This window comes from Haematobia irritans, chromosome 5 (genome assembly GCF_050003625.1).
Source record: "Haematobia irritans isolate KBUSLIRL chromosome 5, ASM5000362v1, whole genome shotgun sequence".
NCBI classification, from domain to species: Eukaryota; Metazoa; Arthropoda; class Insecta; order Diptera; family Muscidae; genus Haematobia; species Haematobia irritans.
The window spans coordinates 171429564-171501652 of record NC_134401.1 but is presented as its reverse complement, the minus strand read 5'-3'; the positions used below and the strand labels follow the sequence as shown (position 1 = coordinate 171501652).

The window sequence follows — 72089 nt, the reverse complement described above, 5'->3', positions numbered from 1 at the left end:
GATATATTTTTAAGGTGTCAATTGGTTTCTTCCATTATTTTACTTGCAGCATACTCTCTAGGTCTTTCTTTTTAAACACATATATGTTTATAGGCTATTTCTAAATTAATATGTGTTTGCAACCAAGCATATTATATTTGCAAACATTTTATGTCCCAAACATAATATGTTCTAACATATTAACATAACATATATGTCCCTAACATGTTATGCTAGTTGATGAACATTATATGCTTGCACTTAAAAATATTGTGTTAAAAAAATTGAGTCCCAAACATATAATGTTTACACCCAAACATATGAAAAACAGTCATTTTCGTCCGTGTAACCTACATTATAAATTAATCTATCTCAAATTCTATTATATCTATTAACATTCGCTTTAACACATTGTTCCACCGACGGAGTTGCCATAACAACGTCTAACCTCCCCGGCGGGGACGTGTCTTCGATGTCCTCGAATAGTCTGGTATGGTTGACCGCATCGAATTCCTTCGATAGACCAAGCGTCACAGCCACCGTGGTGCAATGGTTAGCATGCCCGCCTTGCACACACAAGGTCGTGGGTTCGATTCCTGCTACGACGAACACCAAAACGTTTTTCAGCGGTGGTTTATCCCACCTCAGTAATGCTGGTTCTCTAAGTGATTTCACTGGAATGTGGAACGCCGTTCGGACTCGGCTATAAAAAGGAGGTCCCTTGTCATTGAGCTTAACATGGAATCGGGCAGCACTCAGTGATAAGAGAGAAATTCACCAATGTGGTATCACAATGGACTGAATAGTCTTAATGAGCCTGATACAGCAGGCTGCCACCTAGGCTAACCTAACCTAACCTAACCTAAGCGTCCCAAGGACCTTCCTGTGCCACAGTTTGGGCTGATTAAGTCCTCTAATTGTATATGCTGAAATGGCATGTAAAGCTGTCGTGGTGATAAGCACTGAGTATCGCCTACGTAGTGTTTTAGCTACTGACGAGAGAAGGAAAATTGTTCTGTATGGTTCACCCTAGCTCGAGTCTTTGTTGACTTCAGTAGTGGAATTACCCATTTTCCAGACATCCATTGTAATGAGTGATTTGAAGGACAAATTCCATCTAAAAAAATCCAACTGGGGAGGCTTCAAAGAATACAAAGTTCGCCGCTTCTGTGAGTTCCCGTCCCTGCATGTTCATGTTGCCCAGAATATGTTTCGGAACATCATCAACGCAGAAGTCCCTCGATTCATACCGGCTGGTCGAATTGCCAAAATCAGGCCCAACTTCCCAACAGAGGCGGCGGGACTCGCAGACGAGTGCCGTCGTGCTAACCCTACTGATTCTAGAATCAGGGAACTGAATCCAGAGATTAGTAAGATAGTCGGCGAACACAACATATGATTAGAGCTCCTGAAGCAATGTAACCTAGGCACAGGAATAGGTAAGTTGTGGCCAACAATGAGAGCACTCTCAAACCAAGGGATGATGGAATCTCAGTCATCTTTGGCGACGTGACGATGATAGAGCGAAAAGAAGAGGCATCCCAGCAAAAAAAATTGGAAGTTCTTCTAAAGGCACAACTTTAAAAGCACTTCCAGAAGATGCACTCCCAATGATGTTCTTTATTTTAACTACCCAGGAAGTTCTTTTAATTCAATTTTTTATAACTTGGTTTTTTCATACTTTTAATGGGTAATTTTAACTTTTTTGTTTCAAATAGGTTAAAAACAGAGCAAGAATTCATAAAATGGTACAAATTATTTAAATTTTGTCGAAAAAAATGCTATATCCAATCTGAAAAAATTGCGCATTTTTGAAAATATTTGAGGTCAAACGTTTCCGACAAGCGTTAGAATTCATTAAAAATTATAAAAATTATTTAATTGACAAAATATCACAGGATTTTTTAATTTACATCCAAAACAATGAATTCGAATCACACCTAAAGAAGTGATGCGAAATTCAGTGCAACGGCTGTTGAAATGGAGGACTTCCGTCCTATGACAATCCCATGTTAAATTCAGCGCTTCTGCGCCAATTTTGCACCACTTCCAGATCCATAAAGAACATTTTCATTACTTTTTTGGCGACGCTTTTTTGCTGGGATGTGATAGAGCGAAAAGAAGAGGCATTCGAGGTCTTCGAACCAGCGTTCGACAGACAGACAGATGAAGTTACCAATGTCATCAACAGCACAAAACCATCCAAGGTGCTGGACTCCGACGGAATTTCTATGCTAATGCCGAAGCATCTGAGAATACTGGGAATTGAGTACTTGGCCAGACTCCTCAATTTATCCTTGGAATCGTTCATTATACCCGAAACACTAATGGAATTTCCAAAATCAGAAATTTCGATTTGAAAGATGCACCTCGCTCTGATCGTCCTAGAGTCATTGAAAAACTTGATTAAATTATGGAAAAATTTTTAATTCGCCTACTTTTTAGTAGAATTAGAGATCTCAAATACGAAAGAAATTCACTTATATGTTTTTTCTAATTTAATTATTTAAAATTAAATGAAAAAAGAAACAAAAACGAAAAATCTCCATTCGCGAGAACTTATTGTTTTTGCGTTACCATTTATAGTAAAATCGTGCACCTACGTTGTCACTGTGCCATCGAAAAATGTTGAAATAATATGTGCGTTTGATGGCATTAGATGTGAAGAGGTCTGAAAACTACATAGAGGAATTACCACCAAATAGAATTGTTTCATCCATCCGTCCATCCACACATCCGTACATACTCAAGTTAATGAAGCGGACGGACGGACCAACAATAGAGTAGAAAACAGCGACAAAAAAAAATTACAGAGGAGTCATAGGGCCAACCAGTCAGCCACATTCTCACATTCTTCTGCTTGTTCTTCTCCAACATCGTCTGTCGAATCTATCAAATAACGTTCACGATGACGATGATGATGACGATTGCCCATAAAACCTACCGTGAAGCGGCTCTGAAAGCCGCCCAATATTCTCCTAAAAGTACGGGCATGGCTAAATGTCTATGCGAATGGATTGATGGTAGACTCAATACCAAAACAATGGACGGACGGACAAATGTTGGAAAACAGAAACAAATAAAATGAAATTATAGAAATACGAGCAGTATTGTGGGTTACTGTATGTTGGCCTGGTGGTAGTGCTATGCTATTTGCAATGGGCTGATTGTTCATAGTCCACCATGGATCGGCATTCGGCATGCGCTATGATGTTCTTCAAGTCGAGAAGCAACAAAACAAAACAAAAATAAAGCGGCAGCATATTTGTTTTGTTGTTCAAAATTTTCCAAGGAGTTTGCCTTCCTAGATGGTAGAGGACACTCTTTGTAATCATGGACATTATTGTCTTTGTCATCATCATTAGCAATCGTATATCAAATGCCTATATCCTTACTGCTACTGGGGAAAGACCAACAAATGAGAATGAAGGCATTTGGCTTAGAGCCACTACCCCTGTTTTTCGTGTAAGAATCTCTCGTATCTAACGAATCTCATTATTTGGGTAATTTAGTACGTGCCTTGAAATCTGCTTGTACAAGAATTCGATGTCTTTGTTATTTGAAAATAAATTGGTCTTTCCATTTACTATTTTCTTGGAAATATGAAAAAATTCGAAAGAAAATTCAATTTTGTGTCATTCGAACTCTATTATTCTTTATCTTGGATCGCATTAATTTTTATTAAATTATATTAAAAAAAAACTAAAACTACAAAAAACAATTGTAAATCATCATTAAACTATGCCAAGGTTAGGTTAGGTTAGGGGGCAGCCCGATGTATCAGGCTCACTTAGACTATTCAATCCATTGTGATACCACATTGGTGAACTTCTCTCTTATCACTGAGTGCTGCCCGATTCCATGTTAAGCTCAATGACAAGGGACCTCCTTTTTATAGCCGAGTCCGAACGGCGTTCCACATTGCAGTGAAACCACTTAGAGAAGCTTTGAAACCCTCAGAAATGTCACCAGCATTACTGAGGTGGGATAATCCACCGCTGAAAAACGTTTTGGTGTTCGGTCGAAGCAGGAATCGAACCCACGACCTTGTGTATGCAAGGCGGGCATGCTAAAATTTTACTGTTCTAAATATTTATAAATTATAAATAAATATTAACAAACCCTGATGCAATGATATTCCCAAGATGAAGAGGTCTTCATCTTGGACTCTGAAAATCGCACACTTCTCAAAAGTGGAAAATTATCGAGAGACGTTTGCCATATTATCACATTAAAAGTAACCTCTCATATGTGGACTACTCCCAAATTTGGACAAGATTTAGACGACCATGAGTGTCCACTTCTGAGACGATTCACAGTACATGACACTGAGATTCCCTATCTTAGGTTAAAAAGGGGATTCCGGTTTCTCAGACTCAAATCGGCGATAGACATGCTGTTGGCTATAGCTTCTTTCCATCAAACCTATCTTTCCGAAGACTCGGTCCCTTTAATAAATTTCCTAATTATTTCCCAGTCCCTTTCTTGTTCGGTAACTTGACATTGGTAGCGTTACAAAGTCCCCACCTCCTAAAAACACGTCATACATACAGCATCAACTGCGATTCCTAATGCGCTCTCATAACTCCCACACCCTCAGAAAAAAATCGCTTCTGTAACATATATCCCAAACACATTTTGCTTCAAGCATCTATATTTTCAGGACTGGTCCACACAAAATATTGTTTGCATTGATCAAACATATTATGTTTCACCTTAGGGTATACACTGGTAGAAAAAAAATTAATGAAATTTTTTTCTGTAGATATTTAAGGCGCCAATTGGTTACTTCCATTATTTTATTTCCAGCATATTCTCTAGGTATCTCTTTCTAAACACATATATGTTTATAGGCTAGTTCTAAATTAAAATATGTTTGGATCTAAGCATATTATATTTACAAACCTTTTATGTCCCAAACAGAATATGTTCTAACATATTAACATATATGCCCCAAACATGTTATGCTAGTTTATGAACATTATATGCTTGCACTCAAAAATATTGTGTTAAAAAATTTGAGTTGCAAACATATAATTTTTACACTCAAACATATGTCCGTGCACGGTCCTTCAGTCTTTTTCTTATTTGAATAACCGCATAGCTAGATTAGCTTAGTTATAGTGGCAGCCCGTTATTTCAGGCTTATTTTTGCTATTCAGTCCATTGTGATACCACAGTGGTGAAGATGACGGCAGCGCCGGTATTCCGGCGATGGTGCTGCTGATTCCAATTTCCATGGTGAGACCACTTGGAGAAGCTTTAATACACCCAGAAATGTCACCAGCATTACTGAGAAGGGATAAATCACCGCTGGAATACCCTTTGGTGTTCGGTCGAAACTGGAATTGAACCCATGACCCTTTGCATGCAAGCCTGGCATGCTAACTGTTGCATCACGATGGTTCCCTGAGCAATAAAGGTCAACAAATTATGTCCTCGTGTATTTCAGGCCTGTTTAGTAAAACACATACACATACCTTTAATGTTATATTGCACCTATTGACAATCGTTTGTGTTCCAGTCACTTCATGGTAAAACAGAGCCTTGCGGAGCCTCTAAGAGAAGCAAATTTCATCCGATCCGGCTGAAATTTGGTACATGGTGTTAGTATATGGTCTCTAATGACCATGCAAAAAATGGTCCATATCGGTCCATAATTATATATAGCACCCATATAAACCGATCACCAGATTTGACCTCCGGAGCCTCTTGGAAGACCAACATTCATCTGATTCAGTTGAAATTTGGTAAGTGGTGTAAATAAAAGGCCTCAAACACCCATGCAAAAATTGGTCGAAATCGGTTCATAATTATATATAGCCCCCATATAAACCGATCCCCACATTTGACCTCCGGAGTCACTTGGAAGAGCAAAATTCATCAGATTCGGTTGAAATTTGGTACGTGTATATTAGTATATGTTATCCAACAACCATGCAGGAGTTGCTTTATATCAGTCCATAATTATATATAGCCTCATATAAGCCGATCCCCAGATTTGACCTCCGGTGCCTTTTGGAGAAGTAAAATTCATCCGATCTGGTTGAAATTTGGTACGTGGTGGTAGTATATGATATTTAACAGCCATGCCAAAAGTGATCCATATCAGTAAATTTCATCCGAGTCAGTTGAAATTTGGTACATTGTGCTAGTATATGGCCGTTAACAACCATGCCTAACTAGGTCCATATCGGTCTATAGTTACACACAAAAAAAAAATTCTGATTCAATCACGAAATTAATTGATCCAATTAATTTTTTAATTGAAATGTCTTCAATCACAGAAATGATAGTATCAATTAAATAATTGATTGAAGGTCAATTAAAAAATTAATTGATCCAATTAATAAATTAATTGATACCATTAATTTTTGTGATTGATTTTTCTTTCAATTAAAAAATTTGTTGATTCAATTAAATTTTTAATTGAATATTTTTTAAAACTCAATTAAAATTGTAATTGGAAAATTTTTCGTGAAATTGTTTTCTGTGTATATATAGCCCTCAGATAAATCGATCCCCAATCACAAAAAATTTGTCCATATCAAGTTCATAATTGTATATAGCCCCCCCCCCATATAAGCGACCCCCATACTTCAATTCTGGCTCTCTACCACGTATGGACTAACTCACAATTTAGAAAACGATGTTAAGAAGTTTTAAGATACCAAAACCCAAGTAATTCGATTGTGGATGACAGTCTTTCGTAGAAGTTTCTACGCAATCCATGGAGGAGAGTACATAAGATTCGACCTGGCCGAACTTACGGCCGTATATACTTGTTTTTTTTTTTCAAAATTGTCTGCAAAACAATCTTCAGAAAGACCCACCACCACCTAATTCGTCTATATGTACCCAGTGGGTAACTAACGCGGTTATTCGCACAATTTGAAGGTGTAAGTCAGTCATCATGGAGAAAGAGCTCTTCTATCTTCTCGCATTCGGACCGGTTGTTTCCTTCAAATCAGCTTCGAAAAGCCCCAATAATTTGGTACAGTAGGGCTCCGTAATTGCTAAAAATCTCCGATAGGAATTAGATTTTCTGTCATCACCTTTGCAACCGATAGTTCTTCTCCGATCGCAGGGAGAAATCCATTGTTTCGGTTGTTCTTTGGTCCTTTGTGTACTATTTGACCCATAAATTACTGTTATGTGTAAATTGTCCTCCACTTTCTATTATCGTAGGAAGTGGTCTTCTCCTTTTACTGTTGATCCAAGCTGGAATAGAGAAAACCCCCAAAATAGGGTTCTTTTCTTTTTGTCGGATCCAAACACATCATCTTTCACTTTCCAAGAGGTGTAGTTGGAGCACATGCAGATTTAGTATCGTTGCCTGACCTCTTGAATGACATTCACACCACTTTACATTTCACCAAATAATCTTCCGAACAAAGAGTCCCCCATGACGGGGTGATATCACCGATATTCTTTAGTCTCTAGCTATAATCTATTATACATCTCCTGGAGGCGTTGGGATTGTACACTAATGACGTCCACGGCTCTTACTGATGATATCTGCAATAGGTTAAATATCTGTTTTGCTAATTTTGTTTTGCCAGTTAGGGTAGGTAAAGTGGCAATCCCTTATTTCAGACTCACATAGACTATTCAGTCCATTGTGATACCATAAGTGGAGAAATTCTTTGTTAATAATTAAACTCTATGTTTATATCAATGACAAAACATTATTCCTCTGCTAGAAATTTGATGATATCGGCACCAAATGATATCACCAAATTATACAGCGCTCGTGTGGATACAAAAAGACCAGCGAGTATATTGTCCTCATGTGTAAGGTATAATGTGTCTTAATCACGTTTGCCATTCGAGCCTAAAATAATCTACCAAAATTTGACGAAAATGGTTACCAAAAAACTACCAAACAGAAAACAAACTTCAAATTAAAAAAATTTGTCAAAATTTTATTTCTATAAAAAATTTTCTCAAAATTTTGTCAAAATTTTACTTCTACCGAAAATTTTGTCAAAATTTTAGTTCTATAGGACATTTTGTCAAAATTTTATATCTATAGAAAATTTTATCAAAATTTTATTTCTATAGAAAATTTTGTCAAAGTTTTATTTCTATAGAAAATTTTGTCAAAATTTTATTTCTATAGAAAATTTTGTCAAAATTTTGTTAAAATTTTGTTTCTATAGAAAATTTTCTCAAAACTTTATTTCTATAGAAAATTTTGTTAAATTTTTTTCTATAGACAATTTTGTCAAAATTTTATTTCTATAGAAAATTTTGTCAAAATTTTATTTTTATAGAAAATTTTGTTAAAATTTTGTTTCTCTAGAAAATTTTCTCAAATATCTTTTTCTATAGAAATTTTTGTCAAAATTTTATTTCTATAGATATTTTTGTCAAAATTTTATTTCTATAGAAAATTTTGTCAAAATTTTATGTCTATAGAAAATTTTGTGAAAATTTTATTTCTATAGAAAATTTGGTGAAAATTTTATTTCTATAGAAAATTTGGTGAAAGTCTTATTTCTATAAAAATTTTTTTTCTATAGAAAATTTTGAAGTACCCTTAGTTGGAGGGGTATAATTTGCAAAATCTACCAAAATATAAAGCATTCTACCGATCTACGAGACAGTAAAAAATCCACCGTTTTTGGTAGAATTGTACCAACTGTGGCAACCATGGTCCTAATATCAATGTGAGGACCAAGATCCATCCTTTGCGAAGACAAAACTACGTGTTGTGAAAGCAATATTTTCTGGATGGGTATCCATCTCAGTCACCTCCCACAGCAGATGGACTAACGGCCGCCAGAACTCGTTGTTATCCTGAATTGATTGCAGTGTAAATTAAGATTAAAATTTAAATTAAATTGTAGTAAACAAAACTTAACATAACTAAAATTAAATTAAATTATAATTTTAATTAATTCTCTATGCATTTATTATTAGGTTAGGTTAATTATTATTAAGTAAATAAATAAAATTTCATAAAATTAAATTTATCCAAATGCTTCATTTATTATTTTTTTTTAATTTCAAATGATTTTTTCCTTCGTTTTAATTATAAATTTTTCCGCACTTATTAGGTCACTATGAAAACAAACTTTTAAGAAACTCGGGATTTAGGATGATTTGTTATGAACCTCAAAAAAAAACTGTTTATTTATAAATATTATTATAAAGATAATGACTAGCCTCAATATTACACTACAGCATTCATATTTGCAGACGGGAAGTCTTGCATCAACAAAGAACTACACACAGAGATATTTGATTTGCGATTTGTCTGTTCTTCTGTTCACCACACCCTGCCCCCTTTGTGCTATGGTTGCCAATGAACGATGTTTACTTTGGCGATAATAAAATAAAAACTCAACTCGTGACACTTGAGGAGACCCGGGAATTGCAATACAACAAAACCAAACACTTCACACATTGGTGTGATTTGGGTGAGGGTTTTTAGTTGTATGTGTGTGAGTGTGTGTTTTTGTGGTGCAATGTCGATGTGGCGGCTGGGTGTGAAGTTGGCCAAACAATGAGGCTGCCTGTTGGCTTTAGTTACGAAAAAGAAACCAACTGCAGTGAGGTGAGATGAGAAGGCCTCGTCACAATTATCACCATCATTCTCATTGTGGTGAAGATGATGATGTTTCTGCTAACAATGATATTGCGTTAATGTGACGATGATTTCTACTAACAACGTCTATAATTATACAAATGGACTTTTTTGTGCAAGGCAATTTTTCAAGGGTCGTTTCACATTCCATTTTGTTTTGTTAGTCTTGGACTCTTTTTGAGCTTTCTTTTCAAATGCCCATGCACAATAAAAAATGGTTTGCACGTTTTAAGCAAAGTCAATTTCAACTAATGTTTGGTACTGTGTTCAGTTCAACCCACAAAAATCTAAGTTAAAAAATATACTTGAAGACAATTAAATTGTCTTCAAGTAAGTTTGTCTTTGCTAAAACTTGGATGGAAATGTTCCAAAGCATTGATTGAGTAAAATTTTACCTTTTAAAATTGATTCAAAAATGTAGCCGTGAAAATAAGTTGGTTTTCAGCGTAGGAACATTATTGATCACCCAAACATATTCCAAGAGCATAATTTTACTTTTTCGACTTGAACATGTAACTTGGAGCTACCGTGGCGCAAAGGTTAGCATGCCCGCCTTGCATACAAAGATTTTTAGCGGGGAATTATCAGTTACAAAGATAATAAAAGAGGAAGATGGGAGATTGGCTTGCGTCATACCAAATGTTGCATTTACCAGATTAGTTTAATACATGTTTGTAACCTTTTAGTTGTTTTTAGTTTTTGTTTTTTAAATGAAAAATTTAATTTTCTTAATGAAACAATGATAAATTTTAGGCAACAAAAAAAAAAAATTACATTTTCCCCTTTATGGAAATTTATTTCGTGCTCTTAGTTTCTTTTTATGTGCATTTTAATGCTATGTCAATACCTGTCGTATACGCGTTTGGTTCGAGTATTAAACTAATGTGGTAAATGGTTTGATGTGCTCAGTAGCCAATCTCCCATCTTCCTCTTTTATTATCTTTGATCAGTTATACTAGCGACATATCTGTGTGTTTCAAAACTTCTCCAAGTGATTTTTCCCGACCACGTTAAATTCACTCTCTCTCTCTCTCTCTCTTATAGTCCATGTACCCCGTTCAAAAATAACAATATGCTCTCGAAACAGGTTTGAGGTTATCATATTCGTTCTCTGCGGGAATCTTCAATTCCACCAAGCTACTTTTTATATATGAAAATCGAATCATATCGACTAATCGAAGTTTTATGTGAGCCGAAATCGACTAACCGACTTTAGCCGAAAATTTGAACTTTGAATTGGAAATACAACCAGAGCAGGAATTCGATAACTTCAAATATGTTTTAAGAGCAATATATATTTATATATTTTTTTTTGGATGGTGGATGTTTGACGCAACCATGTTATCTTCTCAGAAAGTATGTATCTGATTTCGTCAAACATGTTGTATTTGGCTAAAAAACAGCATTTTGGCGACAAACATGTTACATGGTCACCATCTAAAAATAACATTTTGCTCTTAAAACATATTTGAGGTTATCATAACAGGTTGGCTGTAAGTCCCCAGTCTGACACATAGATAACATCGCTAGTATTAAATGCATATTATTTTTATATAGTACAAACTATCAAATGATTCGTGTCAAAATTTGACGTTTGTAAGTCAATTAGTTTTTGAGATAGAGCAACTTTTGTGAAGCAACTTTTGTTATAATGAAAAAAAAAATGGAAAAAAAGGAATTTCGTGTTTTGATAAAATACTGTTTTCTGAAGGGAAAAAAATACGGTGGAAGCAAAAACTTGGCTTGATAATGAGTTTCCGGACTCTGCCCCAGGGAAATCAACAATAATTGATTGGTATGCAAAATTCAAGCGTGGTGAAATGAGCACGGAGGACGGTGTACGCCCGAAAGAGGGGGTTACCGGCGAAAACATAACAAAACTCCACAAATGATTTTGAATGACCGTAAAATGAAGTTGATCGAGATAGCAGAGGCCATAAAGATATCAAAGGAACGTGTTGGTCATATCATTCATCAATATTTGGATATGCGGAAGCTCTGTGCAAAATGGGTGCCGCGCGAGCTCACATTTGACCAAAAACAACAACGTGTTGATGATTCTGAGCGGTGTTTGCAGCTGTTAACTCGTAATACACCCGATTTTTTCCGTCGATATGTGACAATGGATGAAACATGGCTCCATCACTACACTCCTGAGTCCAATCGACAGTCGGCTGAGTGGACAGCGACCGGTGAACCGTCTCCGAAGCGTGGAAAGACTCAAAAGTCCGCTGCCAAAGTAATTACCTCTGTTTTTTGGGATGCGCATGGAATAATTTTTATCGATTATCTTGAGAAGGGAAAACCCATCAACAGTGACTATTATATGGCGTTATTGGAGCGTTTGAAGGTCGAAATCGCGGCAAAACGGCCCCATATGCAGAAGAAGAAAGTATTGTTCCACCAAGACAACGCACCGTGCCACAAGTCATTGAGAACGATGGCAAAAATTCATGAATTGGGCTTCGAATTGCTTCCCCACCCACCGTATTCTCCAGATCTGGCCCCCAGTGACTTTTTCTTGTTCTCAGACCTCAAAAGGATGCTCGCAGGGAAAAATTCGGCTGCAATGAAGAGGTGTTCGCCGACACTCAGGCCTATTTTGAGGCAAAACCGAAGGAGTACTACCAAAATGGTATCTAAAAATTGGAAGGTCGTTATAATCGTTGTATCGCTCTTGCAGGGAACTATGTTGAATAATAAAAACGAATTTTGACAAAAAAATGTGTTTTTCTTTGTTAGACCGGGGACTTAACCTAACCTAACCTAACCTACCCTGACTTATAGCTCATAGAAAGTAGCCGAAAAATCTTGAAATCATTTTTTTTTCAATTTTTTTTTAATCGAAAAATTAATCTTTTGCCTTCCATTGTAATCATTTTCCAGCTCCTAATTATGCAGGTGAATATAAATAAGATCTTGCAACAAATGCTTGGCGGCAAAACTGTTTGTTGACTGTTTGAATGTTTAAACTGAGTGGATGGCTCGTTATATGCTCTGCCTACTGTTGCTTGTTTGGCTCTAATTAGCACTGTGAAATCATATTCGGCCGCCTTTATTGTGATTTAAAGCAGCAAGGGGGATGATTTTTCCTCAAAGGTGCTCTGTGGGGATTATTTTTTTATTGTTTCACAATCTCAGGGCTTTATCATATCAATCTAATGAAACCCTTTTTTCAATAGGAAAATAAAACACTTTGCTAAAGAAATTCTTTTCTCCGAAGCGAATGGAGACAACAAAATTTTTGAGGGAATAAATAAAACTGCTTGAGCATAAACATAGCAATGGTTCAATAAATTATCATTTTGAAAAAATATTTACGTGATATGTTATTAAAGATTAGGCAAACTAAATTTTAGGATGCACAATTTACAAACTATTAAGGACAAATTTCTTTACAATGATAAAATTTTAATTATAATGAAGTTTAGGACACAAGTTTTGAAAAAAAAGGTGATTCGATTCTAAATCTTGCAGTGAAACAATTTACAAAATATTAAGGGTGCTATATATACAAGTTTTTGTCCCAAATACATGCATTTAAATCTGACTCCATCTGAACAAAATTTATAATCTATAGACTCAAAATTTCAGTCAGCTAATGCCCTGAGATGGTACACTATGTTAGTAAAAAAACAAGTAAGGAAAGTCTAAAGTCGGGCGGGGCCGACTATATTATACCCTGCACCACTTTGTAGATCTAAATTTTCGATACCATATCACATCCGTCAAATGTGTTGAGGGCTATATATAAAGGTTTGTCCCAAATACATACATTTAGATATCACTCGATTTGGACAGAATTTGATGGACTTCTAAAAAATCTATAGACTCAAAATTTAAGTCGGCTAATGCACTAGGGTGGAACACAATGTTAGTAAAATAAAATATGGGAAACATTTAAATCTGAAGCAATTTTAAGGAAACTTCGCAAAAGTTTATTTATGATTTATCGCTCGATAGATATGTATTAGAAGTTTAGGAACATTAGAGTCATTTTTACAACTTTTCGACTAAGCAGTGGCGATTTAACAAGGAAAATGTTGGTATATTGACCATTTTTGTCGAAATCAGAAAAACATATATATGGGAGCTATATCTAAATCTGAACCGATTTCAATTAAATTTGGCACACATAACTATATTACTAATTGTACTCCTAGTGCAAAATTTCAACCAAATTGGGCCAAAATTCTGGCTTCTGGGGCCATATAAGTCCATATCGGGCGAAAAATATATATATGGAAGCTATATCTAAATCTGAACCGATTTCAATCAAATTTAGCACACATGGCTATACTACCAATTGTACTCCTTGTGGAAAATTTCAAGCTAATCGGGATAAAACTCTGGCTTCTGGGTTCATATAAGTGCATATCGGGCGAAAGATATATATGGGAGCTATATATAAATCTGAATCGATTTCAACCAAATTTGGCACGCATAGCTACAATGCTATATCTACTCTCTGTGCAAAATTTCAACAAAATTGGGCCAAAACTCTGGCTTTTAGGACCATACTAGTCCATATCGGGCGAAAGATATATATGCGAGCTATATCTAAATCTGAACCGATTTCAATCAAATTTTGCACACTTGACTATACTACTAATTGTACTCCTAGTGCAAAATTTCAACCAAATTCGGCCAGAAATCTGGCTTCTGGGACCATATAAGTCCATATCGGGCGAAAGATATATATGGGATCTATACCTAAATCTGAACCGATTTCAATCAAATTTTGCACACTTGACTATACGACTAAGTGTTATGTTTGTACAAAATTTCAAGCAAATCGGTATAAAACTCTGGCTGCTGGGTCCATATTAGTGCATATCGGGCGAAAGATATATATGGGAGCTATATCTTAATCTGAACCGATTTCTTCCAAAATCAATAGGGTTCTATTCTGACCCAAATTAGGAACATGTGCCAAATTTGAAGGCGATTGGACTTAAAATGTGCTCACAGACAGACAGACGGACGGACAGACGGACATGGTTATATCGACTCAGGGACCCACCCTGAGCATTATTGCCAAAGACACCATGTGTCTATCTCGTCTCCTTCTGGGTGTTACAAACATATGCACTAACTTATAATACCCTGTTCCACAGTGTGGCGCAGGGTATAAATATGGGGGACATTTTAATCTGAACCAATTTTGAGGCAACTTCGAAAAAGTGTATTTATGATTTATCGGTCGATAGATATGTATTAGAAATAAATAAACGAAAATTTGAGTCATTTGTATAAGTTTTCGACTTAGCAGTGGCGATGTTATAAGGAAAATGTGGGTATTTTGGCAATTTTTGCCCAAATCGGAAAACATATATATGGAAGCTATATAGAAATCTGAACCGATTTCAACCAAATTTGAATGCATACTTAGTATTTTAATTCTACTCCGTGTGCAAAATTTCACGTAAATCGGACTACAACTTTGAACTCTGTGGTCATATGACGGAAAATTGGGCGAAAGATATATATGGGAGCTATATCTAAATCTGAACCGATTGCAATAAAATTTAGCACATTCGACTACACTACTAATTGTACTCCTAGTGCAAAATTTCAACCAAATTGGACTAAAATATATAAGAGATATATATGAGAGCTATATCTCAATCTGAACCGATTTCAATCCAATTTGGCACACCTGACTATAGTACTTATTGTTCTCCTGGTGCACAATTTCAAGCAAATTAGGTTAAAACTCTGGCTTCTGGGGCCATATAAGTCCATATTGGGCGAAAGATATATATGGGAGCTATATCTAAATCTGAACCGATTTCAATTCAATTTTGCACACTTGACTATACGACCATGTGTTATGTTTGTGCAAAATTTCAAGCAAATCTGGATAAACTCTGGCTTCTGGGTCCATATAAGTGCATATCGGGCGAAAGATATATATGGGAGCTATATCTAAATCTGAACCGATTTCTTTCAAAATCAATAGGGTTCTATTCTGACCCAAAACAGGAACTTGTGCCAAATTTGAAGGCGATTTGACTTAAACTGCGACCTAGACTTTGATCACAGAAATGTGTTCACACACAGAAGGACGGACGGACGGCCAGACGGACATGGCTATATCGACTCAGGGTCCCACCGTGAGCATTATTGCCAAAGACACCATGTGTCTATCTCGTCTCCTTCTTGGTGTTGCAAACATATGCACTAACTTATAATACCCTGTTCCACATTGTGGCGCAGGGTATAATGAAGGCATATTAATTAAAAGAAAGATCATAATCTTTGTTTTAACATTTATTTCTTTACATTAAGGACACAAGACATTGAAATTTAAGGACCTTCTTTAAATATGGGATCTTGGCATTAAATATAAAAATTATTTAATTTTAGAATACGTCTTATTGTGAGGGTTTTACATCTTTGGTTTACAATTTTGTTTTTTTTTTTTTTTTTTTTGCAATTAAGGGACATGTAAAAATTTTGGAGTATCTATTTTAATTTGGTATGATACCTCAAAAAAGAATGAATATTCGATTAAAGAAATCTGTATCCTAAAATTAATTTTATAGAGTCTAGATTTAATACTAGAAAGCACCCTAAAAATAACTTCATTTTAAGTAACCAGCTTCTTTGACTTGTACTCAATACCAAAATCCTTGAATCCAAGTAAACTTGTTTTGTAAATTTTTTGGGAGCCATATTCAAATGAAGTAAAAATCGGGTCCCACGGAGAACAAAGTGAACAAATGTACGCTCCACTTGACAAGTCAAATGGAACGTGGTTCTTATTCAGCGCAGTAGTTGTGATGGCTGCCGCGTTCGGGTCCCACGGAGAACAAAGTGAACAAATGTACGCTCCACTTGACAAGTCAAATGGAACGTGGTTCTTATTCAGCGCAGTAGTTGTGATGGCTACCGCGTTTGCTCAATCCAGAAAACAATTTCAAATGTGAAACCATTATAGAGCAGTGTTAAGCGCTGTTTCAAAACAATCTGAGTTACTTTCATGGGATTCATGGAAAAACAATGGACTTTATCTGATGAATGTTAGGTTAGGTATAGTGACAGCCCGATATTTCACTTAGACTATTCAGTCCATTGTGATATCACAGTGGTGAACTTCTCTCTTATCACTGAGTGCTGTCCGTTTCTATGTTTAGCTCAATGACAAGGGACCTACTTTTTATAGCCGAGTTGGAACTGCGTTCCAAATAACAGTGAAACCACTTAGAGAAGGTTTGAAACACTCAGAAATGCCACTAGCATTACTGAGAGGGGAACATCCACCGCTGAAAAGCTTTTTGGTGTTCGGTCGAAACTGCTTTGGAGAAGGTGATGTCACATTTTTATGGGATTCCCAAGGTGAATTGAAACAGCCAGCATTTGGCAATGATCATGATTCTGTCTTTATTTATAACGAACTAGCTCAGAACTCTCAGCATATTGTAATCAACTTAGTCGAATTAGGCTAGAAAGCTCCACCCCATCCATCGTATTCCTCCAATTTGGACAAATCTCCTTATCTCTTTAGCTATAAGGAAAACAATGTATATAAAATGCAGTAAAAATTAGGTTAAAATTCTAATCATTCCACCAGGTTGCAATTGTTAACATGCGCGCCTTGGATACAAAGTGTAATGAGATCAGTCTTAGTTTCGATCAAGTTTTTTCAGCGGTGTTCTATTGCCTTTCAGTAATGATGGTGACATTTCTGAGTATTTAAAAGTTTTTATTATTCGTTTCACCGCAGTTCGGACAAAATCATAAAAAGGAGATTGCTTGACATTAGGCTAAACATAAAATCGGACAGGGCTCACTGACGAGAGCGAAGTTCACCAACTGTGATATTACATGGGACTGAATAAGCTAAGCGAGCCTGAAACAATGGGCTGCCACCATGCAACATATAAACTCTATTCAACTAAGGAAATCATAAATTTAGTCCAAAAAAGTCTGCGATTTTAGGATATCTTATTGGAGCAGAGAGAAAAATTAGGTATCGACTTTTCACAAAGTTATTCATAAAAAACAATTTTCGAAATTTCATGCCTTGCATATAGCACTTTCTGGTTGGTTGGTTTGAACGATAACTCTCGAAAGAATTTGTAAATATTAAACATTATATTGTAATGTATTTAGTGACACATACTTATATGGAGTATATTCGTTAACTATTTCAGATAACCTGCCATTGTAATTCTTAAAGTAACTGAAATATTTAAAATGAAATAATTGGTTTTATTACCCAAAGTTTGAGTAGGTATATATAACTATAATAACTTTTCTTAGTTAATCAAGGAATTTCGAAGAAGTTTCCAACGTTCGTTATCTCCTCAATTTATAAACTCTCCCAATATTAGACAAATCGAACCACTATATGTGACCGAAGAAATCCCACATATTATTATGCCCTAGTGTGGGATTTTTATCATACTGTAATATCTTTGGAAAAAGTGATTTCCTTTTAAGAAAGTTTATTTCCAAGATAAGAAACAAATCTCAACCCTTTCCATATAAACTTTCTTTGCAATATGTAGCCCATGTGCAGCACGGCAAAACTCAAGAATCCCAAAGTGCTGCCATCGAATATTTATGGAGTTTTTATTAGAAAGCATTACCGCAGTGGCAGCTGCTCTTGAAACCACGAGTAGATTATTCTTACACCAAACTCGTACTAAAGTCACCATTGATTCGCCATTAGTGGTTCTTTGCTAGCATGTCAAGACCATATCTATTTCATGCATATAAAACACGTATGAAATGTACAAGGAGGAGGAAAGATGATAGGAGTACCACCACTATATGTGGTTAGTTTTTCATGAGCCAAGAAATTTTTAAAACAAAGTTAAAGCATTGACTAACTCAGAGAATTTTATATTCATGTGGTTGGCAGAGTAAACCACAGCAGCAGAAGCAGCAAGATGTGTGTACTGTGTTAAGATTTATTGTGAGAGTGTTTTCCTTTAGACAGCGAGTGTGGGGCTTTGTTTGTATGACAAGCCCTCGGTTAACCTGCGCAATGCCTTCCCCCCTAACATAGATATATGTGTAAGCTGTAGGGGCCGACGAGATACGAGTATTGAGTAAGTGTTCTTACATTCATTGAGAATTCGTATAGAAAATGTGATACAAAAACATATCGAACCAGCAACGGAGGTAACAACATATGTTTACACCCACACTCACGCACACACACACATTCTATAACTCAAGCTTTATTGCTAGCGAATGAGTAGGAAATATTTGCGTAGTGTACATGGTTGCGTATGATTGTGCTGAATTTTTAATACGTAATAAAATCAATTAGGGTTGCCATTGTTATAAATTACAGCGTAATATGTAGAATATTTGATGTTGTAAATCGATTTTAATGGAAATTTAATAAAAATAATTTTTAAAAGTTTAAAAAAATAGTTTCTTCATATAAATATCCTTATTTTCATTTCATTTCATTTTATTGATGATTGACAAGATTAATTTTTAATGATAAATATTCTAATTTTGAAATAAATTTTGAATACTCTTCTTAAAAGATGATACGTTCTTCTTAAAAGATGATTGCACAAAAAAAGGTTTCGAAAGTTGGGTTGGAGATTTTGGTACTGTTGAGTTTTAAATGACCATCACTAATGTGCCAAAAACACATCTTAAATTGCGTCGAGTGGAGGCTCGATCTCAGCAAAATCCACGCCGTTGTAACAATAAAGTGGACAATGCTCAGAAAATCGGGAAGCAACATAAATTAAACCACCGTGGTGTAAAACTTAGCATGTCCGCCTTGCACTCGAAGGGCCAATAGCAGAGAATAAAGCCGACCCACTTTTGTCGGCGGCGACTAACACTAAATTTTTGCATGGCAGAAATTTGCGTATTCGGCTGCGAACAAATATCTACCATAAAACCAATTTGAAGTTATCCGAATCAGAGAATGAAGTCGCGCCGCTGATTTTAGCCGCCGCCGACCATTTTTTGCCATTCGACGCCGCCGTCGAATATGTCGACTCATCTCGAATTTATTAATAACTGTTGTATTTTTGGCTAAAATTTTGAACCCTCCACCCACAATCAATCAGGATCGAGTTGCTATAATAATTTTGCAAAAATTTAGCTCAGAAATTATGAATGAAATGGAAATTTGACTGTAAAATTGGTTGTACAACTAATCTGATTGTCATTCGCGTAACTTCAAATTTATTTTATAATGCCCGGCGCCGAATAGACTAATTTATATCGGCGTAGCCGTCAAGCCTCCGCCGCTGGAGTCAACAATTTGGTGCCAAATTACATTCCATTTTTTACAAAATTATTATAGCAGCTTGATATTTATTGATCGTGAGAGGAAAGTTAAAAAAGTTAGCAAAAATTTGCAAACAATAATTTATAGATTTTTCTGAATTAAATCAATATTTTTGATTAATTGGCGGTCAAGATGAGTCGATATATTGGGCGGCGGAGTCGACTGGAAATAAATTGTCAATGGAAACTAAAATCGCCGCAGCGACTCGGCGGCTTCATTCTCTGGTCAGTAGAGGAATGTGGCTCCATTCAACAAAGAAAGCCATAGAACAGATTTGGCCCAAAAAAAACAGCCTGAAACCTCAGGATACCATTTTGAGTTTTTATGCCTTGCGTATCGCACTGCCTGGTTAGTTGGTTTGAACAATAACTCCCCCAGCATATGATGGATTTACAGAAAAAAATTCTCAATTCGTCTGAATCTCCATAAAGTGTCAATATATTTTGTCGTTCATCATTTCTTCAATGTAACATAAAGGACCCTTCTAAAATTGAGGTCAGCTTCTCGCCTTATACATGGAAGACTATGGGTGCTTAACAGTCTAGGCCGCCAGTGGTGGTTTATTGATATTTTTTAAAACCAATTATCCTTACGCCCAAATTATAGTGTCATCCTAGAAAGATTACGAAATCATAAACCCCTCAGGGATACTTCAAAGAAATGGTGATTTTACAAAGAAAATGTGAATATTTTGGCCATTTTTGCGCAAATCGAAAAACATATATATATGGGAGCTTTGTCTAAATCTGGGCGGATTTGGACACTTTTTTAGAACACATTGCTAAAATGTTAATTATACTCTCCGTGCAAAATTTCATGTCAATGGGAGTGAAACTTTGACCTACTCTAAATCGGTCTAAAGTTATATATGGGAGCTATATCTAAATCTGAATTGATTTTGACCATGCATAGTTAGAATGAAAATTCTACTTTCTGTGGAAAATTTCAAGAGATATACTCGTACATGGGAGCTATATCTAATTATGAATCGATTTCAATGAAATTTGACCTGCTAGAAAGAAGGTTAATCTATTCTTTGTGCAAAATTCGTCAATCGGAGTAAAACTATGGCATCATATGAATCTAAATCGGCGAATGGTATATACGGGAGTTATATCTAAATCTGAACTGATTTCAACCAAATTTGGCACACTTTACGACATTATCAATTGTAAGCCTTGTGCAAAATTTAATGTAAATCATGATACAACTCTGGCTTCTTCTAATTACAAAATTGTTTTCACACACAGAAGGACAAATCAGGGGCAGGCCCTGAGCATTATTGCCAAAGACACCATGTGTCTATATCATCTCCTTCTGGGTTATAATACCATGCATCACAGTGTGGCGCAGGGTATACAAATCTTGCAGTTTATATCCAAATAATAACTAACTTTTTCTAATTGTTGGCAACCCTGGTAGTGAATTTTTGCAATGTTGTTGGTAGTTTGCTACTTTTAATGACAAACGATTAAATATTCACCTCATTTTATAATGTAATAAAAATACTCTCCCCCTTTCCGTGAAAGAATGAAAGAGTACGAAGAGAGCAGAGCAGAGTAGAACACAGCAGTTGTGTAATTTATACATGGGATACAATTTGAAATTTTTAATTGTATACCTAGGCAGTGTCACGTGTTACTTAACACCTAACTCACCAACCCGTTCATATTCATATCCTTTGGCAGGATATTTTTCGTGGTATTGGTAACAGGTAACAAAAATGTTTCTCTGTTTCATCAACTGCTATGGCAAAGGATTAATACAAATGATGCCTGGTGGAAAATTACCTAATTGGAATTACACATTTTTCTCTATTGTGAAGATGAGATTATATCATGCCACGGGTTATGGAAGCAGGCAGATGTACACACATGCTGCAAGTGGCCTGTGTTTATAGCTCTCTCTCACATACACACCCGGACACACTACTGCCGTTTGTTAAGCATTTGTGGTTACTTGTTTTTTTGTTTATAGGTTACGTCAAATTGAGGTTTTAAAAATGAAATTCCTACACAAAACCAGAGCGTATCCTTTTTATTATGCTACCACACAGATGATTATAGACAAAATTATATATGGATTATGACCCTTCTGAAACGTCTAGTTTCGGTTTATGATATAAACAATTATAGATGCTTTTCCCAACTCAGATTAAAGGCGGTATTTCAACTGAATTTTACAGGGGATTTGGAGTAAAGACTTTCTCATCGGGAAGTCACTATTTGCATTCCCATCGGAATAATCTAAACAGATTTAGCAACTTACTGTAGTCAATGCTACTTAATTACTGAGTTATATCAGGCCGTGATTTATTTTCCAATCATAGACATTTTGTTTCATTATGAAATTGGTTCCAATTGGTCACAAATATGACATATCATCTTTCCATATGGCTCCGACTATTATATCATAAGCTAATATATGTACGGGTATATATCCAAGCCGTCTCGCCCTTTCACAATCGATGCTCTAGTTAATAGTCTCATGAAACACTACACCATTGGGGTCCGACCACCTCGTGAAGCTTTCCTGAATTCCTCACGTATGGATGTTGTGTGTATACTTCTATAAGTGCCAGCAAGTAGATGTGTAAAAGGACTTGTGACATGAAACGTATCCTGACCCTGTAGACATCAAGTGGCTACCACCTTGGCATATCATCCGTCCATATACCTTCAATCTATAGATTACAAGAAGAGATGTAGACATGTATCTAAGTCGTTCTGGCTTTGTATAATTGATCTCCGAGGCAAAAAATTATGAAGGCACTACGCCGTTGAGGTCTGACCCCTTCGCAAAGTCTTCTCAAGTTCCTCCCATGGGTAAACATTTTGACAAAATTAAAAAAAAAAAGTTAGACAAAATTTTTTATAGAAAAAAAGTTTGACAAAATTTTCGATAGAAATAAAATTTTGACAAAATTTTCTATAGAAATAAAATTTTGACAAAATTTTCTATAAAAATAAAATTTTGGCAAAATTTTCTATAGAAATAAAATTTTGACAAAATTTTCTATAGAAATAAAATTTTGACAAAATTTTCTATAGAAATAAAATTTTGACAAAATTTTCTATAGAATAGAAAATTTTGGTAAAATTTTCTATAGAAATAAAATTTTGGCAAATTTTTCTAGAAATAAAATTTTTGTTGTTTTGATCTCAGCTTTAAAACCATTACGTTGATGGAACTACAAGAGCAGCTTAACCAACAGAGTAAAAGAATGTTTGTCAATACAACAAATATGATTGAAATACAAACCAACAATAAAAAAAAACCAATGAAATAAAATTAAAAAAAAAAAAATTCTATAAAAATAAAAATTTTGACGGAATTGCCTGTAGAAATAAAACTTTTACAAAATTTTCAATAGAAATACAAATTTTGACAAAAATTTCAATAGAAATAACATTTTGACAAAAATTTCCATAGAAAAAAAATTGACAAAATTTTCTATAGAAATAAAATTTTGACAACATTTTCTATAGAAATAAAATTTTGAAAAAATTTTCTATAGAAATAAAATTTGGACAAAATTTTCTATAAAAATAAAAATGTTGACAAAATTTTCTATAGAAATAGAATCTATCTTTGGTAGATTTTTGGTAAAATTTTCTCCAAATTTTGTTGGATTATTTTTGTCTCGAGTGACACCGGTTGTTGTACAACAAAATTCTAAGAATGGAGTTTACACGCAAAAAAATAATTCTTTCCTCCCAAACGAAATTTTAGACAAACAAAGTTCGTTTCTCATTTGCTTTTCGTTGAAAGGAAGTGCATTTGGAAGAAAAGTATATACTTTGTGTGATAAACGTTTATTCTTTTCCAGGATGTAAAAACAATTTTATAAAGACTAACTCAAAAAAAATTTTTTCTGGCTAATTGCATTTTCCCTCACATCTTTCTCACTTCCACGAAGTTTTTTAGTTCTTAGCACCTTTTTCTGTAATACCAACAATGTAGAAGAAATTATACGATTTTATAAATTTTTAAAATTTTTTTACCTTTCGCCTGAACGGAGAATCGAACCGCGGACCATGCACTTTGTAAGCCAACACACTAACCACTGAGCTATGTATCTGTTATGGTCATCAATAGATAAATATCCATATAAGTTATATTTATATAGCATAGCTTACGGCGCCCACGAACCGAATAAACAAAGTTTATTTAACAGAAACAAACATTTAGTTTGGCACCGTGGAGCAGTGGTTGCTACGTCCGACTTGCATGCCAAGGGTCGTGGGTTCGATCCCCGCTTCGACCAAAGTTTATTTTTTGTTTTTTTTTTTACATATATTCCAGATATGTTCGGAAGATTCCGAAAAAATGTTCAACATTACATTGTAGTATATTAAATTTTGAACTGTAAACTGTGTCTTATTAAAGACCTAAAGTCGGAAAAGAACAATGTTTGATATAAACGAAATGGACTGTGTTGTTGTTTCAAAAATAACTTTTTTTATTGAAAAAATAAAAATTTTGTAACAAACGAATTTTTTTGGTGATAAAAGTTTAAAATTTTCGAAGCAATTCAAAAAACTCTAACAAAAGAAAAACGTTTTCGGTACACGTTTTCCAAACGTTTTTTTTTTCTTTGCGTGTATATAATTGTTAGGTTGATTTAAATCCAATTTGCTTTTACTATATGATATAAAAATTGATGTATATGTTTTTCTTTTTTACTTTTTGATAGATTGGTAGAATTCTTGATAGAAATAAAATTTTGAAAAATTTTCTATAGAAATAAAATTTTGAAAATTTTTGTAAAGAAATAAAATTGTGAAAAATTGTCTATAGGAATAAAATTTTGACAAAATTTTCTATAGGAATAAAATTTTGACAAAATTTTCTACAGGAATAAAATTTTTGCAAAATGTTCTATAGAAATAAAATTTTGACAAAAATTTTTACAAAATTTTGTATAGAAATAAAAATTTGGCAAAATTTTCTATAGAAATAAAATTTTGAAAAATTTTGTAAAGAAATAAAATTGTGAAAAATTTTCTATAGGAATAAAATTTTGACAAAATTTTCTATAGGAATAAAATTTTGGCAACATTTTCTATAGAAATAAAATTTTGACAAAAATTTTTATCGAAATAAAATTTTTACAAAATTTTTTATAGAAATAAAAATTTGACAAAAGTTTCTATAGAAATAAAATTTTGACAAAATGAAACCGACCCATGAGATTAGTTTTACAAACCAATCTTACAATCACATTTACATTTCATGATAATTTTCTGAGCTAAATTTTTGTAAAATTATTATAGCAACTTGATACTGACGGATTTTGGGTGGAAAGTAAAACATTTTGACAAAAAATGCAACAATTATTAATATTTTTTTCTGATTTAAATCAATATTTTTAATTAATTGGCGGCTAATTTTGAGTCGAGATGAGTCGACATAATCGGCGTCGGCTTCGACTGGCAAAAACTAGGCGACGGTGCGACTCGGCGGCTTCATTTTCTGCTCGTGGCACCCGTGGTTGTATTTCCAAATTCTCAAGAATGGAGTTTAAATAATTGTTAGATTTATTTAAATCCAATTTGCTTTTAATATATAATATAAAAATTAAGGGATTCTAGAGTTATACGAAAGGATGATGCACAGTGCGGGTGAAAAATGGTTAAATTAGGGAAGAATAGTTCTCGTATGTAAATTTCATAAGAAATTAACATAAAAGAACCAAATTTGGTCATCTCACCCGGCCAGATCTCGCTAAAGACTATGGAAATGTGTAGTGGCCAACACTGAAACATATATGTATAGTCAAGCTTGCGAGATGGAGATGTCAATTCCCTTAATCTTCTTGTCCAATAAGCTCGAATAAATATTGTAATAATTTATAGTTGAAATGATTTGGACATTGAACCTGCATTGATATCAGGCTAACATACAAATAAAAATGTATATATTTGAGATTAATTTTACTTTTCCTTTATGAGAACGCGTGACACTTTTCATGCCACTTTTGTTGTTCTCAAAACAGGAGATGTGCAACTTAAAAAACAAAATATAGAACTGTTTCATTGCAAATGCTGCCTTTTGTGATACTTATCAGAAATGTTCAAAGGTAATACCGAAGCACCCTCCCAAGGGGGAAGATCTCTTGATCCTCACAGAATATTCTTGGAAAAATTATCTGTAATCTTATGCTACTACTTTACTATTACAGTCTATTTAATTCCACTGCTGCCAATTGCTAATAGTCGATCTATTTAATTAACCTATTTGTTTGATTTCATATTTAATTACAAAATTTTACAATTGCCATTTTCCCTCAAATCCACTGAAATCTATTTCTATGCCACATACTTGTACAACGATAACATTCAATTTTAAAAATTCCCTTTTCCTGGAATCATTATCACCAGCGTAGCTAATGAAATGTAGTGACAGAACTCATAAACAATGGCGTTGGTGGCAATGATGATGATGGTGGTGGTGGTTTAGATGAATGTTCAACTTCGTTGAACTCAAGGGTTTTGCTAGAAACGACTGTAGTATTTATGAGGAAACTTTTTGGGGCTGTTGCCAAAGATAAGGAAGTGAAAGGCGTTATTTGGTTAAAGTCATATGTTTTGGGTATAGGAATTTAATTAAATTCACTCGAAAGCAATGCAAATTAGAATAGAAAGACATTTGCGAATACAAATTTAAATACCCCAAAAATATTTGAATAAATTTTCACAATCAAGTGAAAGAGTTTCATGTGGGGGGATTGTAATGAAAATCCAAAAGGAAAAATTGACTTTTTATTTTGAAACATTTTGAAAATTGAATTATTTAAGACTTTTGTAATAGAGCCTCTTGAATTGTTATATCGTAAGATAAATTTTTAAATTATACCATCCATTTATCATTTATCTATGCTTTAATAAGCAGTTACAATGTCATATCATACACCCTCAAAAAAAATCGCTTCTTTAACATATGTTCCAAACATATTTTGCAGGAAGCACATATATTATTGCATACTGCCGAAACATTAATATGTTTGTTTTATGTGAACATATTATATGTTTGGAAGCATTTTGAGCCAAAAATATTATATGCTTGGAAGAATTTTTCCCAAACACGATTGTGCTCATTCCCTAACATACTCGTAATTTTCACTTCCACGAAATTTTTTAGTTATTGGCACCTTTCTCTGTAATACAAATAATGTTGAAGAAATTATTCACTTTTATAAATTTTTTAAATTTTACCTTTCGCCTGCACGGAGAATCGAACCGAGGACCATACAGTTTGTAAGCCAACACACTATCCACTGGGCTACGTAGCTGTTATAGTCACCAGTAGATAATTATCGTTTTAAGTTACATTTATATAGCATAGTTTGCAGCGCCCACGAGCCCATGCAAACATAACATTATTTAACAGAAACATACATTTGTTTGCCACGTGGAGCAGTGGTTAGCATGTCTGCCTTGCATGCAAAGGGTCGTGGGTTCAATCCCTGCTCCGACCGAAAATATTTTTTTTGTTTTTTTTTTTTTTTTTAATTTACACATTTATATTTATAAATACTATATTAATTTTTTTAAATGAAACATCGAAATGTGCGTTATTAAAGATTTATAGTCAGTAACAGTGCTTGATATAAACGAAATTGAATGATTTTTGGATAAAATATTATTTTTTATTGCAAAAATAACAATCTTGTAATAAAAAACTGTTTTTGTACAAAACTTTAAAATTTGGAAGGAATTCAAAAACTAACAAAAGAAGAACGTGGGGTCGAGTATAAACATACATACATAATTTTATAATATAAACATAAATTTATTTAGGAGTGAACAGTTTTTTACTAGCATTTAACACCATGGCTCTAAAATTCCTTTTATTTTTCTTTAATAATTCATTTTAAAGAAAATAAACTTTTTAAATTGTTTTAGCTGTGAAAGTCGAACTTAATGCCCGCTTTTATATTTGATGGTGTCCGTCAACTCCTCGTGGACTACTTTTTAATAAAGAGAAACTAAACTTTGTTTTTTTTACATTTTACTGTGTAATTTTTCACTATTTCCTCCTTATTTCATTTTACCGTCCCAACTCTAAAAAGAGTATAGTGCCCTTTCGTTATTTTTATGAAGACCCCTGATTTCTTTTAACGAACCAAGAAAAAAATAATGCCAAAATGATAAACAAAACACATGTCCACACATACATAAAATGCTGCTCTCAAGGCGAAAACATAAGCTGTTTGTTTTTCAAATGTCTATTCTCTTGGTTCAGAATGTATATTCTCTTTATTCAAATTAAATAATATTTAGACTTAAACATATCAATTTTTTGGCCTTATCATAAAACAGTTTTCCGAAACAACATACAAGCGGTTTCACAGAAATTGTTCTCTTTTGACTCTTTTGCTGTGTTATATTGATATCTTTCGTCAACTCTCCCGGTTTCCATCTCTATTTCTCTCTATACCCTCTCTGTCGCTTTGAATAAAATATCACAACATATGTATGTTTAGTTGAAATTTGTAAATTTATATACGTTTACATTCACACATATGATTTTTATGAAACATTCATGCCCCAAACATAATATATTCTAACATATTAACATAGATGTCCCAAACATTTAGTGTTAGTTTAGGAAAATTACATGTTCGCACTTAAATATATTGTGGTTTAAAATCGTGCCCGAAACACATTTTGTTTATATCGGAACATATGAAAAACATATTTTTCTAACAGTGTAGAGCTTTCAAATTAGCTCCTATGGTGTTTGAAATTATCCAAATATCTCAAAGAAATTTATCAGAAATGGAGGTAAATGATTGTTACGTTCGTTAAATTTAATTTGCTTTTATTACATGATGTAAAAATGTCTAAATTTGAGATAACTGGAATTTTTCCTTTGTAAGATAACGTGACGCTTTTTATGCCACTTTTTATATCGAATGATATTTATTACAAATTTTCAACGATAAAGTAGGGCAACACTCCCAAGCAGTGTTGCTTGTATGTCCCCAAAATGGAACGCTTCATTCCCAAAAATCCCCAATTGAATTCAAACTTCCTCACAAAAATCCCCAATAAATTTTTGGCAAGTTTTTTTTTTGGAAAAAAATGAAGGAATAGACTCTGGTGTAAATAAAAATTGGAAAAAATAGGCAATTTTTGTTATACCAGTTTACGAGTTACAAAAAGATGATGATTTCAAAACACAAAACCAGGTGGCGGGTGCTCAAAATATCTTCCGATACAAGCCCTCAACATAGTTAATTATTGGTATAAAGAGTCATCGAATCGTCTTCTAAATACTCGAGAAATATAAATGGGAGGTCGGGGTCAACATGAGTGTTTATGAATCAAAACTTAGTTCTAAATAGTCAAGAAATAAAATTGGGTGATCGATTAAAAGGCGTTGTTGTCCCGATAAGTACTCTATTCTATATGTGTGGGATATATTTTCCAAATCAGTGATGTACTGCGTACATCACGAGTTCTTACGAAGTAATTTCACAATAGTAAACAAATATCTTAGGAATCAGAGTAAATTGTAAAGTAGCTCTTGGTCCTCAAATAAATGCCATGGAATAAAGAGGAGGAAAGTTTTCGTTTTATATTTTGGAGATCCTCTGTACTTCCTTCAGCCTCTTTGTAAGCATGTAGAAGTAAAGAATTTCATATAAACCATAACTCTTAATCTGATTTGTTATACTGAACAGATTTCGAAAATTCCCCAAATTTGCGGAAATTCCCCACCCAATCCCCCGACTCAAAAATTTTGGATGAAATTCCCTTGATCCTTATGCAAACACCTACACAGAAAAAAAATTGTTCAAAACAATAAAGCCAATCACAGAATTAATTACAAATATAGTTGACTTAATAATTAATTGATTCAATTAAACATTTTATTAATTTAGAAGGGACAACTTAGTTATTTTCTTTAGTTAAGATATTCAATTACTTATTATATATTTATTTATAATTATTCCACATTTTGATAAATTAATTTTCTTGTAATTTTATAGTATTATAGCTGGATTTTAGCAAAAATTTAATGAACCAATGAATAGTCCACCACTTACGTTATCAGAATGCATCAAATAGTCGATGAGAGATTATTATAAAGTGCTGTCACTAAAGGGTGATACGGTCACAATTTGGTCAATATAAACTTGACGTATTTCTTTCAATTTTGCATTTAAAAAACCTGAACACCCCTCATTTTGAAGGTGTGTGTGTGTAGAATGTTGCTCCTATTTTGATTTTGGAATTCACTCTTCAGTTGTCAAAATGCCGTCCAATTAAGAAGAGCAGCGTATCAAAATTTTGCTCGCGCATCGCGAAAATCCGAGCTACTCGCACGCAAAGCTGGCAAAATCGCTAAAAGTTGCCAAATCAACCGTTACAAATGTAATTAAAGTGTTTGGGGAACGTTTGTCGACAGCCAGGAAGTCTGGATCGGGGGGAAATCGAAAACCGGAAGCAGCTGAGACGACAAAGAGAGTTGCCGGTAGTTTCAAGCGAAACCCTAAACTCTCTCTCCGAGATGCTGTAAATAAGCTGGGTGTATCGTCTACAACCGTGCATCGAGCCAAAAAACGAGCCGGACTATCGACTTACAAGAAGGTAGTAACTCCAAATCGCGATGATAAACAAAATACGACGGCCAAAGCGCGATCCCGGAGGCTGTACACGACGATGCTGACGAAGTTTGACTGCGTGGTAATGGACGACGAAACCCACGTCAAAGCCGACTACAAGCAGCTTCCGGGACAGGAGTTTTATACGGCAAAAGGAAGGGGTAGCAGATATTTTCAAGCACATAAAACTGTCAAAGTTCGTATAGAAATATCTGGTTTGGCAAGCCATCTCTACCTGTGGCTTGAAAATCAGCATTTTCATAGCTTCCAGGACTTTCAACCAAGAAATTTACGTGAAAGAGTGTTTGAATAAACGTCTGCTGCCTTTCCTGAAGAAACACGGTTGTTCCGTACTGTGTTGGCCGGATTTGGCATCTTGCCATTACGGTAAAAAGGCCATGGTGTGGTACGCCGCCAACAACGTGCAGGTGGTTCCCAAGGACAAGAACCTTCCCAACACGCCAGAGCTCCGCCCAATTGAGAAATACTGGGTTATTGTCAAGCGGAACCTAAAGAAGACCAAAAAAACTGCTAAGGACGAGCAGCAGTTCAAGGCAAACTGGCTTTCTGCGGCGAAGAAGGTGGACAAGGTGGCTGTACAAAATCTGATGGCAGGTGTCAAGCGTGAGGCCCGGCAATTCGGATTTGGAAAAGCGAAAGCCTAACTGAATATTTTTCGTGAATTTTATACTAATTGAACTTGAAAAATAAATTTTATTTGATTTTTTAAATAAACGATTTCACCGAATTACACGCGTTTTCCCTTGACCAAATTTTGACCGCATCACCCTTTATACCTAACCTGTATCTATATATAACTAATTATTTCAATTTGCAACTATATTTTTAATTTGAAAAATTTTTTATTGAATTAAATTTTAATTGGGGCAATTTTCCTAATTGAACTAATGTTTTAGTTGCACTAAAAATCAGTTAACAAACAAAGTCAACCTTCAGGCTTTTTCTTAAAATCAATTAATCGATTTTTAAATTAAAAATACTTTGGTGGTGTTTTTTTCTGTGTATATTCAATTCAAAGTCCACTTTAGTATTTTTCTTAAAATCGATTCAACTTTTTTTCATAAATTGTAGATTAGTCGACATGTCGATTTTCAACTTTTGTTTATGAGCTATCACATTTTTCTGAAAATAAATTTCTTTTGCTCTAATGGTTTCACATTTAAAATTAAAATTAACGTATTTAGTTGAAAATGTTCATATTCCAAAATGTGATACCGACACCACAAAATTGCCATTTTGCATTGCATTGGCTGAAATTCTCTGTCTAGACATTTGTGTTGAGGTTACATCAAAGAGAAATGTGTACAGTTTGAAGACAACATGAAAAGTCCGTCTATGAGTCACTTAAATAACAAGGAAATTAGCATAAATCTGTGAGTTTTAAAAATGACTGCAGGAGAAGAAGATAACGCACAGTGGGATGAAACAACAAAAAAACGGAAGAAAGAGACTTATCACGATAGACCAAACTAAGATCAGGTAAGTATTGGGATGCCAGACGTGCTCTTTTAAAGAGCACATGTGCTCTTTTTTACAAAATGTGCTCTTAAAGCAAGATAGACCAAAATAGCACGCAAAAGTGCTCTCTTTTTAGTAAAATACTCTTTTTGTGCTCTTTGTATGCATCACAACAAATATTACTCCAACGCGATTCAATAAATGGTAAAAGTAAACTGAACATACGTAAATGTCACACTACGGGATTTTCCTACGCCGTTATTTTCTAATTAAATAGTGTTTTACTTTATATATCAGAGTCGAAGAAGAGCACGCCGATGTTGCTTCTTCACTTTGTACTCTGTTCTAAATGTAAACAAACTTCTTTCAATAACATTTTGCACAAAAACACCAAACAAATGACTTACAAAGTATTGTAAGAAAATTAGCTTGAGTTGAAAGTGGTTTATTTTATGTATATGTTATGAACCTTTTTTATGTTTAAATGAATTATTATGGAATTATTTTATTTTTATTTCATTTGAAAAAATGTGCTCTTTTTTTTCGTATGTGCTCTTTTTATACCCTCCACCATAGGATGGGGGTATATTAACTTTGTCATTCCGTTTGTAACACATCGAAATATTGCTCTAAGACCCCATAAAGTATATATATATTCTGGGTCGTGGTGAAATTCTGAGTCGATCTGAGCATGTCCGTCCGTTCGTCCGTCCATCTGTTAAAATCACGCTAACTTCCGAACGAAACAAGCTATCGACTTGAAACTTGGCACAAGTAGTTGTTATTGATGTAGGTCGTATGGTATTGCAAATGGGCCATATCAGTCCACTTTTACGTATAGCCCCCATATAAACGGACCCCCAAATTTGGCTTGCGATTGCTCTAAGAGAAGCAAATTTCATCCGATCCGGCTGAAATTTGGTACAGGGTGTTAGTATATGGTCTCTGACAACCATGCAGAAATTGGTCCATATCAGTCCATAATTACATATAGCCCTCATATAAACTGATCCCCCGATTTGGCTTGCGGAGCCTCTAAGAGAAGCAAATTTCATCCGATCCGGCTGAAATTTGGTACATGGTGTTGGTATATGTTCTCTAATGACCATGCAAAAATTGGTCCACATCGGCCCATAATTATATATAGCCCCCATATAAACCGATCCCCAGATTTGACCTCCGGAGCCTCTTAGAGGAGCTAAAGTCATCCGATCCGATTGAAATTTGGTACGTGGTGTTAGTATATTGTCTCTAACAACCATGCCAAAATTGGTACATATCGGTCCATAATTATAAAGGGTGATTCTTTTGAGGTTAGGATTTTCATGCATTAGTATTTGACAGATCACGTGGGATTTCAGACATGGTGTCAAAGAGAAAGATGCTCAGTATGCTTTGACATTTCATCATGAATAGACTTACTAACGAGCAACGCTTGCAAATCATTGAATTTTATTACCAAAATCAGTGTTCGGTTCGAAATGTGTTTCGCGCTTTACGTCCGATTTATGGTCTACATAATCGACCAAGTGAGCAAACAATTAATGCGATTGTGACCAAGTTTACTTTATTGGACATTAAACCAACCACACGAATGCGTACAGTGCGTACAGAAGAGAATATTGCGTCTGTTTCTGAGAGTGTTGCTGAAGACCGTGAAATGTCGATTCGTCGCCGTTCGCAGCAATTGGGTTTGTGTTATTCGACCACATGGAAGATTTTACGCAAAGATCTTGGTGTAAAACCGTATAAAATACAGCTCGTGCAAGAACTGAAGCCGAACGATCTGCCACAACGTCGAATTTTCAGTGAATGGGCCCTAGAAAAGTTGGCAGAAAATCCGCTTTTTTATCGACAAATTTTGTTCAGCGATGAGGCTCATTTCTGGTTGAATGGCTACGTAAATAAGCAAAATTGCCGCATTAGGAGTGAAGAGCAACCAGAAGCCGTTCAAGAACTGCCCATGCATCCCGAAAAATGCACTGTTTGGTGTGGTTTGTACGCTGGTGGAATCATTGGACCGTATTTTTTCAAAGATGCTGTTGGACGCAACGTTACGGTGAATGGCGATCGCTATCGTTCGATGCTAACAAACTTTTTGTTGCCAAAAATGGAAGAACTGAACTTGGTTGACATGTGGTTTCAACAAGATGGCGCTACATGCCACACAGCTCGCGATTCTATGGCCATTTTGAGGGAAAACTTCGGAGAACAATTCATCTCAAGAAATGGACCGGTAAGTTGGCCACCAAGATCATGCGATTTGACGCCTTTAGACTATTTTTTGTGGGGCTACGTCAAGTCTAAAGTCTACAGAAATAAGCCAGCAACTATTCCAGCTTTGGAAGACAACATTTCCGAAGAAATTCGGGCTATTCCGGCCGAAATGCTCGAAAAAGTTGCCCAAAATTGGACTTTCCGAATGGACCACCTAAGACGCAGCCGCGGTCAACATTTAAATGAAATTATCTTCAAAAAGTAAATGTCATGGACCAATCTAACGTTTCAAATAAAGAACCGATGAGATTTTGCAAATTTTATGCGTTTTTTTTTTAAAAAAAGTTATCAAGCTCTTAACAAATCACCCTTTATATAGCCCCCATGTAAGCCGAACCCCAAATTTGACTTCCGGAGCCTCTTAGAGGAGCAAAATTCGTCCGATCCAGTTGAAATTTTGAACATGGTGTTAGAATGTGGTCTTTAACAAACACGCAAGAATTGGTCCATATCGGTTCATAGTTATATATAGCCCCCATATAAACCGATCCCCAGATTTGATCTCTGGAGCCTCTTGGAGGAGCAAAATTCATCCGATCCGGTTGAAATTTGCAACGTGGTGTTAGTATAAGGCCGCTAATAACCATGCCAAAATTGGTCCACATCGGTCTATAGTTATATATAGCCGATTCGCAATCACACAAAAATTGGTCCATATCGGTTTATAATCATGGTTGCACCTCGAGCCAAAAATAATCTACCAAAATATATTGTCAAAATGTTATTTCTATAAAAAATTTTGTCAAAATTTTATTTCTATAGAAATTTTTGTCAAAATTTTATTTCTATAGAAAATTTTGTCAAAGTTTTATTTCTATAGAAAATTTTTTCCAAATTTTATTTCTATAGAAAATTGTTTCCAAATTTTATTTCTATAGAAATTTTTGTCAAAATATTATTTCTATAGAAAATTTTGTCAAAATTTTATTTCTATAGAAAATTTTGTCAACAATTTATTTCTATAGAAAATTTTGTCAAAATTTTATTTCTATAGAAAATTTTGTCAAAATTTTATTTCTATAGAAAATTTTGTCAAAATTTTATTTCTATAGAAAATTTTGTCAAAATTTTATTTCTATAGAAAATTTTTTCCAAATTTTATTTCTATAGAAAATTTTTTCCAAATTTGACTTCTATAGAAAATGTTGACAAAATTTTATTTTGTCAAAATTTTATTTCTATAGAAACTTTAAACTTAATTATATACGTATTTAATCGACCTTTTTAGTTTAATATATATCACGTATGGACTATGTGGTATATATTACGGTGTTAGAAAGTTTTAAGATACCTTGCCATCGGCAAGTGTTACCGCAACCCAAGTAATTCGATTGTGGATGACAGTCTTCAGTAGAAGTTTCTACGCAATCCATGGTGGAGGGTACATAAGCTTCGGCCTGGCCGAACTTACGGCTGTATATACTCGTTTTAAAATCTAAATGTGCTCTTTTTGCCCCTTCAAAATCTGGCATCCCTAGGTAAGTATAACAGAATACATTCGATCCTATCCTATCACCAAACTATGATTGTATATCCCGTGAATTTTTGATTCCAGAAAGACGGATCTGGGGTATTAAGGAGCAGATAACTGAGATATAATCAATGGATCAATAATGGTTGACAGGACAAAATTGGCCACTTACATAGTGAACGCAGAGAAACCGATATCCTAGACTATGACACAGAAATAATTGAACTTGGAGAACACCAGATAAGATAAGACAAAGGTTAATTTGGTGTTTGGTACTGAAGAAAGAAGGAGCGATGTAGAACTATACAACGGTTGGAAGGGAAACGAAAATCCTGTACTGGTGAAAGTAGGACGACGGCCATGAGAGCCGTGGGAATAATAACAGCAAAATGTGATGTTGTGACGATAAGGAAAGCGTACCAATATTCTATATTCACGAGATACGTGTACATCTATCTTTGAGAATGAAAAGAATGTTGCATTTGGCATAAATGAGCATATTAGAGATGATGAGATGAGGAAATATTGTCCCGACTATATAGTCAATACTAGTTAGAAACTTACCCTCGAAAATTTTTCAGTTAAATTTAACCAGATATATCCCCTATACAACCAAATTACTTTCTGATAACCGACCGAAAAAACAGACGAAAGTGTTTGTGTAGGGACAGATATATAACCACAAGCAATAATGGGAGTTGGGCCTTTTCAAATGTATTAGTTTGCTAATAATCAAGCTGTGATGGTAAACAGGAACGCGATTTAGCCCAACCTAAATTAATTCGTAAAGAGTGATGTACTATAAGTTTTATTGTACGTCGCTTTCTATAACAAATTTAAAACCAAACCACGACTTTATCCCCAGATTCCTTGATTTCTAAATTTAAAAAATATATATCCCCCATCACGAGAAAAAATCCCAAGTTTGGGGGCAAATTCCCTAATCTGAACAAAATATCTCTTATTATGCCAGCAAAAAAAGCGTAGCCAAAAAAATATTAAAACTGTTCTTTTTGGATCCGGAAGTTGGCGCAGAGGAATTTAACATCCCAGCAAAAAAATTGGGAAGTTCTTCCAAAGGCACAACTTTAAAAGCATTTCCAGAAGATGTACTCCCAATGATGTTCTTTATTTTAACTACACAGGAATTTCTTTTCATTCAATTTTTTATAACATGCTTTTTTAATATTTTTAATGGGTAATTTTAACTATTTTGTTTCAAATTAGTTAAAAACAGTTTAAGAATTCATAAAATGGTACAAATTATTTAAATTTTGTCGAAAAAAATGCTAAATCCAATATGAAAAAAATTTGAAGTTTTGGAAATATTTGAGGTCAAACGTTTCAGACAAGCGTTAGAAGCAATTAAAAATTATAAAAAATTATAAAAATTATTTATTTGACAAAATATCACAGAATTTTTTAATTTACATCCAAAACATTGAATTCGGATCACACCTAAAGAAGTGATGCAAATTCAGTGCACCGACTGTTGAAATGGAGGACTTCCGCCTTATGACAAGTCCATGTTAAATTCAGCGCTTCCGCGTCAATTTTGCACCACTTATATTTTTTATGATTCGTTTTGTTTTTTATTGTTGGTTTATTCTTCAATCATTATTGTTGTTTTTGATTTCAGATTAAAACCATGCATTGACTAAACTACAAGCGTAGGTTAGGTTAGGTGGCAGCCCGATGTATCAGGCTCACTTAGACTATTCAGTCCATTGTGATACCACATTGGTGAACTTCTCTCTTATCACTGAGTGCTGCCCGATTCCATGTTAAGCTCAATGACAAGGGACCTCCTTTTTATAGCCGAGTCCGAACGACGTGCCACATTGCAGTGAAACCACTTAGAGAAGCTTTGAAACCCTCAGAAATGTCACCAGCTACAAGCATAGCTTAACCAACAGAGCAAAATTATGCTTGTCAAATTTATTTGGGCAAAGTCCTATAGACTGCAAGACGGTTGGATGCTGTTTCGGTGTTACCACATTCCTCATCAGCATCCTCTATTTACAGCAAAACTATCAACCAATTATCAGAATAAATTCGGTTACTTCACTAAACCCAAAGTGAACTACACTTGAACCTCCCGAAAAAAGGTTTTTGATATGATTTTTGATTCATTCTAACTATCGTCCGAAACGTTTGTCCTCAAATATTTGATTTGATGTAGGATTTAGCATATTTTTCGAAAAAAGTTAAATATTTGCACCATTGTATTAATTTTTACTCTGTTTTTAACTTATTTGAGACTTGGAGAAAAAAAAAACTTAAAATTACCCATTAAAATGAAACAAACGAGTTATAAAAAAATTTAATAAAAAGAACTTCCTGTGTAGTTAAAATAAATAACATCTTTGTGAGGACAGCTTTTTAAAGTGGTGCCAATTCTTCCAATTTTTTATTTTTTTGCGGGGAGGTTATTTGATTATTGAAAGACATTCGAAAATCCCGGCTTTTTATGTTTACAATTGAAATATTTAAAAAAAATGTAGAAGCGCTGCGCTTCTCTTACAAGCATAACTTACTGGAAGAGTATAGTCTGTGTACAAAGAATATTAAATATCAAACCTATTTCACATATCCCAAGAAGTTCCTCAAGGTTCTATATAATATTGACAAAATAGGACAGTAATATTCCGCTTCCAGCTAACCTATCCTACGGGAAATGGATCTACTGCAGGACTGGTAGAGGACTAATCCTGTGATAGGTCCGTCAGTGGCAATTTGTTCCAATTTCCGGTATTGCCGAATTCTGTCTATTTTTTATATTTTGAATTTATGTTATCTTTTGCCTTCCTCTGTTACGTGTTTCTTCTATATTCACACAAAGAAAATTTCACTAAAATTTAGCCGAGGAAACTATTTCATTGATATAATGATATATTTTCATTGCGACAATGTAATAGAAACGTTGCGTTGATTAACAGAAAAAAAGTTGCGTTATATCAACGAATTTGCTTAATTGGCTCAATTTGTATGATCTATTTCGTTAATATAACGTTTTTTCTACCAGTGTTGGCTTGTTTGTTGGATACGGTATTTTGGGTTTTGCAATATATGATCGAGATATGAAATTTTTCTCCTTTTTATGTGATTGGATAGTTCACTTATTTCTGTTAAATCTCCGTAGAACTTCGTCATTTGACACATGAGTTATCCGTGGAATTTTAAGAATATATCCTCATTTCGAATGCTTCCAATCGCTTGACATGTACTGCTTTTAGGGTCCACATTTTCAATATATAACAATATGACCATAAGTAGGACCCTATATAGAACCTTTTTTATTGTGATATTAATATCATGGCTGGTCAATAATTTGTATGGAATTATCCAATAATAATGTATTGAGAATTTTATGAGATATTTGAAGGTTGATACCCTCTCAAGTTCATCTTTTGATGTGCTATTACCATATATTTAGTTTTATTGGTATTTAATTCTAATCCATATGTTTCACTACAAGTAGTTACTATTGTTAGAAGATTTTGTATATTTGATAGGATGTCCGCTATTATGTAAAATTTTAATGGTTGACCCCATTGAAATTTCCTTTATTTACTTCAAACGCCTCTGGAGTAATCTAACTAATATTATGCAGCAGACTTGTACTGAAAAAAAAGCATGTCCGGTTCCAGAGATTTTGTCTTTACACTAATAATTTTCGTATTGATTCCGAGCCAAAGAAGCAGAAAATGCAATTATCAATCTTTATACTGAAAATAAATCAATCATACTAAATGCACAGGTGTGTGGGGGGATTGCAAAATGACAGTTGAGAACCAATGTGATAGATGGGATCCCCTGTATGAGATGAGTGGACTGTATAAGGTTGTATGTGTATTTTGTTTTATTATTTCTCCAAGTAATGACAAATAATAAACAAAATGTTGATGACGTGAAACACAACCGGAAAAGGAGTAGAAATAACAAATTGGAGGTTTCAGTTTTGAATTTACAAAAATAAATTTTTTTTTATTAGATAATTAATTATAGGGAGAGTAATAGAGAAGAGAAGAAGTATGATGCTCACCGTTGTGTAGTTGATGCAGAAGTGAAAGAAAGTAGCGATCTTAAGGAATGGATAGCTTATTGTACTAAATTTTATAAAGCTAATATTCACAATAGGCGTTATCGATATCAATTCAGCGACTTTTTAGTAATAGCAATTCAAAATAGAGAAATTCATAAAACTCGATAATTACAATATAATCAAATTCATTATTATACAATTCAAGATATACAAGTCATAAAAATTCATAAAAATGTTTGGCAATCTATGAAGTTTGTCCACTAAATGTTTTTTTTTTTTAATTTGTTATAAGAAAACCTTTAAACCTTTATTAATACATTTCTTTTATTGATGTACATAATTTTTTTTATTATAATATTAAATTTATTTTATGTATACTAATATATTTGCTTGTTAAACTTTAATATTCAAAGTTTCGTAAGCTAACGTTGCTTTAATAGAGCTTCATGAAAATGGTCGTTGAAAAGTTAATTGGAGAGAAGAAATCTGCAACATAGATGAAAAATCAAATTTTTAGATTGTATCAACGAGAATAAAAAAGGGGGTACTTTTGGGGTCAAATTTGTACCACAAATCAAACATAATGAATTGGAATATAGTAACTGAAGAAATTAAAATTATTTATCAACAAACCTGGTATTTGTTAAGGTTTTGTGAGAGTAAAAATTCAAAATAAGTTTGTTACGAAAGCCTTCATCATATTTTCCTATGAAAATATTCAGTTAAAAACGATACAAAATTGGAAATTTGAACACGAGAGATTCTTGAAATACCTCTACGCTTGCAATTTTGGCTTAAAAATTGGCAATAAGACATTCAATATTGGAATTTAATGCGAGTGACAAAAATATTTCACGCAAGAGTTGTCCATAATCTGGGAGAAGTTTCGATATGACCTCAGTATCAAGACTAATATTCAATGGAAATTCTTCAAATTAAATTAAAAATCCTAAATATATATTTTTTATCCATTTCAGGATATAGAAAAAATTGTCTATGTGGAGTCCCTATTTGATGTATTGAATATTTCAAATATACAACTTGCATTTAATCTTCCGAAATGTTATATTTTACAGTCAGCTGGCAGATTCACATCGAACTTCAAATTTTAAATAGTCAGTACCTAAAATATGTGTACATTATATTATATATTGTACACAATATATATTAACTTCTCGAGCATATTGAATGCGAACTGAGTATTTCAAATTGTACCAAATGGGTCATTGTAGTACCATGTTACTTTTGAGAAGTTGAATGTACCAAATTTAGTATAATTGTACCTACTTTTACTGCAGATTTCTGTTAACCGTCAATTAAAACGAAATGGAGCTTTTCATGAATGGCATTTAGTATACGGTGTTCACACTATGTTCAAAATGTGCCCTGTTGGAAGATATAACTTCGCATCAAGAGATTGGTTTAGAAAAGGACTATTACGTTTACATGGACACTACATAAGGTGGTCGTACCTATCCATTATTTGCCTACAATATGATATCCTTCAGACTGCAAAGAAACATATGTATGTATATGCGAGCGTTGATAACAACAAAAAGTTTTATACTACTGCTATATACTAAATTCTTTAATAATTTTTGTATTTAGTATTTCATAGCGATATATAGACACCACCATTTATATACTTCGCAGCATATTTCACCCTTAATGTATGTTTCTCACTCTTCCCCAGAGTCATACAAACACTTCACTTGGAGTATCGAACAATATAGCTTGTCGTCTTATTGTTTTTCACATATAATTGAAGACATCATATACAAATGTACACATTTATATAAACCTCACATAACAGATGTGGTGTGTACACATCTACCCAACTCAGCTGCCTTATATACCACAAAAAACAAAAAGCAGAAAACTATTATATCCCATATATATTACACGACACAATATCTATACATACAACTATGACAAGAGTGGAAAAACAACATTAAGAACCAACTTCATTTGGCAGGCAGGATGAAGAGAGAGAGAGTGAGAGGTAAACAGAAAGACACCAACAAAGTACATAAGAGTAGGTACAGAGTTTTATGGCCTAATATCAACTATACAACATAGCAACCTTTAGTATCAAATCAACAACGAATATAAGCGGACGGTTGTTCGTATAAAGAAACAGAGAGCGCATCGGATATTTTCTCGGAAACAAACACCCATCAAAAGGACAATAAACGCACAAACACACATACTTCCATATCCCAAACCAAGAAGAGAAAGAAGCAGACAGTATAAATTAACAAAAACTCAACTGGCGCCTTTAATGTTTAGATTTGGTCGCATATATTTACCAACTCAGCAAAAACACCACCAACAACCGTACAATAAAAGAGCGAGAGAGTGTCGATTATTGAGTGACTACAATTTTGAGTGAGTGATTGTTCAAGATAAGTGCTCAATTTAATGTTTATATACAAGGAAAAAGAGAGCTAAACACCTTAGGTGGGAAACGATAGAAAGAGAAGCCCTATAAACGTATACAAGCATACGAATGAAAGTGATAGCTATACAAGGGTGGCACAAATACATTCCCAACTGTTTTTACTCTACCTACAACAGCAGGCAGCATATTTCATTTATGACTGCATTTAGGTAGCTTATACAAGTACATAAGAGGCATTATTTATATACACAAGGAAAAGTGAGCATATGCAAGCAGCAGTGAGGCGCATTACAAACTCAATTTCTGAACCATTTCAACTCGGGACGTTGAGTAGTAAAGACGTGTACGGAAACCGCAAGATAAAATTTTTCATAATAATTCAAGTGATTAATTGCACAGCATAAAAAATTAATTAAAACAAATAATTAATTATAACAAAAATATATTTAAAAACAAAATAATAATTTAAAAAATTATCCAAACTTAATTTTAAAAATAAGTGCATTCACAAAACGTTTAAGCAATAAAATACTTCGTGTGTGAGCATTATTGGTGGTGGATTAATGTCGCTTGGTTGGTACATAAAAAGAAACCAGCCAGCTTGCTTTAAAAATATTACAAAAAATAAAACGGAGAGCAAAAAGTAATCACCATTGAAAAGAGAATGTATGATAAATAAACAATAAAGAAGTATGCAGCGAAATAGCAGTGCCAGTGTATTAGTTAGTGAGTGACTGTGAATAAAAGAGAAACGAAAAAGAAAAGTGTATACGATAGATAAAGAGGCATACATAACGTAAAAGAATAAAATAACAGAAACGAAGAAGCGTGTGTATTAAAACAAAGAAGCAAAGAAAAGAAAACCAAGAAAAAATAATCATCAACACAGTGATGTAAAATTGAGTGTACCAAAGCAGAATAATTAATGTGAAAGTTTTATCAACAAGAAAACAAGATACTTGGATTACTCTATATATTTTGGATTACCCGCTACATTTTTTGGATTAACCATCTTCCACTTAAAATTTGGGATTACCTTCTTTACGTAAAATGGATTATTTGGATTACTTACTTTTTAAAACACATATGGATTATTTCATTTACCAATAAATCAAATGGTGAGTTTCATTTTTTAATATTTATTGTTTTATGCTAAAGCTTTTTTCTTCACCATAAATTTCATTAACATTTATATGACTATATTTCCCCTAAAACTATCAATCATTTTATGATATTTTACTTCAATATTTCTTTTTATTTACTTATCCACCACTTCCCCGCGTTGTTACTTACACATACACAAGCACACACAGCCAAATATACGCTGTTTTGTTATTTTAATAACGTTCAACCGAAAAAAGATTCCAGCTGTAGTTTATCTGTTACACAAAAACATAAATTTCAAATGCCCAAAGCGTAAAACTCTCATCATTTCGTATCAACTAAACATAAATGCTTTGTCCTCTCTCTTTGCTCTGGCATACTCTTTTTCTCATGCCTTCATACCTATCTACCACTACTACTATCCCATTCAAAGTGAAAAATGCCACAGTCATTCCCAAACATAAATGTTGTCAGGGCAGCAGCACACTTCTTGGGTAGTGTAAATGTAGCGTGTATGAGAAAAAGCGCCAAAAAAATAGGTTCAACAAAATCTCTTAGCTCTTAATCTGTCTTAGTACTCGTACAGAATTTGTTTCATAAATATTTTTGAATAATGGTTTAAGCGGAGGCGAACCTGAGTTGCTTGTGTTTGACTTCAATTGCATATGTAGAATCGATGTCAACATTTTGAGGGGAATCACATACAAATTACGAAAAATTTTTTTGGTCTAAAATTAAGTTTAAAAAAATCAATGTTTTATGGTAGAACTTCTGGTTTTTAAAGTGACATTTAGCTTTGGACAATTTTTTTTTTAAGTTTATTAGTTTCTCCATGGGAAACACGAATATGGTACCGATCTCAATGAATATTTCAGAGTATCATCATGGGCGTGCAAAGAATTAAGTTTATTTATTAAAATACACAATCTCAGTCCAAATATCAAAATTCCTTGAACTTTCATATTCACTATCAGTAATCGATGGTGATTGACTTTGATTTGTATCTACGATAGATGGGATTTACTCCTCCAATATAGTATTTCTAAACATTTGCTATTCTAAATGTAATTAATCTAAGAAGCCAAACGAAAAACAAAGCAATTCAAGAACCTAGCATTGTGAGAACTGTAATGAAGTTTGAAGACCCTCAGCCGTAGAAATATATTGACTGAAGATAGAAAAATTTTAAGAGTTATGTATTAAGAAAGTAGCCAGATTGTTTATCAATATATGCGTTCAGTTCAAGAAAATTCGACAACTAAATTCAAACATATATATGTTGGTACTAATTTAGTTTATACGTTTATAAAACGATTAAGTAGCCACATTTTTCCTTGCAACGTGTGATATAGAAGTGGTTGGATTGGTTTACTTGAAAAGACAACATTTCTATCACATATTTCTTCCTTTTATTTCATGTATAGCTTTTGTTTACTTCTCCCAAACATATATTTTATTCGATATAGATGTATTTCTAAAATTAACAAATTTTTGTTCATCCCGCACACATATAAAAAATTCAGCTAAAATATCAAATTACTCGGCGTAAATTGATCCGAAAATAAAAGGACCGTGACTCAGAATTATGTCCCCTGTACCGCTACCTGTGGCAAATTCTACAACAACATCAACAGGAATACACCCAAGATATCCCACAGAAACAGCTTCAGCAACAACAACACTGAATATGGCAAATTCTAACACATCCTACAGACAAATGACCCAAACGAATTGCCATAGCAATAACAACAACAGCAATGCAACGGCAGTCGCTTCAGCATCGTCCTCAACTAATACAGTGACAAAACCGGCAACAACTACGAGCAACGGTTATATTACACAAATGCCAGATCAAAAATCAACATATCCTGCAAAAGATATTTCGTCCTGTCTCAAAATGTCATCCGCAACAATTGGCAGTATTAGTGCGGAAAATGTGAATAGCATAACAGCTCAGCAATGTGATAGCAGTAGTGTCAGTACTACATCCAGCGACAATAATAGTTTGGTTAAAAACGAATCATGTGATACAGAGATAAAAACTGAACTAGAATCTACTGAAACTGGTCATATAGAACCGGCCCAAACTGATACCAATGATCTGCAATTGGCAGCTATGAAACATCAACCCATATTGCTGAGCTCTATGAATGCCCACATCATTTGTGGTTTGTGCTTTGGATATTTGATAGATGCTACCACTATCGTGGAATGTTTGCATTCGTGTAAGTAAATTTCATATCAATGCCACCGACCAACCACTACCTCGACCTAATTTTTCAGTATTCATCGCAATTTGAAAATATTTAGTTGGCATTCAAGCATTGTGAAACACACACACACAGACCCATAGGGATAAATACATGTAGATTTTCAAGGATATTTTATTTGTGTATGAATTGATATCCATCCCCGTTTTATACTTTTTGAGAAGGGAAACAAATCCTTAAATATCCTTTAAAGCCTTCGGCGAAAACAAGCTTGAGATAATTTTATGCAAATTTCTTGCAATGCTTTTTATATGAGTAAGAATCTAGAAGGGATATGAGTAAGAATCTTAAAGGAGTAAGGGATATTTACGAGGTTTCTTTAGAATCCAAAAAAATTCTGTGATTTTAATATGTACATGGGCATATTAAAATTACAGAATTTTTTTCACGAATCACAAATATTTCAAGAATTGCGGGGAGAGTCTAATGAGATTTTCTATTGAAGCACCGTAATCTTTTCTTTGAACACTATGTAGTATTTACTTTGTTCAGGGTGGAAATTCCAATTGCAGAAAAGTAGTGTCCAAATCTGAAAACTAAGAATTTTTAGCTCACCGCGCTGCATATAAATTCAGCTTAACTTTATTTACAGTTTAACCACACAATTATTTCTGACTAGCGATTCAGTCACATTCTCTTAATAACGATGATAATTGTTTGAAGCCAACCAAAGATCAAAGATTGCGTTTCGATATACATTTACTTGGTAATAATAACAAACCCCATTATCATTCACCTTCTCTTTGCAGTTTGTCACAGTTGTTTAATCAAACATTTACGTACGGAACAATATTGCCCGCGTTGTGAGATGATGATCAATACGGCAAAGCCAAATATAAAGTAAGTATATACTCAGTTATGACATACAGTCATACCGTCTAGCACTGTAGACAATGAATATCTTATCTATTATCCCCATCTCCTCATGTCACAAAACACTTGGAAGCTATACCAACTGCCGACGGCAATTTTCATCACTGTCTACCAAGAAAATTATAATATGAAAAGAAATGTCAGGAATGGTGGTGTTATTATTAAAGTAGTATTTTTAAATAGATAGAAATGACTTTAGAAAAAACATCGCCATCAACAATTTAAATGGAATATTCACGGACAAGACAACAACAACAACAAACTGCATGACAGACAATACACATTCACTATTCCCGCGACTGTCGTCAGAAATATAACAAATAAAGCGTACGATAGTTTCTTTTTGTGCCTCCTAAGGAATGCAAACACCCTGTGTGTGTGCGTTTTCTCTGCAAGAAGTAATGAGCCTCATAATGAAAACATCTGCGTCAACATTTCATTGCACACCACCATCGACAGTACACACTTTGGACTAAGAAAACAAGCAAGCAACAACTCCCGACAACAGTGACTGGTTGGATTGACTTGATAGAAAGACGGACAATGCGACCCAGCCCGAATGCCTCTCATCACGAAGCAGAGACGGACAATAATTCCAGCTCTTTTCGTTAGTATTTTCTTATAAATGATATTGGTCTGTTGTTGTTGGCGACGATATCATGCTGTTACCTGTTCTATAGAATTTCTCCCGTTTTCAAGAGTCAATATTGAGATAGGCACGTAGCTGCCACATTTACATTCCAATCTCGCGTGAAAATGTCTTGGCAATGGTCTTCCCAAGGGGACAATGGCAGAGGAGGAACCTTTTTTGCTAGGATTATTTACTAAATCTTTTTTGTTTCTTTTCACTCGTGTCCTTTTTAGACCAGACACTACGCTACAAGCAATTGTTTATAAGCTCGTACCAGGATTATATGAAAAGGAATTGATGCGAAAGAGAGCCTTCTACAAGGATCGTCCGGAGGAAGCGGCCTTGGCATCACCCGAGCAAAGGGGCGACGACACAGAGCATTTGATATTTAGTCCTTCGGATTATATGTCAATTTCATTGGAATATGCAGATACAGAGTAAGTTTTCCCTGCCTTATATATACATTTAGATCATTTTCAGCATTTTAGCATCTATCTTCCTCTTTGAATAATCCGCCTATGAATTATTACGACCGCACTAATTGGACCCACTTTACTTTAATTTATTTTCTTGCAGAGAGCTAACTAACTGCAATGCCGAATACGCTGAGCTTTTAAAACCCCGCTACCTCAAATGTCCGGCCATGTGTACAGTGGCTCACTTAAAAAAGCTGGTTTATGGTAAATTCGAGATTAATGCTAATCGCTTCACAATTGACATAATGTATAAGGTCAAGACCATAATACTACTCGATCACTATACACTTATGGATGTTGCCTATATATACACTTGGAAGCGAGATGCCCCCATGCGTTTCTATTTCCGTGTAAAACAATCCCTCAGACCCGTTATCAAAGTTAAGAAACACATTTTGCCTAAAACGAAGAAAGAAGTGAGTCCTCCTGAGGAGGACCCCGTCACAAAACTACAGTCCTCCCAAGCTATGTGCATCGTACATGAACCCACACCCTCCATTAAGAGCAATGTAGATGATAAGATTTTGGATCCTGAGGAAATCAAACAAGAAGACGAAGCTGAAGTGTCATCAACTACAGAAACTCCGCCAATTCCCGCCGATGAACCCAAGCAATTTGAGATTGTGCAACCCCAAAGTCCATCGATAAGTTCGCAGGAACCTTCCCCAACAGATAAATTAAAAATTACTATTGTTAATAAGGCTGCCAAAGAAAAGTCTTCTAATTCGGACCACAAGACGCATCATTCAGACTCAAAGTCTAATGTCAAAGCCCTGAAGGAGAAACGCGAATCTCATAAAACATCTCCTTCGACAACAGTACCAAAAGACGAACGTAAAGTTGAGAACATTAAATTGAAAATCGATCTTTCGAAGCAAAATAGTGTTACCATTATCAATATGTCCGATCCTCAGCGCAAGGAAATCGTTAAGCCTGTAAGGCCTGAAAAGGAATGGAAAGTTACTAAATCCAAAAAGGAAAAGGACAGCAGTCCTAAATCTTCCCCCAAGTCATCTCCACACAGTGATCGGAAAAGTAAAACACCAAGTCCTCTAACGGTACCGCCTCTAACGATTAAAGCTGAACGTATAAGTCCCTTAGCAAAGTTGAGTTCACCTGCAACTCCCACTTCTTCTACGGCTCCCGCAAACCAGGAAGACGATCAAAAATCACAATTTCTAAAGTCGTTTGCTTTAACACCAATAAAAAGTGCAAAATCTGACAAAAAGCTGGAACCTATAAGTTTGTTATCAAAGGATGTAACATTATCCATTGTTCCAAAGAACTCCAACAAGGACCAATCTTCGTCATCTTCGAAACGAAAGAGCAAAGAACCTCATAAAGCCGTAATTAAGAAACCTAAACTTTCGCCTCCTTTGGCTACGGAAGACTTCAAAATCAAGTTACCTCCAATTACAACAAGCACATCCAAACCTGCCACCACACCTTCCAATATTTCTTCTGCAACCCCCTCCAGCAGTGAAAGCAAGAGCACCATGATGCCTCCTCCAGCTCCTCTAGCAGTAATGAAACCACCCTCCTCTCTACTCAAGAAGCCTGGAAAGATGCAACAGTCCAAAGTATCTGCAGCTCCTCCCGGATCGCTTACACCACATCCAATGCACAATAATATACAATTGTCAGCACCTGGCAATCGTACCCCTATTGCCAAGAGATATCAGCCAATTTTACCTAAGGCTGCTCGACCCAATCCATTTGCCAACATACCGAGTGATGTTAACAAAATCCTAAAAGATGCCGGTACCGAAATTAAATCCATACCAAACGAACCTGTCTCGAACAAAGTTTATGGCCCCAAAATTGATGCGAATAATTCTCTAATGGGACCACCACCAATGGCAGCGCCTCCCAGTAAAGCCCCAACCAGTACGGCAGCAAATAGTAGAAATAGTGGAAACTCGTCTAAGTCTAACTCCAATAAAAACAACAGCTACTTAAATTTGGCTTTGTTCAATGCTTCCAAATCGAAGGGTAATGAAGTGCCTCCTGGTTGTCGAACACCCATGTATACGCCGAATTCCCCTATATATTCACCAAGTTCGCCACAGTATGTGCCCAATTATAACATACCGACAATGCCAACCTACAAATACACACCGAAGCCTTCCAATCCCAACAATTCATACCTGCAAAGTGTTTTAGGTTCATCTAACCAAATGTCCAGTCTTTTTCCCAGCCCTCCTGTGAAGAAAGATAGCAGTGCGAACAACAATACGTCGAATAATGCAAATGCCGTTTCTAATCGCCAAGAACCACAGGCACCCAAGCGTGTATATCCCTTCGCCCGCAGTCCCAGTCCCAGTGAAGACCCTCCAGAGAAACAGCTTAAAGTGAAATCGTTGCTCAATTCTTGTAACATAAACATTCCGTCTTCGCTCTCCATAACAATCACCAGGGAAGATGGTGAATCTTCGACGAATGGCTCACAACACCCGAAACACAAAAGTCCCGTTAACAATTACATCGAGATACTTAAGCTACCAGATCAAACACCTGACAATAGTGAAAATAATAAACGCTCTTCACCACCAGCCGCTAATTCGTTGTTCCCCAACCCTCCGGTAAAAAGAATGCCAACACCTCCATTGACTTCCAACAAACCATTGAATGTCAGTCAACCACAACCAAACATGCAAAAGCCACATGCAACAAATCAAACCCCCAATTCTGGTAACAATGCCAAGAGCACTGGAAACCATTCTTCTCCAACAAATCTGAATATGATGAACAACAAGGGCAATGCCATTCATAAAAATTCATGCAACCAAAAACCTCCCACGCATACATCTAATAACAAATCGCCAGTGGCAACTGAAAAGAAGGCCACACCAAGTCCAGAGAAAAAAGTGAACACCAGTCCTTCGGAACAAAAATCGCCAAAATCTCCAAATGCTGACGGAACTGCTAGCAAAAAATTTAGACATATTTTGCCAAGACAGATTCCAGGTCCAATACCAGAAATCAATATACCCAACAAACAAAATGGCAATGTCATTGGCACTTACTCTGCTCCCAATGGTGTCAATGTAAAAATACATGCCAACAAGAAAGTGCAGCCCAGCAAAAAATCTCCAGCTGCACAACAGATTCCGCCTACACAGCAAGCAGGATCAGGTAGTGCCAACTTGAAACAATCCACCCAGTCACCTACTGGTAAACTTCAAACACAAACTAAACCTCCATCTAAATCTCCCCAATCTGGAAATCGGGCTAACAAAACCAATCAATCATCACAAGCTGTCGCAGCGGCCGCTGCAGTAGCAGCAAATAAATTGAATGTCCCCACAAACAATATGCCAACACTGCCACCTGTTATGCCTCATCCCATGCAAGGCATACTACCGCCTCATTTAAATAATGCAGCAGCCGCAGCAAATCAAAATGAATTGAGTAAATTCCTTAAGGAAAATTTATTGCGTGCTCAAGTTCAAGCGGCAGTAGCCAATCAATCCAATCTCTTCTACCCCTATGCAGCCAATGCGGCTGCTGCCGCCCAGTTGGGTCAATTTAATCCTGCTATGTATAATTACCAACAAGCCTACATTATGGACCAGCTTTCCCGAATGCAAAGAGCTGGAAACGATGCCTTCACTGAATACATGCAGAAATTGAAGAACAGCATGGAATTGCAAAAGGCTGAGGCCACAAAACCAAACGACACCAAGTCTCTGCAGAAACCCGCCACTAGTCCAAAGTCAATGACTCACAGTCCCTCAACATCGGCGGCCACAAATATGCATGCTAAGGAGCAAATAATCTCGAAGACAAAGTAGACCAATACAAGAAGCTACAAATTTGGTATTAAGACCAAGGAATCAAATTCCTTGACATATCCATTTTTTGTTTTGTAAATAGCACACATATACTATATTTGTTTCCTTAACTTGTTTGATTATTCTATAAGCGTTATTTATTCGATTTTTTATTAGTTTTACTTCTATAATTGTAATTCAACAACCCTCAAGTTTCTTATAGCATACTGTTTGTTCTTTTGTTGCTCTCTCTCGCTTTTGGTTTCCGTGGAAACCATTTGCAGCTCTAAAGATATTTCGCCTTTGTTGATTTGTATGAATTAATTATCGATAGTTTTTTATGATTACTATTAAATGTACAGATTAGTGGAAAACTTGAAAGTATTATAGTGTAAATATGCATTAGGTTTAAGTTCTAAGATGATGGGCAGATTACATAGACTGTCCCACCATCTTCGTTGATTTGTAAATATTGTGAAAAAAAACAGAAATCTTGAATAATTTAAATCTTCCGTAATGTATTGTATAAATTTAAGCCATCCTAGTTTTAATGAGAATTCGAAAAGATAAATAAAAGAAAACCCAAAACATTTTTATGAAAACACAAGTCTTTCTTTTTATCATCCACTTTATTCTACCCTCATCTTAGATGCCCATAGCAATCCCTGACAAAAATCCTTCAAAAGATCTTGTTGCAAGAATGCTACATCGCTATTGAAACTATGACAATGACGCTATGGAAGATGATTAAATTTCTGATGATTTATGTGAGTGCGTGTGTGCAAGCTAGATCTGGCACACATGCGACAAATGTTGCCTATACCCAAATAAAATCAGAGAAAAATGTATTGCCTTTTCATCTGATGACAACGCACAGTGTGGCGATCTCAATAACTGATACTCGAAAAAATGTGTGAGTTGCCTATTTGGAAATGCTAACACAGATAAAATTTTTGTAATTGAGGAACAGGGATCAAAAACAGAGTAGGGAAAATTCCCTTCATGTAGGTTTTTTTTCTAACATTTAGCATCTTCTTTCACTCAACATAATTTTTAATAATTTTTAAATTTTGGTGGCTCTAGAGGAGGAAATTAGACGCCGGAAAGGCTTGATCTTTAACAATGTGTGATAAACACGGATTTGAAGAAAATCTTACCACAAATATAACAAACAAATATTTCTATAGAAAATTTTCTCAACATTTTATTTCTATAGAAAATTTTGTCAAAATTTTATTATAGAAAATTTTGTCAACATTTTATTTCTCTAGAAATTTTTGTCAAAATTTTATTTCTGTAGAAAATTTTCTGAACATTTTATTTCTATAGAAAATTTTATTTCTATAGAAATTTTTGTCAAAATTTTATTTCTATAGAAAATTTTCTCAAAATTTTATTTCTATAGAAAATTTTCTCAAAATTTTATTTCTATAGAGATTTGATTTACCACAACATCAAGAATTCTTCCAATCTACCAAACAGAAAAAAAACTATTTTTGGTATAATTCTTTGGACTGTGGCAACCGAGGTGGTAATACATTTTTATTCTTATGTAATATACGTTGCATTTTGATATGTTTTAAGATAATACAGCACATAGAACCATTTTTGTTTTGTAAATTTTGTTTAAATTAAAAAAATATATATATTGTAGGGGAAATTCTTGGGATTTTTTGGGAATTATAGGGGAAAGTAGGGAACTTTTTTTCCTGTTTTTGTAAACCGAAAATTTTCTCTGACAACACTGATCAAAAAGACGAGTTGATTAGAGAAAAACGAAGTAAAAACTCTTTTACAAGTTTGGAAACTTGGAAGCCCAGGAACGGCTTTGATTAGGTAGCTCAATTCTTGTTTTTAGAATGCTCACAGAGAATTCAGTCTGTGTGGTATCACAGTGGTGACCTTCTCTTATCATTGGCTGCTACTGGATTTCCTTGTTTAGCCAATGATAAGGACCTCCGAGTCTGAACGGTGTTTCACATTACGGTGAACCACTTAGAGAAGCTTTGAAACACTCTGAAATGTCACCGTCATTACTGAGAGGAGAGTCGTCCACCGGTGAAAAACTTTTTGGTATTCGGCTGAAACTGGGATCTAAAAACTTTTACTCAACCTCCTTCAATTTGCTCTACAACTAAATCAAGAATTCTCATATTTTTTTTTATTGTTTTACTGAGTTTCTTATAGCCCATATCTACTGTAGTAAGTTCTCATAAAAGAGAAGTCTCCGTGTTTACCTCAAATTGTAATCAATCAAGTGAACATTTCTGTTTATTATTTTTTTTTTTTCATTACACTGTGCGCTAGTCACGAAATAAGGGAACAAAACAAACCCGGCAACCATTAGGTATTGCGGCAATAACACCATCAACGACAACAACATAGTTGATGACGATGAAAATCCCGCGCTTACGCACACACAAAAAATTAAACGAAATTCCTTAACCGGAAATAACACTACAACAACAAAACTACACGCTGCCTGAGACACAGCAAAGGCACGAAGTAACCTTTTGGCACAAAGCATCACATCGCAAAGGCCGACAGAACAAATTCGACCCAAAAACCCGTTTATCTCACACTCACCATCTCGACAATCGCATCCAACATTAATGCCATGAGAAGTATTGGGTGGTGGTGGTATGGTTGTTGTTTTTGTGATTCGTTATTTTCTTGGATCTTGGGTTGGAATTCATTCATTCATGTTGCTCCTTAAGCCCTGGGTGGCTGTAGCAGTTATCATCCCATGATAGTGGTGGTGGTGGTGAGTTTTCTCACCCAAAATTTTGTTCTATCAGAAACCACACATACAAACAACCCATAATGCACTCATATTTAATTTGACACCCATTTGGGTGCTGGGCGCACATCGCAGCAGCATTCATGGCAATATTCATGCCTTCCCCATTTCCCACTGTAGCCAGATTGAAATGAATTGTAAAGAACTCTTCAATGTTCAACAATTCCTCTATTACCCACTCTTCCACATTTTCCAGTTTGTTTTCGCATTACCTTCGGTTTACGAATGAGCGTGCTAAAGGGAGACCGAAAAAATAAATGTATAAACATCGCAAAGCATGGACATAAACAAAAACTTGCTAAGGCCTTTAACTTTACTTCTCAGACATGGCTGATTTCGGTTCACTTTACACACGGCATGCATTCACTAGAGCTGCGTTGTTGTTTTTGTTGGTGGCGCTTTTTCGTTCCTGTTCCCATTCAAAGTTTTATTCGGTCTGATTGCAGACGAAAAAATTTAGTACATAAAACATGTACTTCGTAAGGCACATAGTCCGTCCGTACACACACACAAACACAAATTTGTGCATGAGTATTATTTGGATATGCCATGTGTTTGTATGTAACCTACTGAATCTGTATGTCGTACTTGTGTAAATGGCAATGTTCACGGATGAACTGTATGAACAGTGAAAGAAATATATTTAACAGGGTTGCCAACGCATTGGACAATAGTAGTGGAGATAGAACCATTTTTTTGAAAATCAAGGAGTGAAATTTAAGAATTTTGTACATACACTATCACTAAGCTATACGTAGAATCGCGAAGAACTCAATTATAAGAGAGAAGCTCACCACCTCTAGTACCACAAGGTTAGGTTAGGTTATGTGGCAGCCCGATGTATCAGGCTCACTTAGACTATTCAGTCCATTGTGATACCACAGTGGCGAACTTCTCTCTTATCACTGAGTGCTGCCCGATTCCATGTTAAGCTCAATGACAAGGGACCTCCTTTTTATAGCCGAGTCCGAACGGCGTTCCACATTCCAGTGAAACCACTTAGAGAGGCTTTGAAACCCTCAGAAATGTCACCAGCATTACTGAGGTGGGATAATCCACCGCTGAAAAACTTTTTGGAGTTCGGTCGTAGCAATAATCGAACCCACGACCTTGTGTATGCAAGGCGGGCATGCTAACCATTGCACCACGGTGGCTACCACAAGGGAACATGTCAAAATTTTGATGTTAAGAACTTTGATATAAAAATAGATTGCTTCCTAAAATATATCTTCAATTCAAAGAATATGAGGTATGTTGACTCTAGGTTTACTTTACTGAAACCTCTCATACAGAAATGAACACCATGGAGCGAAAAGGAAAACAATTCGTCGCATCCGTGGCCTCCGAGCCAGCGACACTCCACACCATTTACCTCAGCCGAAGTTACCAATTTAATCAACATCGTAAAACCATCCAAGGTTCTTGACCCCGACGGAATTTCTATGCTAATGCTAAAGCATCTGGGAATACTAGAAGTCGAGACTCCTCAATTTGTCCTTGAAATCACTCATACCCGATGTCTGGAAAATGTGTAAGGTGATTGCACTACTGTAGCCAGGCAACGACTCGAGCAAAGGTGATTCGTAAAGACCGATCTCCCTTCTCTTGGCAGTAGCGAAGACACTTGAGGCACTACTCCTCACCAGCCTTGTGGAGAAAAAGAACAACAGCTTTGTATGGCATTTCAGGGGACTCAAACAGCCGAAGCCATGACACAGAACGGCCCTCATGGCGATTGACCTATCGAAGGAAGATGCAGTCAACCATGTCAGACTATTCGAGGACATAGGGAACACATCCCTACGGACAGGAACCAAATGTTCTTAGGTATATGTGCGGGCGCAAGACCTATGTAGAGTGAAACAGTGAGTTCACCAAGGTGGGGTGATACCTCCGGATCTGTTCAACCTCTACTTATCCTCTATTCCACCCCCTCCGGACGATATCGAAATTCTAATATATGGCCCATTTTTTATAACATCTGCGATCGATTAAACATCGAATTAGCTGAACTTACCAGTTGTTTCATTGCTAGAAATGTGGGTATATCCGCCACCAACTCCTCAGCCACACTATTCGCTATAAGGATGGCCGCATTACACACGCAGTTGAATGTCAGAATCGACGGCCAGATAATTCCGTCTACAAACTACCTCAAGATTCTAAGGGTTAAGGCCCATGCCACTGCAATTTGTGATAAGCTCCGCGTTAGATACAAGGTCATCAAGACTCTTTCCGGCATCACTTGGGGTGCGGATAAAGAAATCTTGTTGACTACATATAAAGCAGTCGGCCAATCAGTGGTAAACTATGCAGAGCCAGTGTGGATACCACAAACAAGCGACAAGCAGTGGCATAATATACAGAACTGTCAGAACGCCGCCCCTTAGAACCGTGTCAGGATGTTTCCGTTGTACACCTGTTGGATGACCTTTATTTGCAGACCAAGATTATCCCTTTCCGTGGAGACAATTATATGTTGTCAAAGCAGTATCTCCTGGGTTGTTATCTCAGTAACGATCCAAATCACCATCTTGTGGATAGACCAACACCACCTAGGAATGTAAAGGTTGATCTTCTAAAGCGCGAGAACCAGCGCTACAAAAGAGAGCCTCTAGATCAGGCAGCATACCAGCTGAAGCGGTGTAAAGCTAGAAGGTTCATTCTGTTCTCGGATCTTGAGAACCGCCCATAGCACTGGAAGGAAAAAGGCCTCCCTCCAAGTAAGATCAGTCAAGTGCTACCACTTCAATTCATTCTTATCAGTTATTGATAGCAGCGTAGCTGACGTGTGTCCCATCTGCGTTACCTCTTCGCTTTCCCAGCTAAAACTAAATCTACAAGCTCAGTTGAAAATCCTTTTATTTTCGTAGTTACTTCTTGTAAATAATTAAAAATGTAAATCAAAGCAATATATGTCTACCAAATGGTAGTAATATTTAGATGAAAATTACTGTACACATTGAGTAAAATTATCAGGAAAATTAATTATTTCAATACAGTAATCTCGAACATTTCAGAGCCAAAAACCGAACATGGTACATTGTACAAGTATTAATAAATTAAATTATTCGAAAAAGTAACGACCACGAGACTTATTATTCTCATATCCAAAACAAATACTTTCGTTCGACTAGGATGTCCGAAACAGCTGAATTTATAAAGAAGTTTTTTGCATTTAGGCTAGGTTAGGTTTAGTGGCAGCCCGATATATCAGGATCACATAGACTATTCAATCCATTGTGATACCACAGTGGTGAACTTCTCTCTTATCACTGAGTGCCGATTCCATGTTGAGCTCAATAACAAGGGACCTCCTTTTTATAGCCAAGTCCGAAGGACGTTTGACATCGCAATGAAACCACATAGAGAAGTTTTGAAACACTCAGAAATGTCACCAGCATTACTGAGAGGGGAAATCTTTTTAGTGTTCGGTCGAAGCAGAGATTGAACCCAAGACCCTTTGTATGCAAGGCGGGCATGCTAACCATGGCACCACGGTGGCTTTTGGAATTTGAGTCCAACGAATGCGTTCGCTTCGTATATGAGAAATTGGCTTATTAACAAACCTTCATAAAAGAGCGCTCTACTGGCTCATGAAGGGTACTTCCAGTTATTGTCAACACTAAACCTATTTACACAGTTATGGCAACTCTGTCACTTATTTCACTGGCCTTAATGATATTTGAGAGCATGCAAACAAATACATACATATGTACATGCTAACGAACGAGCACCAACAACAATATCATCAACTACACAACATGCTGCATTAACATCTACACGACAACTATACGTTTGCATTCACAACAACAAAAACAGTCGAAACACCATGAAAACCAACAACCAGCCAGTGAACAGAAAACACCGTAATTATCATCGCCAAACTCAAACTAACAGTCAAGCCACGACAAAACGAGCACACACAACAAAAACACAAAGGCACGTCAAAACAAAAAGAATCTCAAAACAGTGCTGAGGCCGATGGTGTCTACGCTAACGTCGACGGCAGCAATGTTAATCATTAAATAATTTAAGTCAAGACTGGTTGCAAAGAAAGACTCGATGGTCGTCGTCGTATTGAAAAGCCAAGCATCTAACGTTGCAGAGCACTATTTCTCCAACAAAAACATTCATTATGGTGTGCCTGCAAGCCACGACACCAAATAATAGTGAAATGAGTGTACGGCCCAACCACCAACCATTGAAGCATAAGAAATAAATTTTGGCAAGGCATGAAAGAGAGGCTTCCCAAAGAAACAGACGACTTCGTTTTAGATCTAGCATATCGATTGCAATCCACCGACCCTCAAAGTACATAAATAATTCTCTTAATTTCCTAATATAAATATCTGTTAGTCAATGCCACTCATACGAACCAAGCGAATACATAGAAGTTCATATATAAAAGAATCAACCAAGCTCTTCATTCCACCCTTTGGTTGAATAGAACTCTGGTTATTTATCGGCCATTTCGTTTTATTACAACTTCGTTCACTCCACTTATCCTTCTATGTACAGAACGAAAAGATGAGCACCCCAAATATGATGCCAAGTACGGGACGGGTATTTGCGCCCATAAAGTATTTCTTATCACTGGCATCATCTTCAACATCATCATCATCCATAACCATAAGCAGACGTCCCGCCAGTCAGCTTGTTTCAAAATATCACAGTATGGAACGGGTAGAGTGTATATGTATCGGTTTATGTGTACGTTTGAGTTGTTTGGCAAAGTTATTAATTCAATTTGGAAATTGAATTATCAACGAAGCAGGCAGGCAGGCAGTCGACCTCTACGATGCTGAATCGGGCAATCATTGACGTTGACAAGAGGAGAAGCAACTGACTTCACACAGTAAACTCAACCAAGGCAACTTATCCCCATGCAACCATGAGCCAACTCAACTTGCTGTAGTACGACGCCCTTGTATGGGATTTTTTTCTGATTGCTACTGCTATTTATGCACTGGGCTTTGGTGGAAAGGGAATGCGAAGGTAAAAAGGAATAAAAAGAAAAAATATATTTGCGGTCTTGTAAGGGCTCTTCGAAACTACAGTATGGATTTGATAAAGTAAGAAAGGCTGGAGGCACATTGTTTTTTGCAAGACAATGCAATGTAATGTTTGGCATACTAAGGGTCATAGATTCAGTTCTCGACTATCCCTTCCCATAATACCCATTTGCATTGGGGTTAGTTCCCCTGGACTTTTCACAAATTCAATCTGAAAAAATATCATATATATTTTGAACAGAGTATGAAGCCGACCCTTTCTGCCGGGCGTTTGTAAATTAGTTGTATATTTAATCACATCATCTAAGTTTGCCCATTGTGTAAGAGTTCGACACAACATTCTTTGATAGAGATTTAAAAAATTGGTCGCCGGCGCGATTCGGCAAGGTGGGCATGGTAACCATTGTAACACGTTAACTGTATTGATGTTGATGAGCAGTACCTGGAAACTTTTAACTAAACTCTGGATTTGTGGACTCCGAAGTGTCCTCCTCGACTTCCGTAGCAGAATCCCTTTACCCTTTTTAAGGCGTTGTGTATGACCAGACTCGTCTGGCACGAATTCGTTAGAGATATAAATACAATAACGTTTCTGATGGTGACATTTGTAACATTGGTAAATTGTGACACGAAGATCATGAATGCGTCAAGTGGAACTCTTAAGATCACATTCCTTGGGTTGTGTTGCGATGTTTAGTGGCGTCTCGAAATATACTACATATACAAGGTTGCCTTTTATATTTCGGGATTGGGCAACCCTAGTGTTACCATCTGCCAACGGACAGGTTATACCTGCTCAGAACGCTTTGGCATGGTAACCATTTGTTTTGCGATTTATTTTGTTTGCAGCAACTTAAATTCATCCCGCCCAGACAATGAAATTAAAACCCGCGCTGTTATTTTTTAAAACTTTCGTCGTGGATTAACCCAACAACAATGCATTGATAAATCAATTAAATTTTTGGCAATGAAGCTCCGTCAAGGACAAGTGTTTATCGATGGTATGGTGAATTCAACCGATGTCGTAGTAAACTGGAAGATGAATTTCGGTATCTTGTCAAAAATCAGCTGCTGTTTCGGAAATCATTGATGCTGTGTGCCAACTAATATTACAATATCGTTACGTGGCCTATCGTGAGAGTGAGACAACTTTAGGAATAGTGGGACCAGCATATTTGACCGTCAAACAAAATTTGTTCGCGTTGAATCCCGTAGTCAATCGCATAAGAAATGCTCCTGTCGATTAATCGAAAGAAATACTCCAAAAATACGATCGCGGTGCTTTGAAACACGTCTACGGCATCGTGACACGTGGATTTTCGCGTATGAGTAAAAAGCAGTCGACTCTATGAGTGTTTGTTCCAAAGCTTCTCCTAGTGGTTTCACTGCAATGTGGAACTCCGTTCGGACTCAGCTATAAAAAGGAGGTCCCTTGTCATTGAGCTTAACACAGAATCGGGTAGAACTCAGTGATAAGAGAGAAGTTCACCACTGTGGTATCACAATGGACTGAATAGCCTAAGTGAGCCTGAAATATCGGGCTGCCACTATATCTAACCTATGGGTGTTTGAAGATCAGCAAAATCCAACAAAAGTTGCTCGCATATGAAGCACTTCCATCGTCAAATGATCGTCTTCTTTTCCGAAAAACTGGGCCTATCGCAATGGTACCACTAGAACAGTTAGTTCTGAGTGGAACACAACCATTTATTTGCCAATTGTCCCCCAAGAAATCAGGAAAACCAACCGCCGAAGACGCATGCGAGTTTTCACACATCGGCTCAAACAACCGCAGTTGTGAGCACTTAAAACATCGATTCTACGGGTCCTCTTCCGTACAGTCCTAACTTGGTACCGACTTTTTTTATTCCAGTACGTAAAAACTAAAATGAAGGGTCAACCTTTTTCAACGCCTGAAGAAGTGGGTGATGCATTCAAAATGCATGTTTTGGAGGGAGGTAACTTAATCATAGTGGCAAAAGTACTTCTACAAGTGGCTCAAACGCATGCGAAAGTGTATAGATCTTAATGGGGAATATTTTGAAAAACAAAAAAGTGATTTTCAATTAACATTTAATTTATATTTGTTTTTGTTCTCTTATCCCAAAATATAAAAGGCATCCCTCGTAAGAACAGGGAATGAAGTCGCCAAGTCACGCCACTGATTTTAGACGGAGCCGTCGATTAAGTTGGCTCAAGTGAACTGAATTGTAGCCTCCAATCAGTCAATATACATTTCGCTAAAGCTACAACTGATTTATCCCATAGCGGTTCACATACTTTTAGTTTGATATTTTAATGGATTAGTGACCGACATCGAGTGGACATATTTGTGTCGGCTCAGCCGTCAGCTGATGTTCTTAGTCTTAGTGGCTGGGGTCCTTAATTTTTTCAGTGTGAGTAGATGGGCCTGGCCGTCAAGTCGCCGCCGCCGGTAGCAAAATTTCAATGTCAGCCTCCTCCGACAAAAATGGGACGGCTTCTTTCTCTGTTCGTATACTTTTACTGCCTGTTCATGGAATTTTCGTTCGCCTCGAGACGAACGATTCGCCAAAAATCACATATTGATATCTCGAAAACCAGGGACTGTGGAATCCCAATTGTTTCGGTGTTCGATAGTAAATCATAAATAATGAGTTTAGAACTAAACTCAGAATTTTCTAGAAAATATATCTAAAGTTATTTTAGTTTCAATCTAGACGAACGATTCGTCTCGAGTCGATTTTGTGTTTCACGAACTGGCAGTTAGTTTGCTATTTTAATTCAACGTCGAGTGGATATATTTGTATTGGTTCATCTATAAGCCGCTAATCCATGCACTCCCTGACCCCAAAAAAGGCCTGCAGTGCCACTACTCCATGCATCGTTTGGGGTCCTTAGTTGTTTTTTTTTTTTGCAGTGTTAGTATGTAGTTGAGGGTACATGTATTTCTAAGAAACAACAACGTTTGCTACCTTCCGAAGTAACGTATAAGTTACAGATTGTTACAATTTCTATTTCGCATAAAGTGTCAGGTTTGTCTCTAATTTGACATGTGAACCATATCCTCTCTAATTATTTGGTCGTATACTGTAGAGAAGTAAATAAAATGTTGAGCATACGATTATGGCACATACAAGTCTTGGAGTGCTGGAATATAAAATGAATGTGTAAAGGCAGCATAGATGGTTATATACAAATGATCTCTGCTATATTGGGAAGTAGGCACATTTACATGACAAAGTACATAACTCTTAAATTTTATGGGGTGATGTGAGAGCTTCCTTTACAACCACTCAAATGGAGATAAACCATATGTGTGTATGAGAAGTAAAATTGTACTAAATGGAAATGTATTCGAAAATATTTTGGAGATACCCCAACACACATACCCCAATATTTTTGGGATTTATTTTTGAAATGCGTAAAATATGGTAATACAATGTTAAATTATACCAGTTATTGTGCTAAAAGATCCTTAAGGTCTAAGCTTTTTATTGAGCTCTGGTCTTACTCACAGCTACTACTACCCCATGGCAAGCTCTCAATTAATGGAATGACAAAACATTAATAATGATTTGCAACAAAGGTGCTCAGCAAGAATGCAAACTTTTTTTGTTCACGCACATTCACCATTCGTTGATTTGTCCTAGAGCCTAGGGCTTGGCATTGATATCATCCACTATTGCAGCTTGCCATAATTTATACGCATTTCAATAACTTCGCAGTATATCAAACACACACGCTTGCTTTATAGATTTCTCGTCATTGTACGGAAACCATATTCACCGTTGGTCATACATCAAGCAGGGTTGCTGCTGCTACCTTTGCGCTTGAATGCAACCCTGCATAAGCGATAATTCGGAATAACAACAATACATGGACGGACGGACAAGTACTCTTGTCCAATGTTAGCGTGTGTAATTATATTCCTTTATTGCATCAAATAATGACGAGGACATTGTTGGAAGCGGATACCACCACCACCGTTACTGCTGATGACAATGCCAACAAAGACTACGACATCTGAGTTACACCCTTAATTAGAGAGTGCGGTTGCTGTTTGTCCGTCCGTCCATCATTCATCGTTAGTGGAAATTAGTTTATAACATGGAAAAGTTTTCGCTGCCGTTGGTTGATGTTGACTTTTTTCATTTGAAAAGAACTCATTTAGTTTCGTTTTTTTTTTTAATAATAATCATAAAGGTATGATTAGGGCGGTCTGCCACTGAGGTAGCAGAATAATAGTACTGTTGCATTGAAACATAAAACAGGTCGACCAAACATTTGCCTATGGTGGTTGATGGTTGGCTGGTTTTTTGACCGAATGTATGGTTGAGGTTAACAAGAAGACCACCGGAAGGAGACACAAAAAGTCAAGTCAAAAACGATTAAGATTTCTTCTCGACCTTAACTCTTTTTTATAGTGTTTCATTAAGATCTCAAGGGATAAAGTAATTTTATATAGTGTACATGTTTTGATTTGCTGATATCAGTGGTTGGATTTTTTGGGGAATATTTAAGATAAGAAGAAAAATTTAATCAATCATAGAAGTAAAGTTTGTTTGCCATTAATAAAACATGTTTTACTTTGAAGTATTTATTATAATTTGGATTTTTAAATTGACATTTATTTTTAGGTGATACACCCATAGAAAACATCACGAACGGCGTGGTCATTTCAAAACGATCCGTTCATGAAAGTGAATCAACACACATGTGTTGTCAAACTGAGAACATATGGGGTCAATCTGACAACGTTAAAATGACACCATGCGTTGTGAAAACAACAACCAGCGAACATGATCTGAAAACGTAATGGTTACGAATTTAAAAACAAAATTAAGAAAAGATTTCCACTACCGTGACTCGAACCTGTGTCGTCTGCTCCATACGCGTTAACAGTCGCCTTAGCACATTGCACCACCGGCGGAGTTGTCATAACAACGTCTAGGGATTATTTTAAGAATTTTCATGACCAAAGAAAAACGAATGCCGTTCATGAAATCGTGAACTCCCGTGGACGAAATCGTGAACGTTCCGTTTTGATTTTTTGTCAACGTTTCCGTTTCATTTTGTCACCGTCCGTTCACGATTGCGGAACGCAATTTTTTTCTATTAGTGTAGGAAAAGAAGTTATCATGTCCCCGAAGTTATCGTCTAATGGATAATTTCGGGGACATGATAACTCTCTTGCTTCTGCTTTAGTTTACATTGAACTCATCTGTACATTCATTGAATTTGTAAATACAATTTATGAGGCACGCTTGGGATAAGGAATAATGAAAATGTTTTTTTATTTATTAATTTTTTGTTTAGTTTTGTTTTTGGTGTGGAAATTGTGCGAAATCGTATCAGAGCCAAGTTCTGATATTAATTTCGCATACAGATGTTATGCTATTTCTCTTTGTCCACTAATATGAAATTAAATGTAGAAAAATATCACATGCAAATATTTTTGACTATTGGATCAAATTATCATTCAAAATGTACTATTTAATTTTTTTTTTATTTTTAATTTATTTGTATGTTTAATTTATTTTCTTTCGTTGTATTAAAAGAACTGATGTCAGTATTGTGCAATTTATACATGATGCGGATAAACGGGTACTGCGTATGTTTTGAGCACCTAACGGGACAGTTACTAAAGAAATCAGGGCTATTATCTAGCGCAACCGAAGAAATGTATCAGGTTCTCGAAGTAATCGCCTAATGGATAACTTCGGGGACCTGAAAACCGTAGTTTATTTGTTTTATTTGCATCTTTTAAAAACTTGACCATAAATAGCCCATTGAAAAGAATGAAAAATTCTGTAAATTTTTCATGATAAAATTATTTATGTTTAGAGAACAAAAAGATTTGATTTAGTAGAATTCATATAAGGTATATTCGTGTAGTTTTCTAGTAAATTAACAGTAAATTACGCAAACTTTTTTTAAAAACAATTTGCCACGAACAATTTTAGAGATTTCAAACCAAGGTATCCATAAAAATATTCACAGTTTTTACTATGCAGATTTTTGATAAAAAATTGTTCATGTCAGAGAAACAGAGAATAGAGACGTCAATGAACACTAAGGAAGACAAAGATAACAAAATTATAGTATTCCATTGCAATAGTTTAAAGAGTAAACATACATTGTTCTGTGATATAGACTTTTAGTTTTGCTGCAATATTTATATTTTATTTATTTATTTAATTATTATTATTGTTTGTGATGTCCAGTTTTAATAATTTGTAAATGAAACAAATGTAAAACAATTCTAAGTAAGAATTAAAATCTACAATTAATGAAAACTAAATAGAATTTTCCTCTACAGACATTACAAATAAAAAATTCTCTGGAAAAGGTCGGGAAAAAAGTGGACAAATCGTCGAGAAAAAAGATGAAATAGACTTGTTTCATTTGCATTTATATACATTGACCTAAACAGCCCATTAAAATAAACAAAAATCTGATAAAAACTAAGTGGTCATAAAAAGGAAACAAAAAATGTCGACTACGTTAAGCAAATCCACCATATGTTCATAATTGAAGGACAAAATAGTTATTTGTTTACAAAAAAATACAAACTCGGTTAAAAAAAAAAATAATTATGTGATAAATCGCTTTTATGCACCAAAAACAAAAACAAACTTTTCTTAAAGGTTGGTTCTAAGTTCATGTTTCACTAGTGGAAACCAAAATTGAATGCGCAAAAAACGAACATAAGATATGGCATTTTTTCTAAAATCTAACATAACTTGGAGGGAATGTTCCAAAATATGTATTCAATTAATTTTTAAAGTAAACGTGATATTTTTTATTTTCCCCTGCGAACGACTAACTTAGCATCCTAGCCTTAACACCGTCATATTTTAATTTGGGAAAATGATGCCATTTTCTATAAAACAATGAAAACACCTTCTGTTTGAAATCATATTTCAGTTTTAGTGAACATTACGTTCACCAGCCGAATATGTTATATGTTCGCCTTGAAAACTATTAATTTTTCATAATAACACTTTTGACAAAATCTAATACTTATATACCATATTACAAGATGGAATGAGAGCCACCATGGTGCAATGGTTAGCATGCCCGCCTTTCATACACAAGATCGTGGGTTCGATTCCTGTTTCACCAAAAAGTTTTTCAACGTTTGATTATCCCACCTCAGTAATGCTGGTGACATTTCTGAGGGTTTCATAGCTTCTCTAAGTGGTTTTACAGCCATATGGAACGCCGTTCGGACTCGGCTATAAAAAGGAGGTCCCTTGTCATTGAGCTTAACATGGAATCGGGCAGCACTCAGTGATAAGAGAGAAGTTCACCAATGTGGTATCAAAATGGACTGAATAGTCTAAGTGAGCCTGATACATCGGGCTGCCACCTAACCTAAGATGGAATGTGGTATTTTCAAAAATATGGTATTTTCAAAATTCGAATTGCAATAACCAAAAATAGTCCAGATATGTTCCTATTATTTCTTAACCTCAAAAGCCAAAATATGTTTAAAAAAAGAGTTCAACTTACCTTCAAAAAGGAAATATTTCGCACCATTTTTTTTCTTCCAATTCCATTCCATTTATGTTTCCATACTCGCTCAACAATATTTCCCTCCTTGTAAAACAAAAAAAAAATCACTCATTTATTGAAATGAGTACAAATGTGCTTTCATTTAGTCATAGTGGCTCTTACCGTTGAGTTTTTCAGCTACAGATTTCATTTCTGCTATGGATGTGGGGTGATAACAAAAACGCACACAAACACATTAATACGGTCCCCATGGTCGTATAATTAATGAAAGTACAATTGATTGTAATACAAGTACCTACAACATGTCGCATTGCATATCCAATTTTATGTTTGGAAATCGGTTTTCCCACATATGTATGAGGTTGTGTGTGTGAGTATTTTATACTCTGCCCAAGCATCTCTTGTAAGAGCATAAAATATGTCGACATTGATGATGGGGCTTTCAAAATTTTATGAATTGTGCTTGACATTATTCAAGTGGAACCCTGCCATTATTTCGCCGTTGCTATAGCACATCATCGCAGATCATTTGTGCTAAATGTCCAGAGTTATTTCTGTTCTTGCTATTATTGTCCCTGTGAGTGATGTCTTTGTCAGATCTATAATGGGGGGTGTAAGACTGACAATGCATTCTATGTATGTAAAAGCACCATTGTTGTTCGTTTGTGAGAATATCATGGAAAGCAAGGCAACATTTGAACGATAGAAGAAAGCAAACACCTCCCAAATACAGAGTTTCGAAATTGAAGAAGAAAAACTTTCTTACTTACTGTCTGTTCCTCTTTACTACCTTTCATGTAAAGTTCAATTACTATCACCGTTTATATACTTTACATGGGCTTATATCGCATTCTTGATTATTTCATTTTGTCGTCTTTTGTATATAAATGTCTTACTCAACTATATGCCATACCAGTACCCTTTTTGTTGTATTTTATTTGGTTTCTTCAAATGAAGCCCTCACAGACTCATATTTGGTTCTTGTCCTCGTCCGCTCTCTCATCAGTTGAGTGGATATTTCTGTATTGTTAGTGCAATAGCATAGGTACAGTGTTGGTGTGAGTGTGTATTATCACTGGGGTCGATGAATAGGTTTTATTATGCTGCTAGCATTAAAAAAATGTACCATTTTTTTATGTACATATATGGGCGATTCCATGAAAACAGAAATCTTCCAGCAGAGAAGACGCATCAATGTCGAGATCTAATAGGAAAATTTGTTTCACTGGTAGTGACTATCCAAAATTAGAGTTAAACCTATTCTGTATTGATTGTTATGTTTACAATGTTCTCAAAAATAGCTTGCCGATAGTAAATTACCATAAGTCACAAAAAGTGGTAATTTTGAATATACAGTGAAATCTCTCAGTTATGAACACACATGGTCGCCTACATTTGGTCCACATTTGGGAGGTGTCCACTTTTGACCTAATATGGAAGATTATGCAACTTAAATTTTAGGAATCGAAATTTACCTAATATTAAGGACAAAATTCTTTAAAATAATGACATTTTAATTAAATGAAGGTTTATAATCCTTGCTTCAATTTTTTTTTTTTCATTAAATTTAAGACACAAATCTTGAAATTATCCGTCTCTCTTCTGAAGTTGTAGATCTTTGAAGTAAGGCAAATTTTCCTTAAAATAAAGAAAAACATTTTTAATTTAAAGAAATCGTCGTTTACTCAACTGACATATTGCATTTTTAAATTTAAGATAAAATCGCTTCAAATATAGGCTAAGACTTATTTTAAGGATTTGCATTTTTGGTTTAAAGTTTTTTTTTTTTAACATTAAGAAAACTGTTTTTACTTTGAAGTACCTGTCATAATTTGGATTTTAAATTGGAATTTGTTTGTACATAAATACCTTTATTAATATATCACAAAAAGAGGATAAAAATTCGATGAATGAGATGTGTATCTAATTTTAATTTTATTTATCCTATATTTAAAGCCAATGAGGTCCGTCAAAGATGTCTTTATTTTAAAGAAGCCGCATCTTTGGCTCGGATTCAATAACTTAAAGGAAGGTCGAAATCTTTGGATCCAAGTAAACTTTTTTTTGAGTGTAGCTAACGTATCCGCATCTCAGAGTGTCCAACTTTGACGGCCTTATAGACACACAGGGAAGGAATATAATAACCTCAAAGATGTTTGAAGAACATAATGTTTTTTTGGACGGACAAATATATTGTTTCCTCGACAAATATAAACATGCAGAAGATTTTGACGTTCTACTTATTTCACTTAATTTTTTATTCTAAATATCTGATTTAGTTGCCTAAAAAAAAGGCAATGAAAACCACTTTTCCATCTCTCACATACATATATTTTTCTCTCTTATCTGTTGAATAGCCCATAGACAATATAATATATATAGATGATCCATTGGAGTCAAACGATGTTTGACAGTTCCGAAGATTAAGAATAAACGAAGAAAATAAGAGCACGCTTACATTCTCTTTCGTTTTCCTTTTTGTAGTTTGCCAATTTTACACAAAATTAGAACGTTTATTTATAAATCCTTTGGTGCGATTTACAAATAAATTAATATATTAAAAGTTCATATTTGAACAAAAAATTTTGACCAAAACCGCTAAAATACGAAATTTAATTTTGAGCAGCATTGCTCTTCACGAACAACACAAAAGAAAATGCACGAAAATTAATGTTTGGGACTGACACATTTTTTTAAAGAAAAAAGTGGATTATCTATATATATTCTATAATCTATGGAATAGCCCATATATTTGAAACGATTGCACCCTCCCTCTCTTTCCCTCTTTTAACGTACTAAAGTAGTAGAACGTGTTGTATTTTAGCTTCGTTATACGTTTAATGTTGTATGGTCGAACTGTCGTTTCTGTGGGGCTTAAAGCAATTGTATGTCGAATCACACACATGCACACACAACTCTCGGCACATTTATCCAATGAATATATAATGCCCATTGAGCGCTTTTCTCTAAAATAAGCGATTTCTGCGGTCAGCTAAAAACTAACAACAGCAACACAACAGAGTAATAGGATTAATTTTAAATCAGACATGGAATGTGAGTAATTCGTTTGTTGTTTTTACATGCACATCAGAGATGTTAAATAGTAGAAATTTAGGGAATACTTTAGATTTTTTTATATAAAAGTACACTGAAAAAAAGCATACTCGGTTCCAAAGATTTTGTCTTTACTTTAAAAAATTTGGTATTGATTCCGAGCCAAAGAAGCGGAGAATACAAGTAAGGATACTTTTAAGACACAATCCTCTTTTAAATTTAGGTTTTGTGTACTTGCTTCTAGGAAGCAAATTTTAATTTTTCGCTTTCTCAGCTTTTTTTCTTCATATGCTATAAAAGTCCTTTAAAAATGAGTTAACGGCAACTTTATTTTCCAAATTAGGACTCGACTTCCAGTAGAAATTATGCTATGTTTGAAGTAAAAAACTTCTTTAAAATAAAGTTTTGAAAAACATTTCCTATATATAAACGATTTTTTGCTTTGTAGTCAAGATGCAAAAAGACAACAAAGTTAAAGACAATTTCATTAAATTTAAAGAATTTTTCTGAATTATTGAAGTCAAGTTGACCTTAGCCTATAAATTTTTTCTTTCATGTTAAGATACCCATTTTTAAGTCAAATCACTTAATTATAAGGACAATACGACTTCATTGAAAAGTTTATCGACTTTTGGACAAGGAAAATAACTTTATTTTAGAGAAATGCGTCTTCTACGCTAAGCAAAATTTGTATTCGTATTTTAAAGACATGAAATCTTTGACCTCACGACAATATTTTTTTCAGAATCATATATAACCTTTCGAATTATCACCTTTAAATATTCTTTATGGATTTTTTCATGCTTTTACTCTGAAAAATCGTACTTGTACATCCTGAATTTGGAAGTTTAAGTTTTCCTTAACACATTTTTAAGAACTTATGAAGAAAAAACGCTGAATAAACGAATAACTACCAATTTATTTCCTAGAATCAAGTACTCAAAACTCTAATTTAAAAGCGATTTGTGTCTTAAAAGTGTTCTTACTTCAATTCTCAGCTTTTGTAACCAGGTACCAGGCATGTTTTTTGTTTTTTTTTTTTTATCACATCCAACATGTTTCATAATGCATTTCTGGACGGCGAACATGGAAAATTTTTGTCACCAAAAAATTTTGTTTTCTCGCCATACATTCTCCTCTCAAATGTGGTATTTTTGGACGGGGAATATAAAACCTTTATGTCGCAAAAATATTTTTCAATAGTTTCCGAGAAAAATAACATGGTTGCGAAAAATATGTTACTGTTTCCCGTCCAAAAATAAATGCCTCTAACGGCATATTTGGGATAGGACTGTCATTCGGGATCGATTTTTTTAAATCCCGGGATTCGGGATTTCAAAATGTACAATCCCGGGATTTTTTTGGGATCCCGAAGATTTCGGGATTATTTAAATATTTTAAGTAATAACAATCAACAGCGCCAAAAAATTGATAAGTTTAATTCAATGTTATTAACAGAAGACATAACATAAGTGCAAATTAAAAAGCAATTTCAAATTGCTATCAATTATACCAACTCAACAATATGAAGAAAATAAAAAATAAATTAAAAAATAATTTCATATCGCTATCTTACCAGCAAAACATTTTAAGGATTATGATTAAATAAGGTATATTTTCGTACACTTGCGATAATCCTTTTTTCTTCGTTTTAAGTAAAGGTTTGCCGCTAAAGTGAAAACTAAATCAGTAAAAAAAAATTATGCATATTTGTTCCAAATTTTATTATAACTTGATGGGGAATAGCCCAAAGCAAATTTTCACAAAGTTTGTATTCCTTAAAATGGATTATTAAAGAGATGTAATCGTGAAAAAATAACGAGTTTAGCGGCTAAACTCGAACTTAATACCCACCTTAACTTCTTAAAAATATCAAGACATCAAAATTTTTATAAGATAAACGCGATCTTGTCATATTTTCGACGGACATATATCATTGCTTTTTATATTTTGTGGCACGAATAAAATAACATGGTTGCGAAAAATATGTTACTGTTTCCCGTCCAAAACTAAATGCCACTTGCGGCATATTTGAGATACTCATATTCCTTCTAAGCGTCAAAACAATGGAATCTGTCCTGGAGTATGGAATAGCATTCAATAGTTTTTTCATAAATATAGAAAAACTCCGGCCACGTCCAGATATATAGCGATGGTCGTTATAAACAAAACCTGTGATATTTTTATTGGTCGTAAAGTTCTTAGAGTTTTTTTTCCTTACAAAGAGACTCCCATGCTAAGAGTGTTTTGAGTAAAAACAATGAATTGAAAGTGGCGAAAGTATGTCTTCGTCGAATTCTGAGGGTACTACGCTTCATAGGCGTGTCATTCCGATCCATTTTTATGTAGTAAACACACTTAAGATACCTTCTGTTTAACATTGCACGTATCCCGAGTGGCTTCGGCTGCTTTTCGATTTCGATGAAAATGAAGTGTCAAAAATGCTGATTAAATCATT

At 35.0% G+C, this 72089-nt stretch overlaps 1 protein-coding gene across 1 annotated transcript; it reads left to right on the top strand.

The window, feature by feature from the left end:
• The first annotated feature begins 41844 nt into the window (after positions 1 to 41844).
• Psc (Posterior sex combs) lies at positions 41845 to 51869 on the top strand. The gene is made up of 5 exons (XM_075310432.1): positions 41845 to 43253; positions 44763 to 45464; positions 46259 to 46349; positions 47247 to 47450; positions 47590 to 51869. Exons 2-5 carry the CDS (start codon positions 44825 to 44827, stop codon positions 51281 to 51283), a joined length of 4629 nt encoding a protein of 1542 aa, XP_075166547.1. The 5' UTR covers positions 41845 to 43253; positions 44763 to 44824; the 3' UTR covers positions 51284 to 51869.
• Positions 51870 to 72089: the final 20220 nt, after the last annotated feature.

Bases quoted from the DNA above. Each gene is read 5' to 3' on its own strand.
- Psc (XM_075310432.1), top strand. From the start codon at position 44,825: ATGTCCCCTGTACCGCTACCTGTGGCAAATTCTACAACAACATCAACA. The intron at 45,465-46,258 runs GTAAGTAAATTT...TTCTCTTTGCAG, and splicing joins CGTGGAATGTTTGCATTCGT to TTTGTCACAGTTGTTTAATC. The intron at 46,350-47,246 runs GTAAGTATATAC...TGTCCTTTTTAG, and splicing joins ACGGCAAAGCCAAATATAAA to ACCAGACACTACGCTACAAG.